Consider the following 72,089-nt stretch of genomic DNA (forward strand, 5'->3'; position numbering starts at 1 on the left):
CACGGCTCAAGAAATCCATTAGGTTGGAGGACAGGCTCATGAAGGTTATCGCCCGGGTTGAAGCGCTCAGTCAGACCTTAATTTAATGGCAGATCGCCCACCACATGACCACCATCCTCCTAGGAATCTCGTCGTCTGCATGCTTAATGCCAATAGTATCAAGAGGATGAAGACTGAACTGAACACCTTCATTCATGACTGCCATATTTTTACTGAAACACACCATAAGCCGACTGACGAGTTTCGCCCACACAACATGGTCTGCTATCAGACTGACTGGCTCAATCACTGAGGTGGAGGCACAGCCATGTACTTCTGCAGGGTGGTGGTCGAGAACCAAGAGGCTCTTCAGCCACTGGACTGCATAGAGGAAACAGCTGTCACTGTCTCCACCTGCCTTGGGGCCATCACATTTTCTGCAGCTTATTTGAGCCCTAACCAACCACTCCTTGAGGCCAACCTCCGCAAGCTGACGTCATTTGACAAACTTATCATTGGGGCTGATCTCAATGCCAAACATCCAGCGTGGCATTCTTGTGTAGCCAATCCTAAGGGTCTCCTCCTCCTTGAGCTGGCACTGTCCATCTATGGCTCTAACACTCCTACACTCATACCAGTCCACTCCAACTGTGAACCAGACCTTTTGGATGCAGCTATTTTTAAAAATGTTGCTGTACAGTTTTTCTTGGAAACAGTACTTGACCTAACTTCTGACCATGACCCAGTCCTTCTACACCTTACCGGTGTTGCATTGTCCTTTGACATCCATTCTACTGTCATGGTTACTGATTGGAACAAATTTGCAGGGGTCCTCAACAACAGCACCCGGCTGGACCTAGACCTGACAACTCCTCACCACGAAAATCCAGCAAGTGGTAAAACTCTCCACTTCCCACGTTCCCAGGGCTCTAACCCCACTGGATTATTTACCTCCACTCTTGTGTGAACTGAAAATCCAGAAGAACCGCTACTGCCGCTGGTGGAAACAATACCATGACCCTCAGGCCAAGCGTCGCCTGAAGCATTTCCAACAGGAGTTTGGTGCCGCTTAACTGATTGGATATTGGAACAGTGGGAGGATAGGATGCCCACCTTCCTCCTCCAGCATAAATCAGACTGGTCTGTCGTCCGAGCCCTGCATTGTACCACCTTGCAGACTCACCATCCTGTCCAGATGGATGCTGGTCTCACACAAGATACCCTCCGTTTGGTGGAAGCCATGGCTGGTGCATTTGAGGCCCAAACCCAACTGCTCGTCCTGGACCCCACACCAGATGAACTCCAGGATGACCAAGGTACAATGAGGGCTGTGGCCACCTTCTGAAACAGGCCACCGCTTATGGCCCCTCACCTTACGTCCACAGTGGAAGTTCTCCAAATCCTCTGGAGGAAATGAGGTAATTCGGCCCCCGGCCTGTATGCGATTGTCAATGAACATCTCTGTTGGCTATCGCATAGCCCCCTGGTCCTATTCACTAGGATATTGAACTATTTTCTTCAGGGTGGCTCGTTGGGTTCCCAAAGCCTTCCAAGGACCCTACAGTCCTTTCCAACAACAGGCCCATCAGGCTTTTGAACACCATGGCGAAGGTCCTGGAGTCTCTCATACTCTACTGCATTTCCCAGCCTCTGGCAGCAGCTAGGATGATCCATCCCGAACAGTTGGGGCTTACCTCCCACTGGTCTACTGAACTGCATGTTCTCCAGATCATGGAGCACATCAGCAAGAGTTTTAATTCCAGTATGTCGACGGCAGCGGTCTTCTTGAACGTGCAGAATGCTTATGATAAGATTTGGCTGGACAACCTGGTGTATAAGATTCTGAGGCAAACGCTCGTCCCTGACATCTACGTTAAGATTGTGGATGATTTCCTTCACCAGAGGACCTTCCTCGTTGCTCAGTGGGGAAAGCGCTCCAGTGTACGCCACATTGTGATGGGTACCCCTCAGTACTATGTGCTGTCCCCTGTTCTTTTTAATGTCTATGTCAATGACGTGCCCACCATCAGTCACTGCCGTTCGGCGCAATATGCCGATAACACGGCTCTTTATACGACCGGCCGCAATCCTGATCAACTCATTGCTCGCCTCCAAAGGCAAGTGGACGCAATAGTCACCTGGTGTCGCATTTCACAAAACGGCGCCCTATTCTCCGCCACAACGTCTCAATCGGGGGTGTCCGGGTCCCGTGGGCCAAAGCTTCCAAGTATCTCGGGGTCTGGTTGGACAATAAACTTTTCTTCCACCGCCACGCAGAATACGTCACCCATAAAGGGTTAAGGTTTACAAAGGCCTTGTACCCGCCCTTCTCCAGCAGAGAGCTGAATTTAGATACCAAGCTCCGGCTATATCACTCCGTTGTCCTGCCCTCATTAACATATGATTCCTCTGCGTGGGCCACGTTTAGTAAGTCCCGGATGCTGACGCTCCAGCGCCTACAGAATAAAGTTCTCAGATGGAGTCTTCACGCACCTCCGCTCACCAGGATTTTCGCTCTGCATGAGGAGACAATTACGGCCCTTCTCAAGACGACCATTCGCTGTAAGACTCGCCAATTGCACAGTAAAGTGGACGTCCTCCGTGGCACGGTCGCAGGACTACAAACCGTCGGCACCACAGTTCCACGGCACTGGCGCCGACACCCCGTTCCTCTCACCATCCTAGAGGACTCGGATTCGGGCTATGGCTGACGATACGCCCAATACGACCACGTTTTTCTGTCCGTTTTCGTACAGTCACTAGCAGTGGCCTGTTCTCGTCCAGCCACTTTTTTCTTTGACCATAGAGTTAGCGCATTACTGCACCCGTCCTCTGCACTTTCACCGTCGGAGAGTGGCACGGAACTTAAAGTTCCACCGACACACTTTCAACATGCTATGCTCGGCTGTTATTCATCCGTTTTTTTTGAGTCTCCTCTCACCTGTCCCCCGAGACAGTTGGACCCGATCTGAATCGGTAACGCTATGTATTAGTAAACTCACGACAGTTTCTCAGAAATAAAATTTTGAGTTGAGTTTATTGTAGTAATAGTATGTGAATGTATTCGCTTTTGTCTGTTACCTGAACTTAAAAATAAAGCATCAATTCTGTCAATTAATTTAACTACTTGCATAAGGGCGAGATGTCGACCAACGCATTATTGACTTGTACAAATGCAGGCAGCTCTTTCTCTCGAGTAAATTACCACACTTTTTTCTGAAATTGTAATAATTTGTTTTCGGTTAATTCCTTCGTAGTGCGTCTTTTGTTTCTTTCTGTATTGGAGTACATATATGAACGAAAACTGCACTTGACACATATTCATCCATATACAGCAGTAGTAATCTTGTGATAGTCATAGCATGTTTCAGTTTCTATCTGATGGTCACTTTTACGTTCAGATTGTTCAATAACTTAGTAAATTTATAACACCTTAAACATTCTTTACTTTATATAAAAAAATTCACTTACCTACAGTGATGCACAGCAATTCCGTCAAAACCGACCACCTGCGTACTGTACTGAAGTCACAAATTAAAATTATCGTAACTGTTTTAGACATTAATCCAGTGAAAAGCAAATATGTGGTGTTTAGCTATAACACAATGTCACACTTTTATAGTGAGAAACAGCACCGAAGCATAGACCAGGATGTTATATCCTGCCCCATCACGTATTTTTTGCACAGGTAAGGGGAAGTGCATAGGAGGATATTATATTAACAATAAAAATGCACCAAAATTAACTTGGATCGTTTCAACGCTCTTTTCTTCTGCGAAGTCTGATGTACATGGAGAGATTGTCAAAGTGTATCCACCGCAAATTTTTGTCTTCATTATGGGAACAGAGGGTAAATGCGATTCATTATTATATTGAATTCTAGAATTAGTGCCACATTATTTGAAAATTTTCAATTACATCGCGTAGTCACCTTTGAGTGTACTGCACTATTTTTTCACATCTGCAATCTCAGCCTTGGGATAATTCTCTGTTGGTAATGGTGCTTACCACCATAAACTAAAAATAAAACTCTATTAGGCGAACTTTTACATTTGACACCATTGGCAGAGTAAGCTTCTGACAACATCACTATTTGACATTTTGGATGTCCACATTCGAACCAGAACGAGAACTCTACAAATACGTCCAAAATTACTCAGTCCCATGAAAACCGTTCTTGGCAATGCGAATAAAATGCTTCCAATGGCTCTAAGCACTATGGGACTTAACATCTGAGGTCATCAGTCCCGTAGGCTTAGAACTACGTAAACGTAACTAACCTAAGGACATCACACACATCCATGCCCGAGGCAGGATTCGAACCTGCGACCGTAGCAGCAGCGCGGTTCCGGACGGAAGCACCTAGAACCGAATGACAATAAATATCGGAACATTTTTTTATCCCATGTAACACTGGAGTCAGTCTTCAACTACCATTAGCAGTGTCTTCCACGTGACAACCAGTGCTTTTCATAAAGTTATCTACAATGTTCCTTCGGCAACGTTATGTGTCAGAAACACGTGAAGCAGTATTTATGCATGTGCGGATAGTTAATTGAGTGATGAGCGACCCAGCAGATAACGGATGGAACCGTACTTGCTAGGTAGACTCTCTAGCCCGTGCGTCATCGCATTCCAGTAACAACAACAAGAGCGGCTTTTCCTTGTATCCGAGAAAATTTTAGAATATTTCGGAACAAAAGACATTATTGCTTCCATGGTTCGTAAATCTTTACCATTGGACACTCCTAAGGTTATGCCATTATCAGGAGACAGTTTCATTATTCTTGTTTTGTACATGAAGAAGTGCTATCAAGTATCCTTCTCAGTATCTGTTATCTGTTAACTTCAGGAGCTATTCCTCTTCCGCTGTGAGTTCGATGGCAGCAGTGTCGCCGTACATATTACCTGTAGACCAACCTGTTTGCCAGAGTGTCTCGGTAACGAACGGTTGCAAAAGGTCGCAATACCTTGTACAACACATTTAGTGCAAATATGTATCAGAAGGAGCATCGCAGCAAAGCAAAAATTACACACAAAGCATGTAAATCAATAACAGGTTAAAAAATTGCATTACTTCCGTCAATTAGTACACGCAGAGGATAACACTTCGCAATTCTTGACGAATGTGGATTCCGGAAGGTGGTCGATAGTGCTGAGCAAAAGCTTTCACAAAATGTTGGGATGACACCAAGACGGTTAACATTGTTGGAAAACCCTCTCTTTAACCCTTTTAATTTGTTAATACATAGTCCTAAACATCTTGGACATGTTAAAAGGTGTCAGGTCAGAAAAGAAACGGGTACGGAGAGGTTATGGTGGCCATAGCACTGTCTTCAGTGCACAACGTTCTGAAATTACTTTATCTTACATCGTCGACCACACTCTCTCAGTCATTCAACAAATATAATTTCAGAACGCATGAAAGAATTTTGAATAAAATTGAAATATTCAAAGACTTACCCATGAGCATCCTTATCTTTTCTGTTTAAAAACAATATCTATTAATCAAAAAAGTAGCCTTGGAATGCAATTATAGGTACCTTCCAGTACATAAATTAAAACCGCTAGTGTCAGTTCTGCGAGTGCAATTGAAGGGGCCAGTTGCCAGTCAACTTCCTTGGGTGTCCTTAGCCTTCTCAAGCGAGGCAGGTTGCACGTCGGCCACAGTGTTCCGGCCACTGGATCCTGTCACTCACAGATTTATTTTATTCGGGGTATATATACTGCTAGATGAGCAGTTGTTCATACAAAGTTCTGCCACCTACTCGTCTGGTGAATCCAAGAGCGTTAGGCAATCGCCTAAAGGTTGGTTAACGCTTCTAGGTCCTCATAAATCCAACTGACTCTACCGAAAGTATAAGCCTAGGATCGAGAGCTTCGCTGAACGTCCAGAGACTATTCATTACTGATGTAAATGGTAGAAAAAAACGTTTGCAACGTAACGGTATGACGGAAGGCCACACACAATTTCCAGTGCTGCTTGGACATACTGCAGTACAAACGTATTCCGGACATAATATGTTGGTATCATACGGTTATTTTAGCTTTGCATATCGCGCATGATACGCTGTTTAATTTTACAGACCAAGAACCAAATGAGATATGATTCGGGAAAGTATCACAGGCGGCCGAACTTCCCCAATTGGGGACTCCAGGCCATCAGTTCCATACGATCATTTTATTTTGTTTCCATAGAAGGAGGATGCTAATAATTAATACTAGATCAAACGAGGCTTTCCCTTTTAGGAATAGTACTGTGCGGCCAAGTTGGCAGACATCCGTACCGAAGCACTGTATGCAGCTGTGTGAAAGCATTCACAGACTAATGACAAGTTGCCAGCGGAAGTTCAGTAAGAGAAGAAGACACAGGACGTAAATTGGGTTCTTAGCAAGTTCTCTGGAGAACGTGTCTGACAGACTCAATTAAACTTTGAAAGGAAGCCTCGGAAATTCGTCTGCAACGCAGGGAGTGGTTGTGCAGCAGCCAAATTAACGAAGCAACACGGAGTCAGTTGATGAAAGTGAAGTAACTGGCAAAGGGTCTGCAGTCTGGTGGTAGGACATTCAGCCCTCGTTTCACAGCTAAGAACAGAAAAATATGGGGCTGCAGACAAAGTGGAAAAAGCGACGCCACTATCAGAAGATGCAGCATTTCACAAGTAGGGAACAACAAGAAAAAAGAACAGTATTGCGCAGTTGACAGGTTTTAGGATGAGCTACAATCCTTGCTGCTCTGTGGTTGTTAAACTTCTGCTATCAGGAAAAGTAATTCAGATCGTTCCATAGAATGTACTATTACCGTTTGGAAAGATTCTTCAGTAAAACGACGCTGTTATATAATAGTTAACTGTGTGTTATTTTTGTAATTGAATTCTTATGTTATCCTTCACAATGAGAAGAGCAGAAGGAGTACCACTAACGAATAGGACAGGTCATTTCTCTTTAACTGCACTATTTCTACGTACTTCAGCAGTGAAGAGAACATACAACCACGCGAAATTTCCATTTTTTTGCGATAAATAATGAAGCTACAAATCCAGAGGAAAAATACATTCATACGAAATAGGCATTGATCTTACGGTACATAACCAAGTAGAGGCCTGCTAGTATACCCTCGAAAACTTAAAAAAAAAAGATGCAAAACTAAGGAACAGCAACAGCAATGTGGCACTCCGTACGAACGTAACTCTATTACATGTATACGTAGAAAATTTTGGACTCCTTTGCGTAAAATATTTCGTAGCTTTTTCAGTACTTTTCAGTCTTTCAAATGTGAACACTTAGGTTAGCGTTAGAGTTACTTTGATACGGATTGAAACAGTAAGTTTACTGTTACCAGCCACAGCTGTTTCCCTTGGAGTCGTCTTCGTACTGAATGTCCATAAAACTTTTAGATGCTCTTTATTTATTCCAGTAAACGCAAATTTCCTTTCAGCTCTATTGATTATTTTATTTTCATATTTATCTCACGAACGTACAGTCTGTTTGAAGAGAATATTACCTTATCTCCAGCAATCTGTTAGACGTACTACATGTGTCGAGTGCCGTAAGTACCGTAACCGCTGTTCCATCAGGGGAGGCGCTTTTAGTGTATCTGCCAAACGGTTTGATAATTCGTGTAAGACTCGCTCTACTTTCAGCGTCGAAACGAACAAAAATTTAAGCCGTATTAATTCTATACTTTTCTGTAGTGGTTGTTAAGTGAGATGTTTGCAGGAGGAAGTAATACGTTGACTAACTCTTCTCCGTACTCGTAGTCCCAGAATTTCAACACAAAACATATATGTGACGCGCAATGCGTCCACAGCAGTTTGAAGAGCATTTCCGCAAGGCTCTTGAGCTTAGCAAACTAGCCCGTAACGAAATCTACCTTTCGTTTTTTGATCGTCCGTACAACCTCTGGTAACGTTTGCTCTTGCGTGAAATAGTTACATTTCTTGAGCCCCTTCCAGTGAATCTCAGGCTGGCTTCTATCTTTCCTAGTGTAGTGTTTGTTCTGTTTGGATCTCCTTTTCTCGTCATTATCGTGTATCCCATCTAAATGGGAAACTGTTTCCATTAATTGGCAAATTCGTTTTATTTTGTTTCTATGACTGGGTGCGATTCCTATCGCCACAATCTTCCGCTGAGCCAAGTCTGTATTTGTCCCATTCTTATTCATTACTCTGATTGGTCCAAGTTGGTAGTGACATAGACCACAAGATACATTCGTTTTACACATGTTTTCTTTCCTCCTTTCAGCGCTGGCTCCTGTGACCCAGAATGTGGATCCGCCACTCGCTATACCTGGAACGATGTTGGGATGCGGATCCACAATATGCCACGTCCAGGATAGGGTTTGAAGAGCAATCCATCACCCATAATGTTTGGAGCGATGTTAGAAAGCAGGTCCACAATGTACCGCATCCGGTATAGGGTTTTTAGGTGGATCTGCTGCGCTTTATATTCAGAGCAATGTTCAGAGGTGGATCCACAACACGTCACATCTGGGATAGAGCTCGAAGGTGGACAACCACTTGTTATGTACGCAGATGTGTTCTGTGTACGAAGTTGAATCCAGCAGCGTAAGGACTAGGTCAAGGGAGCCATCTTTGGCGCTTGCACAGACACACACATTCAGAAAAGAGACTAAACGCACCGCAACTGTAGAATACATCGTTGGAGGTGACTGGATGCGTTCGAGTACAGTGCTGTATTATACCGCCTGTTCAGAAACACAGTGGATTTGCATTAGGTGTTGGCAACTGTACTACATTTACAAGAAATTTTAGAATACAGAACGAGAATTGATGTCATGATCGTGTGGGCAAAAGTGACATAAAATTGATAAAATTACGAAAAATGAAGGAAAATACATATAAATTGAGGGAAAATACGCCAAAATGCGGGGAAATCGATGGAGCAGGACAATTCTTGTATTACATTAAACGAATTCGTAATTGCACAGGGGAAGTTGTATCCGACAGCAAGAGAAATACGAAAAAACGGGGCATCGAAGCACCTGGAATCAAGAAAACAGTCATTTTTTTAGTGGAGGCAACATTCTATTGTGTATATTGAGGTGATAGTGATAAAAGCGAGTTGACTGCTGTCTTTGACGCTTTCTTGTAAAAAAAAAAAAAAAAAAAAAAAAAAACCTTTTGCCTCTAAACTTACTTGTATCTGTGTCGAAGTTTTACAGATTGGATGGAGAGATCGGTTGTGAAGGAGTTGTAATGAGGCATGATTTGGTGGTAGACTGACGATGCATTTTAGAGAGAGAGGGAGATGGTGTTGTAGGTCGTTTGATAATTTTTCGCTTACTCTGTCGGGAAGCATCAGTTGTGTGACACAACCTGCTTTCAACTCGTGTACAACTGCGTTTTCTGTGTGTGGCTTAGAGCGCTGTCTACTTGCGTTCGTTAACAGCGAACCTCTCTGTCATCAGAGAACTTCAAAAAATGCTTCAAATGGCTCTGAGCACTATGGGACTTAACTGCTCAGGTCATCAGTCCCCTAGAACTTAGAACTACTTAAACTTAACTAACCCAAGGACATCACACACATCCATGCCCGAGGCAGGATTCGAACCTGCGACCGTAGCGGTCGCGCGGTTCCAGACTGTAGCGCCTAGAACCGCTTGTCCACACAGGCCGGCTCAGAGGACTTCCATCTCATGTGTGGCGAAACATGTCCATCCTGTTTCGACACATTCCCCTAGACGAACGAAGATTTATGCGACGTACTCCATTTCCCTGCCACGTCTTGAGCATAAAATCGACTCTCCAGTTTCATAACTACGGAGATACTAAGCTAGCGACTGGTGTTTGTGAGGTACTGCGATCCCCGTTTATACTTCTGCTCGACAGATGTCCTGTTTACGGAGTTAGTGTCGGTTTGACTGTAATTTTACATCTCAAGCACCGCTGCTATTCGTTTGTCTCTTCTTTGTGAGAGTTATTCGTCGTTACCAATGATAATTTTATATAGGACTGATTCGAGCATAGTATAATTTCTGAAGTGTGATCGGATGTGACCAGTGGGCGCTTATACGTCTACAAAGCTATATTGTGCGTGTTACACCAAGAATCGATGTTTTAAGGAAGTAGTTTTTCATTTTGCAATTTTTCACCATAGTTTATCGTAGAGAAACCAGCAAGGAGAATGTATGTCAAGCGCTGGAGTATATTTCTTACATTGGAATAGTAACAGCGAGGCATTACACAAAACTATAGGTCGGAAACTGCAGCCATCTAACATCACAGCGTGTTTTAAGTGCAGAACCGTGTAGTCTTAGGAGTGCATGTTTTTATGTTCTATCTTACTAATACCTTCTTGGTACCGTCCTCAGACACTAGAACAATACTTGGTAATTGGTAGTTCTGTTGATTTACATAAAATGGTTCAAACTCCGTCCGTCTGGAGCTCCATCACGCATAAGAACCACCTGATTCTTGTTCTAAACCGTCTATTATACTATCACAACACTTTCATCTCTGCTGTACACCGGTAAAGGGTGCTAATCTCCTCGACATTCGCGCATCTGGAGAAATCTTGTCCCCTTGGATGGGTACAGCACTGTAGTTATGGACTCGGCTCGCTCTGTTCCTTCACGAAACGTGGAATGTAGCTGTCCACTTCAGATCGTCCAGTTTAAATCGGCAACAGTGTTGCAGGGAGCGTTGGTCACAGATAGTGCGAGGAGATCTTCCAGTCTCTAACTTTATCCTAAGTAAGCGAGAATGATCAATGGTTCCCATCCGCATAGGGAAAGATTGGCAATCGTAATCGTAAATTATGTATTATGATCGAAGTTCTAGAAATGTGCAGATCGCTGTCTGATGTACTTTGATGTATATGTTCAAGAATTGACAATGAAGTAATGTACTGCACAGTCATCTATCTACATTCGCAATGGTACTCGCAAAGAAGAGGAGGATCAGTTTAGCAGTGATACAGAAACTGCGAAGCATGCTGCCTTGTCACTGGTCTGCGTTGTAAGAAACTGGCTAATTGCTGAAATTGAAAGCACTGTCAACTGTGATGCTTATTACTGGTACACTGTTAATTATCACATAAAGATTGACTGACATCGCTTGTTTGACATGGAGAATGAGTCTTGGTGGAGCGGCAACACCTTCCGGGGATGGTTAGCACCAAAACAGTGATAGCGTACATGACTGCAATATGAGGAATCAATCGAAATGGAACACTAAGCCAACAGCTAACACATCACTATAAAAGACGAGTTTAAATGTAGAGGTCGTGACTGACCTTTGGGCAGCAGTTTGGAAACGTTCAACAATGTCGCAAAACTCTTCCACTTTCCTTACGTTATGACTGTCTTTTATTTCTATCATCAAATGTGTGTTGTGGGAGCAGCAGGAACTTGAATTACAGTGTATAATGTCCCTTTTTCTGTCAGAGCCAATGGATCGAAACGTGTTAATATCAGTTCAGAGCCTGACACAGACCTCAAAGACGTGAAGGAAAAAACAGCAGAAGAAACAATGTATCAGGCAATAAAACAGGGACTTTTTCCTGCGACTGATAGTCTGTGCTATACGATTCTCCTCATACGGTACAGGCGATGTCACTTTACACTGGTCTTTGCAAGAGACTTCTATCACTGGCCGCCCCTGACTGTTCGATGCCGGCATACAGAAGGTATTTGTTTTCGTATATCGGAAGAGAGACATGCGGTAAAAATCTTGTCGATTTCTCTGTTGGATGAAGTTAGCGGAGCTTTTATACTTCATAGTGTTTTATTCTCTGTTGGATGGTACAAAATAACGATGATAGAATGGTTGGGTGACAGATATGAATGCACCCTAAGGGACGCAGATTTCCTTTGGACTGTCGTACCTGTATGTAGCTTGGAAATGCATCGCAATGCAGTAGCAAAATCAACGTCCTTCTTCCAGTTCCTGTATGATGTGGAGTCTTCCTAATTTTCACGATAAGAAACACCACTGCAACAGTTCGCACTGTCTTTAATACTACATCGTATACCATTGGCGGAGCTACAACAACATGTTTCCATTTCCATCGAGTCACCAAAACACGGTCCTGTAGCATTAACGCAGCTTACCCTGTTTCTTCACGGGCTGCAGAAGGTGGTAGATATAAGATTCTGCAGCTTCTATTCAGTTCCAGCTTAAATTGGTACGATCACATGTGCAAAGCTGTATAGGTGGCGGGGAGAGGCCGAGGTGCAGTTACAAGATGCATAGGGTCTATCTAAAACCACCTTGGAGATTTACTGGAGCAGATTGGTCTGATAAAGGTGACTCGTTTCGAGATATGAGAATGCCATTAATATGGTTCACTACTGGCTGTAATCATTAAAAGACATCTTCGTAGGATCCAACGCAGGTATGTGGTTGAATGGAAAGACTTGAATCCAAATCGCATACAGCACTTCTACCAGAAAACGTAACAATATCAAAGACCCTCGTGTGTAGCTGTAGAACCATGACCGTGTTTTTATGCAGGGTGTCAGTAACATAGTCATTGTGACTGTCTTAAATAGTGCGGTTGTAACCTTCCCGTACACATAAAAAAATATAAAATAATGAAATTTGGATAATTAAATTCTGACGTATGAAAACTGGTAAATCTTAACCCATGAAAAACTGACAAATTTTGACGTAAGCAGCGCCACGCCATGGATCTGTGAAAAAAATTCTTACCTCGTCATGGTGTCGCCGGTTAACGCTGTCTATATATCTGCTCGTAAATGCCACAGCTTAGAGAAATGTTGGCCTATCTGCTAATACTGGATAACATTTGTCTGAGATCTGAATTACGAGAAAAACTTACTTTACTTAGTGACACAGCTGCACAGCTGGTCGTCTGATTACTAAAGAGCACATGACTCTGATCTGACACAAATTCTGGAATATTTTAATTTAGATAAATGACTGGATTGTGACTGGCAATGACTTAAGGGAAAATTATACTTTTATAGTTGACTGGTAAAAACAAAAATATATTTTGGAAGTTTTTTACGTTATTGCTAAAGATCTACAGTCCATTACACGGGAAAATTGAATATATTACAAATCTGGGTCAACCGATGCTGACGAATCACAAAAGAAAAGATTGAAACAAATTCACATTAACATCTCTGACAAGTGACTTAACTACGTGTGCGCCAATAAAAAAAATAAAATTTACCTTACAATAGATGGTTGACTTAATTACACTGTTGATTTTTCATTATATTAACAATTTTTCATTTGTTCATCATCATCTCATTCCATGGTATGATCTAGCTCTGCGGCTGATCACAATTATTATTCAGTTTCATATAATAAAATTTTACAGTTTGTTCAGCACTGTGACTTTCACAACTACTAACTGTAAACTGTGCTGTACCAGCGACAGACTACAACAACACTGTAGCAGCGAGCGACTGCAACTGCGGCAGAGATTGCTCTGACCTGCGACTCTATTGCAGCTCTCTTTTAACAGGGGCAAAGATAATTTATGTTTCAGGCAGCGCCTGTGAATTGTCGTTCTAGCAAGTGAGCAATACATCGAGATTACATTTGCTCCTGCAGGATGGTGAACCTCTTACAAGGTCCTTACGTGTAATGTATATTGCCGGTGGTGAAATCCTTCCGTGGTGGAGCTATGACAACATGTTCCCATTTCCACTGATTGGTCAAAAGATGGTCCCGCTGCATTAACTCAGTTCAGCCTGTTTCTACACAGGTTGCAGAGGGTGGTAGTGACAACTGACTTGAGTTCCGAGTTAAATTGTGATGATCACATGGACAAGCTACAGGGAGACTGAGGAACAATTACAAGTTGCAGAGGAATTATCTAAAACAATGTTGGAGTTTAGCTGTAGCAGAAAGGTTCGAAAAAGGTGACTCGTTTCGATATATGAGAGTGGCACGAATATTATTCACCAGTGGCTGTAGTCAGTTAAGACGTCTCCACAGGATTCAATGCAAGTATGTGGCTGGATAGAGAGACTTCATTCTTAATCGCTGACAGCATTTCTACCAGAAAGCGTTACTCTATCAGTGACTTTTGTGTGTGCTAGTAGAACTGAGACCGCTTTCTATGAAGGGTGACGGTAACATAGTCATTGTGATAGTGTTTTAAATATCGCAGTCCTTACGCGTAATGTATGTTGCCGGCGGTAGAATTCTTCTGTGGTCAGCTTATGATGTTGGTTCTCAATAGTGTTCGTCCAAAAGAATATTGTCTTCCCTCCAGGGATTCCCATTTGAACTACTTGGTGAGTGTAACCCGACTACAGAAAAAAAAAACTTGCTATGCAAACTGACTGATTAGTTAGCCTATCTGTTTGATATCAGTCACATGCCGCCTGGCGGATATATTGGATAGCTAGGGTACCACGGATATGGTTCTTCACTTGTTCTCTTTTCGTTGCGGCGATATCTTTTAATGATATTCCAGTCCTCCACCTACACACAGAGAGACAACCATCGTAATAAAATCAGATGTGTTACCGAATTTATAAAGTGATATGTAGTCCAAAACTTACAAAATGGCTCTGAGCACTATGAGACTTAGCTTCTGAGGTCATCAGTCCCCTAGAACTTAGAACTACCTAAACCTAACTAACCTACGGACATGACAAACATCCATGCCTGAGGCAGGATTCGAACCTGTGACCGTAGCGGTCGCGCAGTTACAGACTGTTGCGCCTAGAACCGCTCGGCCACCAAGGCCGGCCCCAAAACTTACATTTGCAACTCGTCTGTGCTGTTACCTTACGAGACTTTGTACGTGGCGAGACATTTGGTTGCCTTAAGAGAGTTTTCGAAAGTGAGGAGGGATCCTGTGTCAGTGGTAGACCTTAGCACTCCGCCATGATGCAAAAATGAGTTAATATTCTAGTTCTGTGACGCAGGACGTGACAGATAAGGAAAGATTTTTTTTTTCCACTTGATGAAGGAATGGTTAGTGGGGATATATACTACGCCATAATCATGTACAGGGCAAGTAACGATACTTCAGTGCCGTGAAAACGCGCGTCTTGTTCGATTTCTTCTATCTTCGAAAATAACTCGTGTAAACGGGAGGAATTTACATTTTGCGTGGGAAATTCGATGTCCATGGTCAACAACATCGTGGCCTCGGATTGGGTAAAGTGGATTTTTTAAACTGGTGGGTGTATGTCGGGGTGGAATTGTTTAGAACTACTGTATACGTCTAGACTGCAGCTGCTTCTTTCGCAGTGCACCGCGGCTGCCTGCAAGGGCGATCACGAGGAGTCGGCAGCCACAAGTAACGGATTAGCTCTGCCTTTGACATGTACAAGGAATGTGTCTACCTGTCTGATCTTTCCCACGGCAGCGAATGCTGGCGAAGTGACCAGTGTGCTGTGTGAACGCGACAGAAGCGGATGTGTGTGTGTTGTGTTACGTTAGAGAATATTCAAAATGATGGACGTTTATACTGGACGTATTGATAAGATCCGAATTCCTATCACTGCAATCATCCCCGGATGCCCACCATGGTAGAGGGTGGTGCACTCTGGCATACAAGTGCGTCCCAGATTGCGGTTGCGGCCGCAGGGGTAATTTTCACCGATCTCTTTACACGGCGCTAGTGCTGCACATGGGGCAGGGCAAGCTGCGTGTCGATCTAAGAACAGGAGCACGCGAGGTGTACGAGTGTTTTCACCTATCTCCGATATCTAATCATTTTAACTACTCCTACGGACTGGATAGTGGTTTAAGTGTGTCGTGTTTAGCGCTTCTCAGAACTTAACAGTGGGCTCTGCCTCGCAATGGTATTTCCTGTTGTCTCTAACCTGTCACGTAGTAGGCTTTCTTCCTTCTGAATGTAGCGGAGAGAACCAGTTTAGGAATTCTATTGTGCTTGAAAAAACCAGTCACGACGTCAAATTTCCGACATTGTGATCTCCCTCATCTAGCCACAACAATTAATACTACTACAGATTGGATAATTGTTTAAGTGTGTCATGTTTAGTGCATCTCAATACATCACAGTGTGCTCTGTCTTGCAGTGCTACTTGCTATTGTCTCTATTGTGTCACGCAAGTTTCTCCCTCCTTCCGAATGTAGCAGGGAGAACTAGTATAGGAATTCTTCAGTACTTTTAAAAACCCAATCGCGACATCAAATTCCCGATTGATCAATTTATTGTCTCCGATAGTTGTATTGCGTGCTTGCTTGCGTTCAGGTGTGGGTTTCTCTCCCAGCTTGTGTGGACGGTGGTTACACTGTAGTCGGCTAACTGCGCGCGTCTCGTGATCGCTAGTCTGTGTGATCGGTAGGATTTTTTTTTTCATCATGTATGTTTGGTTGAACATTGTTGTTAAGGAGGGCGTATGTGCTCTCAAACGTTCGTGCCTACAAGACAATGGATATATTTAACAGTACGATCTATCTGCGGAGGAAATTTCACTACTTGATTTGCATAATGTTTGTGTGTGACATTCAAACGTTGAAAATATGTTCCATTAGGAAGAAGGATCATCGTAAGGTGGAGGTGAGTGTTCTTTGCGATCTATTTTACTCCTATAAATGGTTAAACAATTGATTTGAAAGGGTAGTGCAAATAGCTTATTTCACCCTATTTTTGATATCGAAATTGCATCAGGTCTCCCTTTGTCTCCAGCATCAGCCAATAGGAACACTATATTCTGAGAAGAGATGCAAACCTCCATCAGCGTGTTTTGGGACGTTGGTTCGCACAATCAGCAAGTGGCCTCTTGAGAAAGACAGAGACAGGAAGCGAGTCTCGAATTTCACAATCAACAGAATGCCGCCACTTGTGCTTTGTTTGGGAACCGTGAGATCAAAGAAGGCCGATATGTGGTCTGTGGTCGGTGGTATTTAGTAACGTGATCTGTAATTAGGACAATGGGCGGTTTTCGCCTTCGTTGCAGTGCCCTGACAATAGACACACGCACGGTAGACCCCAAACGGCGGCTTCTACGCCGCACTTCATTCCATTCATGATCTGTACACCACTTTTGAAGGGTTTAACAGTCAGTGCAATATGGCTGCTGTATGTTGCTTGATCTGTACGAGATAGTTTGCGGCTGAGATTCTAGTAATTGGTCCATCTGCACTAAGTGATACTGGGTTTCGAAATATGTCATGAACTTTTAGATGTGTAATTGTTCTGATTTTCCCATCTGTGCTTAGACACCAGTGTGCTTCGAAAAGCGAGGAAAGTAAATAATAAGAGCCTTAATATCCCTTACTCTAGCAGCAAATATAAACGAAGCCTACTCAGCGTTTCCAAGCTCGATCAGAATAAAAAAGCGCTGCAAATGTTTAAATATTCCATACTGCGACGCTATCCTGACAAATTCTGCAAATAAACTATATTCCATACAGCATCTTGCATCCTGTAAACTTTTTAAATAAACAGTATTCGATACACTGCAGTTTCCCAACAAATCTTTTAACTAAATAAATAGACTGTACTCCATACTCCACCTCGAATTCCATAAATTGTTAAAATAAGCTATATTCGTCACATTGTTTATATTGTTTAAACAATATACCACACACTATTCCTGTCAATGTGTGGGAGAGGGAGGAGAGGGGGAGGGCAGGGGGACTTTCGAGAGTGTGGATTTAATTAATCGATCGATTTAATTAATTATTAAGTCAAATTAATATCAAAATTCTACTTGTATTGGTGAGGGGAGTTCCCTGAGGCATGGGGGTAGATGAGGTGGTTGGTGAGGAGGAGGGTGAGGGGTGGGGGAGCAATACGCTAAAGACCTGTCAGTCAAAAGGAAAGATCATCCCCTGAGGTCATAACCTGCCAATCAAAAGGATGAATTATCCTCAGTGGTACTAATCCTCTTAGCAGAGTAATAGGTTAAGGACCTGTCAATCAAATGAGAACAACAGGTTTGCCTTTGAATGTATACTTGCCCCTGATGTAGGCAGCCCGCTCAACAATTCTGTGCTGATGACGCTGTTGCCCTATTACTTACTACTGGATGTACTAAACTGGCAAATGGGACTTTCAAATTTATTTCGAGTACAGATATTTTTAAAACTGTATCTGATACGTAGATAGCGCTTTCTTTTTGTGGACACTGTGGCACACTTCTATATGGGTACGTACTTTACCAACAAACATTTAGAACTTCTTCAGCGATGTAAGGTGAGAGGCTTCACTGATGCAGACCATCAATAATGATGGCACGTTGTTGAGATATAAGGTAGAAGTTTCTTATACATGCTGTCTGCGACCATAGAAGTAGAATTTTTAAATTCAAATGTCTCAGAATGATTAAATGCTGATTACATTAATATCACTTAGGAAGTGACAAGTAACAGAAAAGTAATAAAACACAATATCTGATTAATACTCTGACACTTAACCAAACCATGTACTACTACAGATTTGTCCAGTATTATTTTTACTCCTCTAATTGACTAACTATTTGAAGAAACTTTTCAAGACGACAAATGTTCGGCTATACAGACGATATAGAATTATAAAAGATTTGCATACAACTTTCACAAATACTAGAAAGTAAGTTGGTCCGAATGTCGACTGCAATCTTGGGCACTAGGCTCTTGAAGCCCAATGTATTCACTCTTGGTGAGCAGCCCTCCCGTCAACAGGACCACTACGAGAGATTGAACGTTGTTCAAACTGTACAACAAGGTAGACGCTAAATATGATGCGTATTGTATCAGTGACACCTCGTGTCGAAACCACAAAAACATACGAAATATCACCGTCACATTTTTAAGAATTAAGGGGCTCCGGAAAGGCTCAAAATCATGAAAAGTTCAATTTTTACTTTTTTGCGTTTTCTGAATCTGCAGACTATTACCTTTTAATAGATATATAATTTATTCAATTCCGAAGACTACAACTATTTTTAAATTTTTTTGGAAATGTGTTCTACATGGGCGTGACCCATTGTGGCGCTGTTAAACTGCTGTCAAATGGTGTTATTATTAACGTCCGTGTTCATCAGATACATTTTAGTGATGTGAGATAAAGTATGTGTTGTGGCTAATCTGTGATGGTTCAATATATATCGCTGGTGTGATTGTCGATTGTTTCATGTTTATTTACTCTGTCGTTATCTCGAAAATATTCGTTATTAATTCTGTTTCTTGAGTCTCTGTTTTGTTGAAGTATAATAATGAGTAAAAGTAAAGTTATTAGAAATCCTCTGAAGGCTTTTAAGAAAAGGAGAAATGTTGGAAAGCCCAAGGTATGTGTTCTTACTGTAAACAATAAAGGCGATAACCAAGTGAGTGAACCTAACCTCTCAAGTACACCTGCCCATAGCAGTCAAAGTGGGAAAGAAAATACTTCACAGAAGAAGCGTGGTTCAATGAGTGAAAACTATGAATGTTTTATGGGCGAATCGGATGTGAATGAAATATTTGATATGTCGGTTCTCAAAGGAATTTTTTCAAACTGTGTAAGATGTATTCATTGTAGTGAAGTTGGTCTGGAAATCTCCATAATAAAGCACGTAGGACTTGCTAGTGAAATACAACTGAAATGTGATAAGTGTTCATACATGAGCACCTTTTGGAACAGTGTTGCAGTAACTGCAACTGAAGAAAATGGTAGCAAAATCTACGAACACAACAACGAGCGATGCTTGCTTTAGACAAGGAATGCCTTCGGGCTGCAGACAGGGCTGTAAAGAGTCTAGAAATACAAGCAAGAGTAAACAGGAGGAGGAACAAGAGGAAGCTGGAGGAGGAGTTTGCAGAGGATGAAGATAATCCATCCTATGGACCTGGAATGCACTAAAAAGTTAATCCAATCTTTGTCGCTCGATTCCCAAAACTTTTATTTTCTCATACTAATTACATGTTTTCTAAGGATCTTCCAAACATATTTGTTTCAAACTTTCAGTAAATGTTACACAGTACCTTCTGCATAATTTAACACAGCCTTTTTCCAAAAAACTGTATATTTTTGAATATATAAATAAAAAATTGCAAAAAAAATGTTGTGAATTTTCATTACAATTGAAAAAAAAAATCATCTTTAATAACTGAACTAAAATTTTGTAAAATCTCTGTGTTAAGTTGTAGCCCATATTCCAATAAATAATCTGTAAAAAGTTCAACTTCCTACTTCAAATGCTTTGTGAGGAAAGATGTAATTTATAAGCGTTATTTTAACATTGCAAGTATAGGGCGTTCCGGAGCCCCTTAACGGGAAGGATTTTCGAGAAAGGAACTTATAACAGCGAAAATGGTACAGAAGACTGAAACGTGCTTTATGTCACCCAATACATGCTTGACATAACACAAACTGAACAATTTCAGGATTTTATTCCACTAAACATGAAATATAATACAATTATGCAGGTTTGTCGTTAGCTGCAAGCAGGCTATACCGAAGAGGATACCAGAAAACCTATGTTGAATAGTCAAAGCAATAACCAACATGTACAGTATTGAGAGAATACGAAACTGTACTAGTAAACCTTAAATAGGAGTCCGTTTTAACAGTCACACAGCAAAGATAAATAAGCACCTTCCAGTACCACAAGTCGAATTGGGCGGGCCAAAGCACAACTTACATGCAGCCCGCCAGCTGCTAAACATCAGCCCAGAGATGGGTTTGCTTCGATTTGTCACTTGAACGTGGCACTAGGTGTCAGCAACGCTGCAATGACTAATGCCAGCAAACGCCACCTCGAACTTTGTTGGCACTGCGCTGCTTGTTTCCGAGTTGCCTTCTAGAGGGATTCTCGAATCAATCTCAGAATTTTCCACAGGTCAAAATACTCAACACCGATGCAGATTACAGAGCCGTATGGGAACTCCGACTAATCCACCGGTCAGAATGTCGACTGCAGTCTTGGGCATAAGGAGATGCGCCAGTTCCACATCGAATCCGCCTCTCGGATTAACTACGGGGCTGGTACGCTAGCCGGCGTAGACGTGGTTTTTGGTCGTTTTCCACATTCTCCTACGTTAACACAGGGCTGCTTCCCACGTCTCCCCCTCATACACACGACGAAAACAAATCTCACATTTAACCATTTGTTTACAGTACACGCAGACAGATTTTAATAATAGGCTACATGCGGCTATGATTGGTTTTGCGCGAAGGTAAGAGATTTTCATTACCAGCATTGGTTGGATTAAGGGCAGCGGAAGGAAAAGATGTGAACTCCGACTGTGACAATACAGTATGTAGTGGAACACCCACATGCTGCAGTCAGAACTTCTAAATGTCTTGACATTGAATAAATGACAGCTAGGAGACTCTCGTGAGAAATCTGTCTTTAAGGGTGTCTTATATCATTCACAGAGTCATCTGGAGGTCAACATCTTTCAAGAGTCCAATGGAAAATATTCTAGTTATGTCCGATGGGTGATATGTCAGATGTTCTAGCTATGCTCGGCAGGGACGTAGTGATGACATTCTTGTGCTGCAAAAGTTTCCAGACTCATTCTACAGCTAACTTCCGAAAAACACAAGGCAGAATTTGTTTTTGCTTGTTCTTAACAATACTGAATATTTTTCGGGGTTCTTAGAACATTGATATAACACGTACCTGACGCTCGAGTTTGTCCCAGAGACGTTTGATTGAGAGCAGTTCGGAGCATTGAACAGGTCAGTGCAGTAAAATCACTTGCCTTTCTACCAATCACGACACCACAGTCTTCGTAGAGTGGTCAGGACTATTATGAATTTTTTACAGGAAAACTTGATTCCAAATTATAGTGTGCAAGGAGAAATTTGTTGCATCATCTCTCTGGGAACCTAATTTCGTTGGTAATATATTTATTATACTATCCAACTCGAGACGTTTATTTCTGCTAACTACATCCAGTAATGGTAAAACTTGCCCACGGGTGCAGCAATTCCGATAAATCATAAATAAAGAGATTGCTGCAGCTGAAGACATACGATAGAAGGATATTACAACTGTTTCGCTTTACAGAAGATATATTTATTCTGAACTACAAATAAACTGATTACTATTACCCTTTAAAATTTGTTTTGCAATAATTAACATCATTCCACTACACATGCAGAGTAAATAAAATACTGTAACATGGCTAATGTAATAATTACATCGAGGTCACATTACTTGGTGTCATACATTGCTTTGAGAAGAACACAACAATGGCAGACGGACCTTTATGAGAGTACAGCAAAGTGCGAGCTGAAAGGGTCTCATGACAACATCTTCGAGTAAAATATTCACAGCTCTCTTCCCACACCAGATCTGAGATTTTACGTAACAAGACAACCGAGAATGTTTATATAGTGTTGTAGAGTGTTCCATTGCGATACGGTCCTTCGATGGCACTCCGACGCCAGTTCACTTGCAATGGGCGTTACGTGGCATTTCTGTGAAGACAGTAGCTAATGTGGCTGTTGCATATGTTTAACAGCAATGATTTCGGTAGTCGCATGACACCCAAACGGTGGAGATTGTAACACAATGTAATTAATTCGTTATTTAATAATACGACAAATATTCTTTATCAAACAAATTAATGATTCTTTGTGTAGCAAATAATAAATTAATGGATGTACTAAAATTTTTAATAACAGTTTGTTGTGTTTACTGGGTAGTGGTATACAGTAATTAAGAGAGTATCCCTAAAGAAATGGCAACGAATTTTTTATGTGGAATGTTTTATAGCTTTTTAAATAAGACAAATGTTTAACATTCACATCTTTATTCCTGAAGTCTGAGTACTTATTTCTCAACATAGTCACTATGGCGACGAATACGTTTCTCCCAACGAGAAACCATTTTGTTGAGACCGTCACTGTATACCGTTTGACTTCGTTGACGGAGCCACAATCCCACCTCTGCTTGCACCACTTCATCACTATCAAAATGAAGTCGTCCAATGTATTCTTTAAGTTTTGGGAACCGATGAAAATCGGATGAGGCCAAGTCGAGACTATAAGGAGGATGATCGATGACAGTGAACCCAAGGCGTCGCATTGTTGCAGATGTTGCAGCCCTCGTGTGCGGTCTGGCGTGGTCATGCTGAAGGAGAGGGTGCTTCAAATTCGAAACTCTATTACAGATCACTGTTTCTCAAACAACGATATAGTTGCATTACACGACGCCATATCGGTGCTACAGATCACAGTCCTCTAATGGCAGAGAGCTGCTAATATGTAGAAATGAAAAAAGGATGTAGAGAATCAATAACATGCTTTATTTAAAAAGCTTTAAGTGTTTTCGCATAAAAAATTCGGAGTTACTACTTTCCAGCAGTCCCTTGTGTTAGGGGCACGAAATGAAAATGAGACAGATGGAAAAAAGTAAGTAAGGTCTATATTAAGTTTATTTCAAAAGTAATAGCCGTAGCCTTCAATACATTTATGCCACTATGAGAGAAAACGGTTAATGCCTTCGTGGCAAAATGTTTGCGGTTACCTAGGGAACTATGAGTGTACCAAGGACTGCACCTATTTATAAAGGAAAGCGACGGCCACGAACGCCTTTCTTCAGAATTCAAAATTTTGAAATCGCAAGTGAAGCCATAGGGACTGTATGGAGGATGTGTAAGGGTTTCCCAGCGAAAATTCAGCAGCCTAGTTGAAACGACGTTGGCAACATGTGGTCCATTACATTTGAAATAATAAATAGTTAATTTACTTTTCTCTATATGTCTCGCTTTCATTTGACTGTGCCTTATAGATAATTTATTCATTTAGTAAGGAACCTTTTCTCCGTGATGTTAATTTTAATGTAACTCGTTTTAGTTATTAATTTTCACCAAGGTGGCAATGGCTGTTCGATGAGGAGTTCAGTTGCAGTTCCCATCAATTCCACTTTACACTGGTGAACGATTCTATGCTCTCCTGTAGTCTCTATGGAAATCTGTCCGTAGAATTTCGGATAACATTCATTCAGCAACAATTTGTGTGTCTACGATGGTGTCGAGCGTTGCTTAAAACCTCTAATTTTAAACCACTGACACGTTACCAACAGGGCAATGAATGTCTGTGGATACTGGTGTCTGGTAAGCTAAATCAAACAAATCAAATAATGTGTGAGCTGTGGGTTTTTATCCACATGTTAAGGAGAACGACTGCTGTGTCGCTTTCAGGTACCCTGTAGTTGTTAGAAAGGAAAGTATGCCCTCCACTTGAATGATGACTCATTCATCGCTCGCAATGTGCCTATGTTGCTTTTATTACTTTGCACTCATGACGTATTCTCAAAGTCATACTATGTAAGTCATGTCACGACTTAGGTGTCGCTGTCATCCTGGGGCTGCCTCTTTCACCTCGCAAACCTTCATAGCAGTAATTCATCGATCGTTGGCTGGCGCAGAGCAATTTTTAAGCCTTGTTACTTATACGCAGATTTTATCTTTACAACTATTACATCACTTTGACAGCGTTTCCACTTTACAAAAACCGGTAAAAATTGTATCACACAAGAGCATGTAAGTTACTCAGGCATAGTTGCGGCAACTTACTATCGGAGCCTTATTGCTGCAAGACAGAAGTAATCATGGTTCCGCTCATTGTGCTAAATCAGTAAAGTTCACCAAAGATGAAATCAGAGAAAACCTCTTCCACAAATATATTGCTGAACGAAATAAAGTTGAAGATTTCCTAGAGCGCGATCAGTTTGGATTTAGGTGAGCTTACAGCATTAGTGACGCAATTCTGATTCTATGCTTGATGACAATGCTAAGAAAAAGTAAATATAATTTTATAGGACCTGGAAAACAGCTAGACAAGTGCTGAAAGATGCTGGAAACCCTCAGTAAAAAGGTGTACTCTGTTTTGAAATGCGGATATTTACGAGAAACCACAGGGAGTACTGCGAAAGATAGAGAATTGTTGGGTTAAAAAGCGCGTAAGTTAGCGACGTAGGCCTCTAGTATCCGGGTCAAAAGGCTTAATGGCATTGCGTTAGGCAGTTTAAATGAGATGTTTATGGCAATTTTGAGCTCGTTTAGGGCGATAGCACCGGGTGTAGGAATCTTGAAGGTTCTTGTGTGAATCGTAAAATTAAAATACCTCCAGTCAGAAAAATTCCTGCAGGTTCAGTTTCACAGATTGGAAATTACACTTTGCACAGCACGGAAATGAGTGATAGTAAGGAAAATATAAGGGAATTGGTCAATGCTGGAAATAGGTAGCTGGGAGGGACTGAATGGTTCATCAGGCGAACGCTTGATCGTTACTAGGTCTCTGCAAGCGTAAAAATCAACAACCCTTTGCATGCGGACCGCTTGCATCATACATATAAGGCCTGGGGAATTTGAGCAAGGGAGTCAGTCGGTAGTAAAGCTAACCCGAATCCACGTCGCTCGATTCTTTGATCCAGGAAATGTTACGAAGTTACGAACTTGACATGTTCTCGTCCCGGCAGCGACTCTCAAAAGTACTTCGAAAATTTTGCTTTGAGTTTTCTGCCGCGTTGCACCGAGTAAACAGAGTAAATTCTGTTGTGCGTAGTATGCTGCCGATCTTTAACTTTCACGAGTGAGCTGGACATTGACTTTGAACAGTTACATCGAATGCAAAAATTATATATTTTGGATGAGAAATGTTCAAGTATGACTCTGCGAACATTTTCGCGACCATTCCCTTCCGTGCTATAAAAACCGTGTAGCAGCGTAAACCTATTTCGAACATTTGAGGTTATTCGTTGATTCAGGCGAGAAAACATTTTATGACCTTTACTGTTTTTTTATTCTTCAGCTAACGTATTTTGATAGATTACGTGTTGGGTTATTCCGTGTAAGAACTGGTGCATTCTGTACAAGATCATGTGACCGACTTAATCATAAAGAGTGTTTGCTATCAAAGCCCCTCGGCGTTATCCGTATCTTGTTTAATCCTAGTGCAAGCGTCGATGTTCCGGCTAGACGTCGTGTCTTGTCATTTTCTCCTGTGATCTTGTTGAAAGCTGGGCAGCAGGGACTGTATGTTTATGGGGCAGTTGAAGATGAACTGAAAGCGAGAACGAACAAATTATATTTTCCCTAGCGATGATAAGAATGTTTCCGTTCGAAGGCCGTGCAGTTCAGAATAGATATGCTAATTAGGCAAAATAGCCATTAACACTGAGGCAATGATCCCACCGAGACACCGGCTTGAAGATATCGGTTTGGTAAAACGGTGTGTCCTGCTGCATGAGGAAGTCCCTAACTGCCTGTTGCACATCCTCGTGCACCGCTCAAGGCCAATTCTAAGGATCCCACGGCTTGATAATTGCATGCGAAGGGGACTTAAATCTGACGCCCGAGTGTCTTTCACTTGAGTTGGAGTAACTTCCACGTTGCCCGCTCGGATAGCCCGGCGATCTAACGCACGACTTTCCGGAGTTGCAAGGAGCGCCTGGTCTCCGGCATCCGGCACGAATCCGCCCGGCGGACTAATGTCGAGGTCCGGTGAGCCGGCCAGTCTGTGGATGGTTTTTAGGCGGTTTTCCATTTGCCTCGGCGAATGTGGGCTGGTTCCCCTTATTCCACATCAGCTACATTATGTTGGCGATTGCTGCGCAAACTTCTCCCCGTACGCGTACACCGCCATTACGGTACCAAGCAAACATAGGGATTACACTCGGCTGGTGTGAGACGTTCAAAGGGGTGGGAGGCGGGGGGGGGTGGCGGCACTGGGGGGCTGAACCGCACAATAACCCTGAAAGAGTGGTTCGGTGTGGGGTGGCGGAGGGGTGAAGTCGACTGCGGTAGTCATCGTGGGGTTGTGGACCACTGTAGCTGCTGCGGGGACGGCGCCTCTCCGTCGTTTCTAGGCCTCCGGGTAACATACACTACTGGCCATTAAAATTGCTACAGCAAGTAGATCACGTGCTGTAGACGCGAAATTTAACCGACAGGAAGAAGATGCTGTGATATGCAAATGATTAGCTTTTCAGAGCATCACACAAGGTTGGCGCCGGTGGCGACACCTACAACGTGCTGACACGAAAAAGTTTCCAACCGATTTCTCATACACAAACAGCAGTTGACCGGCGTTGCCTGGTGAAACGTTGTTGTGATGCGTCGTGTAAGGAGAAGAAATGCGTACCATCACGTTTCCGACGTTGATAAAGGTCGGATTGTAGCATATCGCGATTGTGCTTTATCGTATCACGACATTGGTGCTCGCGTTGGTCGAGATGCAGTGACTGTTAGCAGAATATAGAATCGGTGGGTTCAGGAGGTAATGCGGAACGCCCTGCTGGATCCCAACGGCCTCGTGTCGCTAACAGTCGACAGGCATCTTATCCGCATGGCTGTAACGGATCGTGCAGCCACGTCTCGATCCTTGAGTCAACAGATGGGGACGTTTGCAAGACAACAACCATCTGCACGAACAGTTCGACGACGTTTGCAGCAGCATGAACTATCAGCTCGGAGACCATGGCTGCGGTTACCCTTAACGCTGCGTCACAGACAGGAGCGCCTGCGATGGTGTACTCAACGACGAACCTGGGTGCACGAATGGCAAAACGTCATTTGTTCGGACGAATCCGGGTTTTGTTTACAGCATCATGATGGTCGCATCCGTGTTTGGCGACATCGTTGTGAACGCGCATTGGAAGCGTGTATTCGTCATCGCCATGCTGGCGTATCACCCGGCGTGATGGTATGGAGTGCCATTGGTTACACGTCTCGGTCACCTCTTGTTCGCATTGACGGCACTTTGAACAGTGGACGTTACATTTCAGATGTATACGACCCGTGGGTCTACACTTCATTCGATCCCTGCGAAACCCTACATTTCAGCAGGATAATGCACGACCGCATGTTGCAGGTCCTGTACGGGCCTTTCTGGATACTGAAAATGTTCGACTGCTGCCCTGGCCAGTACATTCTCCAGATCTCTCACCAATTGAAAACGTCTGGTCAATGGTGGCCGAGCAACTGGCTCGTCACAATACGCCAGTCACTAATCTTGATGAACTGTGGTATCGTGTTGAAGCTGCATGGGCAGCTGTACCTGTACACGCCATCCAAGCTCTGTTTGACTCAATGCCCAGGCTTATCAAGGCCGTTATTACGGCTAGAGGTGGTTTTCTGGGTACTGTTTTCTCAGGATCTATGCACCCAAATTGCGTGAAAATGTTATCACATGTCAGTTCTAGTATAATATATTTGTCCAATGAATACCCGTTTATCATCTGCTTTCTTCTTGGTGTAACAATTTTAATGGCCAGTAGTGTACAATACAATACAATACAATACAATACGACTTCCTCGCTAGGACATTGGCGACACGTGAACGTGTGTCATCATGAAGGGGCAGTTCTTGGTACACTATTCCTCTACGGTAATTTACGACAGGCATGAAGCCCCACATGCATTATTAACATTTCTATCGATGGCTACCGGTCTTTGTCATTTGACAGCCAAGAAAAGAATAACAGCACGTGGGTCCTGTTTGGACGGTTTCGGTAATAACGTCACCATTATTCACGTTTACTGTACGTTCTTCAGAAAGAGACGAATACAATACTATTTCCTCGCCTAAATACCAGTGCTTATATTCAGCAACGTAAATTTTTTCTCACCCCTTGTGTAACAATTGCACCCCAGCAAATCTTTTGAGCACAGATTACAGATTGGGTAAAAAAAAAAAAAAAGAGACAAAAGTATTAAGGATCATCAGAGAAGGGGAATAAATTTTTTCTTCAGAATTGGAAATCAGATAATACATGGAGGTAATCTGATTTCTTGGTAGCAAAATAACGAATGACACACGAGGCCAGGACATGTAAGAAACATGCTAGGGCACGAAAGAAGAGAATTTATCGTCAAAGGAATCGTTCTTGAACAAAAAGGCGTTAATTTGAAAAAAATTCAAATATATTACATGGTGAATACCATTCTGCGGAAGTGAATCAAGGACTGTAAGAAAACTTCAAACGAAGAAAATTGAAGCGTTTGAGATGTAGTGCTGCAAAGGATCCTGAAAATTAGATAGAGTGAGAAGAAATGAAGAGATTTCTCTGCAATACTGGCGGGGAAAGAAATATAGTGTGTCCCAGGAGGAATGGTCACGATTCAGAGATATTACAGGAACTATCATTAGAAGCAAAATGTATAATAAACGTCGGCTCTGAAATACATACGTTCAGACCTATGAACACTTATTCATCTGTGCAACAAATCTCTTCTGCTGCAAGTCCCTTGCTTTCCATATTTTCAGATGTGATAGTCTGGACCAGAACAAGAAAGAAAAAAATGACCGGTAAACATGGGCTCTAAGGTGCAAATCTTAAGAGCTATGAACACTTATTCCTCTTCGTTGCTGTGAAACAATACTCTTCCACTCAACAAGGGCTCGTTGCGTTTATGACATGCATCTTACAGCCAATGTTTACTAGACTATTTTGTCTTGGATGATCGTTCCTCTCATATACTTGAATACTGGCCGCTACTCACGGGTCACCCTGTATGCGAAAAATACTAACTGGAAGAGAAGACAACATTACAGGAAAAATGCTGAAACATCAGAAAAAAATGTTCATTGTATTTAGCACAGAGCCGTAGAGAGGAAAATCAGTAGGGGAAGTTGGAAATTAGAGTAAATAGAACAAGTACTTAAGGACTTCTGGTTTAGCTGCTACTCTGAGTTGAAGAGAGTACCTCCCAGACGGAGTTGTGGCGTGACAAAAGAACCAGTCAGAGGCCTGGGGACACAAAAGGAAAGTACTGAATATCACTGACTCCCACACCAATCGTTTGCTGTAGAGGTGTAAGTAGTTTCCTGATGAGGTAGAATCCACGCACTGTATTCCCTGTGCAAAGAGCCAGCAAGCAGACGCTAACCAGCAATCCATTAACGGCGTCACTAAAGCAGCGGCCGCCTCTCACGAAGAGCACAGTATTATTGCCCGGACTAACAGCTCGTCAGAACCGCACGTACGCGTAAAGTGCAGGCACACGCCCACGCCGACAGGTACCTCACATGACACCAGGGACGAGGACACTCCTTTGGCCTACCAGTAATGAGGCATTATGCTGCTAGATTCGTTTGCATAATGTCGCTAACCATTAGGTACAGAAAGTCATTTACATTTCACCGCTACCAGCCGCTATTACCTATTCATGCTATTCATACTGATTAATGAAGCTTCAAGTGACAGCGAATTTATCTATTCGATGCTTGAAAATCCATAATTCAATGTAGTACGTTCCGAAAGTCTGCTAAATGTCAACTATAGTTTATTGTACGAATAAAACTGTCGAGATAATGTCCTATTGAAGATTACGTCAAACATTTCTCCACTATTCTTTCCATATTAGTTGTATTTTGGGGTGGCGACGGACGGACGTGAGAGGCGGGAGTCGAGGAACTTTATGCTATCTATTTTGGTTGTGCTAACATTATGTACCCTCCAGAATGAGATTTTCACTCTGCAGCGGAGTGTGCACTGATATGAAACTTCCTGGCAGATTAAAACTGTGTGCCGAACCGAGACTCGAACTCGGGACCTTTGCCTTCCGCGGGCAAGTGCTCTACCAACTGAGCTTCCCAAGCACGACTCACGCCCCGTCCTCACAGCTTTACTTCTGCCAGAACCTCGTCTCCAACCTTCCAAACTTTACAGAAGCTCTCCTGCGAACCATGCAGAACTAGCACTCCTGAAAGAAAGGATATTGCGAAGACATGGCTTAGCCACAGCCTGGGGGATGGTTCCGGAATGAGATGTTCACTCTGCAGCTGACTGTGCTCTGATATGAAACTTCCTGGCAGATTACGTGGAAATACAAATTCAAATGTGCTTGTGGTGCGTTTTATTCACATACAATGTTGCGTGATGCGATCGTGTACAATGTAACTGATGTCAACTTTAGAGAACAAATTTTGAAATAGTCAGAGACATCATTCCATCACGTAGTGCAAATTCTAGATCAGTATGGATCTGGTGCCATGCTGGTCGATAAATTTGATCAGCCACCAATTTGTCGGGTTGAGTCGTCCCTTGCTTACGACCAGCCCAGTAGGCAGCAACAGTATGCATGCACCACGTCACGTGAACAGTTCTCTAACCAGGCGGCTACATCGGTAAACAGAATTAAGTTATGCCCTCGGTGCTATCCACTGCACAAACACCAAGACTGCCCGTCCAAACCAGTACAGTGTTACCCCTGAAAAAAAAAATTCACATGCAATCCATATACTTGCAACAGACCAAAAGTAAGAATTCGGCCCCCTCACAAAAATCTAGTCACAAGGCTCTTGTAATCAATGCAGTGGGATCAAAGCCTGCTGCAGGAATTAGTAAAACTAACAAGCCAACAGTTCCTTCACAGCTACAACACGCAGCAAACTTTTGTTCATTTACGTATTAGTGGAGAACGTGTGAAATTTCAGATGGACACTGGTGCCTCTATTACGTTGCTGAATCGTAACACATATGAACTGTTAGGCTCCCCACGCCTGTCTACAACTAGCACCTGACAGCTTATAATGGACAAGACATTCCCGTTCTTGAAAAATGTCCTTTGGCTGCCACGTATCGATCGCATACGTGAACTGTGACTTTCACTGTGATGCAAACACGCGATTGTGAGAACATATTTGGCGTTGATTCGTTTGATTTGTTAGGCTTTCAAATTCAGGACAATGTGTTGTCAGTGACTGCATTCAATGCCAAAGGCAGGGTAGCTAGCTTGCTGAAAGAATTCCTTTAACTCTATGTGAAGGTTTAGGCAAGGCTAACGATTTTGTTGCACATATTATTATGAAAGACAATGCTCAGCCGTAATCCTGCAGATCCAGAGCTGTTCCCATTGCATTACAGGACATAGTTGCCACGGAACTTCAAGAACTGCAAGACAGCTGAGCTATTGCGCCCATACAAGCTAGTCAGTGGGCAAATCCACTGGTTTTGCTCCCAAATATTCAGGTCGCTCTCGCCTGTGTATTGACTTTAAGTCTACCGTCAACCCGCAAATTGTGACTGACACTTACCCATTGCCACGCCCAGAGGATCTCATGGGCAGATTAAGCACTGGTCGCTACTTTTCCAAAACTGATTTGCGCGACTCATATATTCAAATACCACTAAATGAAGAATCTCAGAACCTGTGTACTGTGAACACTCATTTGGGCTTCTTTAAATATTTGCGTTTGCCTTTTGGCAGTGGTTCCACACGCGCCATTTTCCAACGGTATTTGTAACAGCTGACTGCTCAAGTACCAAACTGTTGAAACTATTTGGACGATGTTGTTGTAGCAGGTCGTACACCTGAAGAACACAATGAAAATTTGCGTGCTTTGTTGCGTGTGTTATCTGATGCAGGACAAATGTGTAGACTGTACAAGTGTGATTTTTTTTTCAACTGAGTTGCAGTATCTTGGTCATGTCACAAATAGTCAAGGCGTAAATCTTTTTCAGTCACATTTGTTGGCCGTAAGTGACCCGCCAGTTCCTCGCAATGACACAGAATTGCAGTCAATCTTAGGGAAAACGAACTACTACATTCGGTTCATACCGAGTTCTGCACAAATCGCAGCTCTATTGCATCACTTGCATTGCAAGAACGTACGCTTTGATTGGACAGATGAATAGCAAGAAGATTTCCCCTAATTAACGATGCATTACTCAGTGATCGATGCTTGGTAGACTTTGATCCTGACAAACCAGTTGTGTTGGAAGTTGACGCATCTTCTTACGGAATCCGTGCAGTGCTTTCGCATATATTTGGTGATAAAGACTGGGCTATTGTTTTCGCATCAAAGACTAAGTGTAATTATTCACCGGCCGCTGTGGCCGAGCGGTTCTATGCGCTTCAGTCCGGAACCGCGCTGCTGCTATGGTCGCCGGTTCAATTCTGCCTCGGGCATGGAGGTGTGTGATATCCTTAGGCTAGTTAGGTTTAAGTAGTTGTAAGTGTAGGGGACTGAGAACCTCAGATGTTAAGTCCCATAGTGCTTAGAGCCGTTTGAACCATTTGTAACTATTCACAAATAGAGAAAGAGGCATTAGCTACTGTACATTGTGTCATCGAATTCCACCTCTATGTGTATGTCAGAAAATTCTAGTTAGTAACGGATCAAAAGCCATTGCACTCCTTGTTTCATCAGATTGATGTGTACTCTTCTGGGCGTTTTCAAGGGGACATTTCCGCCAGAGGACAGGCCAGATGGGGGGTGGTGGTGGGGGTTGGGGGGTACAAAGGAAAGTCTGACGTTCCCCACAGCCACGGCTTCCGGTCCATCACTCTGTCCACCCTCCTGCCTCCTGCACTCCCCCTGTCACCCCCCCCCCCCCTCACCCTTATATGACGATGGTCTGTCGCTTTGGGTGGGGAAGGGGGAGGAATGTTACGGTGTAAAGTCAAGCGCCACACGGGAACAATAGAGAAGCGAAGGCTGTGGGAAGGGGTCACCCAATCCTACATTGACTGGCCCACTTCCAGCATGACAAAGTGACAGCAGCGGCCCCTAGGCGAAGAAGACATAAGCGCCATGCCCAATTGGTGGCGGCCCAGTTCGAGGAGCAGCTTTAGGATTAGGGACTTCGACAGCAGCGTCAAGGCTAGTCACTTGGGTTGTACTCTCTATGTAGCACAGACTTGGGATTGTCTATATTGAAGAAGATTGATTATTTCGTATGTCGCCCTTTGCTTGCGAAACGTCTATGCAATTGCCCAAGTTAAGTATTCTATCTTCTCTTATTTAATAAAACTCCTTAATATGACTTGTTTGATTGTTTGTCTAGCGAACCGTGTATGCAGGCTTTCTAGACACTACAAGGTTTATATAATCTAATCTGAACTCTTGCAGTGGTAAGCGTCGGTTTCATTAACTTTAATGTACAGTTTTCTAATGGAGCAAGTAGAAACTGAAAATCATCAAACTTTCTATTATACTAGGTTTAGAAATCGTTTGTAGGTAATTACGAAACACGTTTAAGGCGTTGCGTTTAAAATAACGTATTGTCAGAGTAACCTTTCCCATGTATCAGAATTGCTGTGTTACCCTTTCACCCTATACAAATAGAGATTCTTCTCCTAGAAATTATTTATTAAAATTTTTATTGATGTAAAGTTTCTGTGTACGAGTACTATTTGTATTTAGTGGTGCATGTAGAACATTGCTAGTTCGTGAATACACTTTAGTTTCTTTTTGGTTAACTTGGCAGAAATACAAGCTGTTTTTACCTCAGAAATTATTTATTTAACGCCTTTTTGGTTATATGGTTCTTCAGTTATGATGAAGAGCTGTACATAGTACTCATACCTCGCTCATATTAAGCTACATTTCTAATAATCTGCGTGCTTGTCATAAAATATAACTTGTGTATCAGAATCGATTATGTAATCAACAGCCAAAAATCGTGCCAAACTATAAGGTTTCTTGTGGTGAATAGTGCTATACTGGTGAAAATGCTTTTTCATCTCTGCTTAACACTTCATTTCCGACTACAGTGCACTGTTTTGAAGTTCGCCAATTTTCTCATCTAAAATATGTATCATACTAAAGTACATTAAGCTATTGTTGAAGTTTTTATGTGTCTCCGATTTTAACTTTTATCCACAACAACTCAACAACTCATAAACCATCAAAATTGCCTTGTCGCCGACTTTGAGAACTTCCCTGCTGATTCCTTAGAGACTTACGACTTGAATTTTTTTTTAATGAATGTGTAACCAGGCCAGTACTCAACTCCCACTCAGGGAGGGTGGGGTACCAAGGCCTTAATAGGCTTAATTAAGACCCAGCAGGTAAGTTTGCTGCTTCTATTTTACAAGTTATCGTACAGAGCTCCTGATCCAACACTGTTGATCGTTCTATTCTTCACTGTAACTCTGAGAATGGCCCCCACAAGGTACTATCAACCAGACCAGGTGAACTAGGGTTGTTTAAAGTGTTTTCACACGTCCCCCCTGCTTCTTTCTCAACTGAACTTGGACCAGATATGGAGGAGTTATGTCCTTTTATATAAATTTAAAATTCCGTGTTATCACTTTTTCTAATTTCCACAGTAGAAATTTCACTGTTTCTGAGGATGCTCTTGTTAAATTGAGAGAAACCGGTCAATAAAAATACAGATTACAACATGTGGCTGTCCTACGAACTTAATTACAACAGTCACTCTTACCCTTGCAAGCAATGGCTGTTCTCGCTAAGTTTGTGCCTAGCCAAGATGAGGCAGTTATACACAGCTACGTAAGGATGAAACAGAAACTAATGGCGCTCAACATTAAAATTAAAATCACGCGAAATTGCTTACAACTTGCCGTGATTATAAGATATGGAACAGTTCAAATACGGAATCCATCACTCCTCACACAATTCATCACATATAAAGCGGAGGTGAGTTAGATAAAAGCAGAAATCAAAGACGGATACAAACTTCAACAGGAACCTAATGTAGTTTCTTATGATTTACGTGTCATTTAGGATATTTGCTAACTCCAACACTATGCAGTACAGCAGTAAACCAACTGTTAAGTAGAGTTGAAAATGCTGTAGATTAACGGAGTTCTCTGTACAAAAATAAACATTGCAATCTATCACGATTCTTGAACGATGATAACATTTAAAGATTAAAAACAGTCTTGATAGCAACTTGTTATTTTTATTGGAGTGACCGGTTTCGATTCTATTTGAGAACCATCTTCAGACTCCAGAATGGTGGGTGGACTCCGTGGAGCAAGTTGCGCCGACCCTCGACGCTGGAATAACTGAGCAACTTGCTCCATGGAGTCCACGCACCGTTCTGGAGTCTGAAGATGGTTCTCAAATAGAATCGAAACCCGTCACTCCAATAAAAATAACAAGTTGCTATCAAGATTGTTTTCAATCTTTAAATTTTAACTTTAAAGATCGCTGATAATGTTTTCAAAAATTTTATGATGATAACATAATTACTGTGATACAGAAATTAAATTTTACGAAAAGCACGCAAATTTAACATGTACACAGCTTCAAAAGAATGAGGTAGTTCTATTAGACAAAGCTCTTCAACATAGCCTCATTTACCAAGGAAGACGTTAAACCAATAATTTATGAGGTAGAAATATCTTGTATTTCTGCCAAGTTAACCTAAAAAAAAGCAACTAAAGGAACTTTACGAAGGATCAGCGCTCTTTATGAAGCATTATATGCAAATACAACTAGTGTAAATCTAAGTTTTTAAGAAGGAAGTTCCTGGAGAAGCCAAATTTATGGTACGAAAGTGGACTTGGAGCATAACTTCATTAATTACATGTTCATACATTCTGTACGAGGTTATTCATGTGTGTCTATCACTGTAAAGTGGTGCAGTTTATTGGTAGACCATGACTGGAAACCTATGAGCAGTTAAAAACCGCCCTCCTCTTGGGTATTTGGCTAGTTTTCCAACAAAGTGGTGACAGAGTCCCTAAACGCCATGTGGCAAATGGTACCATTGTTTATGCCCGAGATTCAGTGTGATGGGCTGATCTTATTATCTATGCACATAAATGATCTGACGAATAGGGTGAGCAGAAATTTGCGGATGTTTGCTGATGAAGCTGTGGTGTACAGGAAAGCGTAGTCGTTACGTGACTGTATGGAGATACATGATGAGTTGGACAGAATTTTTAGTTGGTATTCCGAACGACAGATTGTTCTATATGTCGGAAAAAGTGAGTAACTAGAGCAGCAAAAACAAACCTGTACGTTCGAATACAGCAGTAACAGTGTGCTGCTTGATAGTCATTTCAGTTAAATATTTAGGCATAGCGTTACAAAGCGATATAAAATGGAACGAGCAAGTAAGACCGGCAGTGGGGATGGCGAGTAATCGACTTCAGTTTATTGGGAGAATTTGAGTAAAGTGTACCTCACTTATAAAGGAGACCCCATATACAACACTTGTGAGACTCGTTATTGAGTGCTGCTCGAGAGTTTTGGATCCCCACACCATCGGATTAATGCATGATATCGAAGCAATAATGAGGCTAGAAAAATGGTTCAAATGGCTCTGAGCACTATGGGACTTAACTTCTGAGGTCATCAGTCCCGTAGAACCTAGAACTACTTAAACCTAACTAACCTAAGGACATCACACACATCTATACCTGAGGCAGGATTCGAACCTGCGACCGTAGCGGTCGCGCGGCTCCAGTCTGAATGAGGCTAGATTTGTTACCAGTTGGTTTGATCGATGTCCAAGTATTTCCTAGTTTCTTCGTGAATTCAAATGGAAGCCAATGAATGTAAAATGATATTCTTTTCGAGAGGCGCTGTTGAGAAAATTAAGAGAATCAGCATTTGAAGCTGACTGCAGAGCAATTTACTGCAGCCCGTATATTTCACGTAAGGACCACGAAGATAAGTAGAAGAAATGGAGGCATACAGACAGTTTTTCCCTCGCTCTGTTTGTGAGTGAAACAGGAAAGAAAATTACTAATTGTGGTACTAGGTACCCTCCGCCAGGCTCTTCTCTGATGACTTGCCGAGCATGTATGTAGAAAATAGGAAATTTGTTCCTATGGTACCAAACTGCTGAGGTCATCGGCCCTAGGCTTACACACTGCTTAATCTAATTTAAACTATTTTACGCTAGGGTCAAAACACACCCACGCTCGAGGGACGACTCGAGCCTCCTACGGCGGCAGCCGCGCGGACCGTAGCAAGGCGCCCGAGACCATGCGGCTATTCCGCGCTGCTATGTGTGTAGATGAAGGTGTAGAATAACACCCGTATAGTTATTGTGTGTTAAGAGTTGGAATAACTGGTACTTTTAGTAGAAAGTCAGAAAAGGGAACGTAGAGGCTAGTTGTAAGAGGGGATGCCCACCAGTTGGTACCAGCGTGCGGCCCCGTCAGCTGCTGATGGCGGCTACAGCGGGTTCGGCAGCCCAAAGACCCGTGTCGCTTCTGGTGTCTCTGGCTGCCTACTGACTCCTCCTGGCTATGGCGGCAGTATCTGTTTCACCTCTCTGGCCTCTGTGAGAAATGATGTGATCTGTGACTTTACATATTGCTCGTTTCCATTAATGTTGAAATTCTTACAAAGAAGTATTTTTTCTTATTTACAAATATTAATATTTGTAGTCTTACCTATTTATAAAGCACACTGGGGTGACAAAAGTCATGAGATAGCGATATACACATATACACTATGTGATCAAAAATATCCGGACACCCCCAAAACATAGGTTTTTCATATTAGGTGCACTGTGCTACCACCTACTGCCAGGTACTCCATATCAGCGACCTCAGTAGTCATTAGACATCGTGAGAGAGCAGAATGGGGCCCTCCGAAGAACTCATGGATTTCGAACGTTGTCAGCTGATTGGGTGTGACTTGTGTGATGCGTCTGTGCGCGTGATTTCTATATTTCTAAACCTCCGTAGGTCCTGATGTGACAGTGTAGTGTAAACATGAAGGGATACGTACGACACAAAAGCGTACAGGCCGACCTCGTCTGTTGACTGACAGAGACCGCCGACAGTTGAAGAGGGTCGTAATGTGTAATAGGCAGAGATCTATCCACGCCATCACACAGGAATTCCAAACTGCATCAGGATCCACTGCAAGTACTATGAGATGTTAGGCGGGAGGTGAGAAGGTTTTCAAGATCAAGCGGCTGCTCATAAGCCACATATCACGATGGTTAACGACGCACTGCTTGGTGTAGGAAGAGTAAACATTGGGCGCTTGAAAAGTGTAAAAACGTTGTGTGGAGTGACGAATCACAGTACACAATGTGGCGATCCGATGGCAGGGTGTGGGTATGGCGAATGCCCGGTGAACGCGATCTGTCAGCGTGTGCAGTGAAAATAGTAAAATTCGGAGGTGGTGGTGTTATGGTGTGGTCGTGTTTTTCATGGAGGAGGTTTCACCCCTCGTTGTTTTGCGCGGCACTATCACAGCACTGGCCTACATTGATGTTTTAAGCACCTTAGTGCTTCCCACTGTTGAAGAGCAATTCTAGGATGGCGATTGCATTTTTCAACACGATCGAGCACCTGTTCATAATGCACAGCCTGTGGTGGAGTGGTTATACCACAATAACATTTCTATAAGGGACTGGCTTGCGCAGAGTCGTGACCTGAATACTACAGAACACCTTTGGGATGTTTTGGAACGCTGACTTCGTGTCAGGCCTCAGCGAACGATATCGACACCTCTCCTCTGTGCAGCACTCCGTGAAGAATGGGCTGCCAAGATTTCCGACGTGATTGTGGCCGCACTAAGGGAATCAACAGAGATTGAGTGCGGAATCGTAGTTGGAGCCAGACGCATGGGACATTCCATTTCGGAAATCGTTACAGAATTGAATCTGATATCCAATATGACAAGAGAGTGCCGAAAAAACCAAATTTTTACATCTACGTGATTACTCTGCTAATCACGATAAAGTGTCTGGAGGAGGATTCAATGAACCACCTTCAACCCGTCTCTCTATCGTTCTGCTCTAGAGTGGCTTGAGGCTAAAATGAGCACTTGAATATTTTGTGCGAGCCCTGAATTCTCTTATTTTATCGTGATGATCATTTCTCACTATGTAGGTGGGCGCTACCTGAATGTTTCCGCAATCGGAGGAGAAAACTGCCGATTGAAATTTCATGAGAAGATCCAGTCGCAACGAAAATCACCATTGTTCTAATGACTGCCACTCTAATTCACGTATCATGTCTATGGCACTATCTCTCCTATTTCGCTATAATACAAAACGAGCTGCCCTTCTTGAAACTTTTTCGATGTCATCCGTCAGTCCCACCTGATGCGGATCCCTCACGGTACAGTCATATTTCAGGACAAGGCGGGCAAGCGTGGTACAAGCAGTCTCCTTATTAGACCTGTGTTCTGTCAATGAATCGCAGACTTTGGTTTGCTCTACCCACATTATCTGTGTGATCGTTCCAGTTCAGGTTATATTTAATTGAAATATCTAATTATTTATTTGAATTTACAGCCTTGAGATTTGTATGACTTATCGCGTAATCGAAATTTAGTGGATTTCTTTTAGTACTCATGTGAATAACGTCATACTTTTCTTTATTTAGGGTCAACTGCCACTTTTTCATGCATTACCTCTCACTATGGACAACGCAGCATCCGAGTGCCGTCATTTAACAACCGAGAGCAGCGTCATTTGCATTGCTAACAGACAATCTTCACTGCAAGAAATAATTTCAGAAATTACTCAGAGACGCACGACGAACGTTTGCGTTAGGACGATGCTGCGAAATTCGTCGTTAATATCTGTGGCAGCAGACGACCGACACGGTTGCCTTTGATAGCAGTACGCCATCGCTTGCAGCGTCTGTTCTGGGCTTGTGGCCGTATCGATTGGACCCTAGAGGACTGAAAATCGCAGCCTGGTCAGATGAGACCCGATTTCAGTTGGAAAGAGATAGTGGTAGGGCTCGAATATGGCGCCGACCGCACGAAGCCAAGGACCCAACTTGTCAGCAACGCACTATCCAAGCTGGTGGTGGCTCCATAATGTTGTGTTTACATGAATTGGATTGAGTCCTCTTGTCCAACTGAACCTTACATCGACTAGAAATGATTGTATTAGGCTACCTGGAGACAATTTGCAGCCATTCATAGATTTCATGTTCATCTGAAAAACAGTTCGGAGAGTTCGAGCGAATGATTTGGCCACAAAAATAGCCCGTTCGTGCACAAAATCTTTCACCAGCAAAACTTTCGCAATTATGGACGGCTTTACAGGCAGCACGGCACTGTATTTCTGCACGGACTTCCAACGATTTGCTAAGTCCATGCCACATGGAGTTGCAAGGTCCGAGACGACATTAGGAGGTATTAGGTATTTAGGCCCCGGGTTCGATCCCCGCCACTGCCTAAATTTTGATAAATAATCAGCATTGGCGGCCGAAGACTTCCGGCATAATAAGTCAGCCTCATTCTGCCAACGGCCTTGTCAAAGAGGGCGGAGGAGCGGATAGAGGTTCAGGGCACTCTCTTGTCCTAGGGGTGGGAAATTGCCCCTAAAGGTGGAAGAATCAGCAATGATCAACGACATGAGGATGAGAAGGCAATGGAAACCACTGAATTAAAGACACGTAACGTGTATCCACAGGACATGTGGCCTATAATTGAAGAAGTGTCATGATGATCTCTCCATTGGCAAAAGATTCCGGAATAGTCCCCCATTCGGATCTCCGGGAGGGGACTGCCAAGGGGGAGGTTACCAAGAGAAAAAGATTGAATAATCAACGAAAGGATAACGTTCTACGAGTCGAGGCGTGGAATGTCAGAAGCTTGAACGTGGTAGGGAAACTAGAAAATCTGAAAAGGGAAATGCAAAGGCTCAAACTAGATATAGTAGGGGTCATTGAAGTGAAGTGGAAGGAAGACAAGGATTTCTGGTCAGATGAGTATCGGGTAATATCAACAGCAGCAGAAAATGGTATAACAGGTGTAGGATTCGTTATGAATAGGAAGGTAGGGCAGAGGGTGTGTTACTGTGAACAGTTCAATGACCGGGTTGTTTTAATCAGAATCGACAGCAGACCAACACCGACAACGACAGTTCAGGTATACATGCCGACGTCGCAAGCTGAAGATGAACAGATACAGAATGTGTATGAGGATATTGAAAGGGTAATGCAGTATGTAATGGGGGACGAAAATCTAATAGTCATGGGCGACTGGAATGCAGTTGTAGGGGAAGGAGTAGAAGAAAAGGTTACAGGAGAATACGGGCTTGGGACAAGGAATGAAAGAGGAGAAAGACTAATTGAGTTCTGTAACACGTTTCAGCTAGTAATAGCGAATACCCTGTTAAAGAATCACAAGAGGAGGAGGTATACTTGGAAAATGCCGGGAGTATACGGGAAGATTTCAATTAGATTACATCATGGTCAGACAGAGATTCCGAAATCAGATACTGGATTGTAAGGCGTACCCAGGAGCAGATATAGACTCAGATCACAATATAGTAGTGATGAAGAGTAGGCTGAAGTTGAAGACATTAGCGAGGAAGAAGCAATACGCAAAGAAGTGGGATACGGAAGTACTAAGGAATGACGAGATACGTTTGAAGTTCTCTAACGCTATAGATACAGCAATAAGGAATAGCGCAGTAGGCAGTACAGTTGAAGAGGAATGGACATCTCTAAAAAGGGCCATCACAGAAGTTGTGAAGGAAAACATAGGTACAAAGAAGGTAGCTGCGAAGAAACCATGGGTAACAGAAGAAATACTCCAGTTGATTGATGAAAGGAGGAAGTACAAACACGTTCCGGGAAAATCAGGAATACAGAAATACAAGTCGCTGAGGAATGAAATAAATAGGAAGTGCAGGGAAGCTAAGACGAAATGGCTGCAGGAAAAATGTGAAGACATCGAAAAAGATATGATTGTCGGAAGGACAGACTCAGCATACAGGAAAGTCAAAACAACCTTTGGTGACATTAAAAGCAACGGTGGTAACATTAAGAGTGCAACGGGAATTCCACTGTTAAATGCAGAGGAGAGGGCAGATAGGTGGAAAGAATACATTGAAAGCCTCTATGAGGGTGAAGATTTGCCTGATGTGATAGAAGAAGAAACAGGAGTCGATTTAGAAGAGATAGGGGATCCAGTATTAGAATCGGAATTTGAAAGAGCTTTGGAGGACTTACGGTCAAATAAGGCAGAAGGGATAGATAACATTCCATCAGAATTTCTAAAAGCATTGGGGGAAGTGGCAACAAAACGACTATTCACGTTGGTGTGTAGAATATATGAGTCTGGCGACATACCATCTGACTTTCGGAAAAGCATCATCCACACAATTCCAAAGACGGCAAAAGCTGATAAGTGCGAGAATTATCGCACAATCAGCTTAACAGCTCATGCATCGAAGCTGCTTACAAGAATAATATACAGAAGAATGGAAAAGAAAATTGAGAATGCGCTAGGTGACGAGCAGTTTGGCTTTAGGAAAAGTAAAGGACGAGAGAGGCAATTCTGACGTTACGGCTAATAATGGAAGCAAGGCTAAAGAAAAATCTAGACACTTTCATAGGATTTGTCGACCTGGAAAAAGCGTTCGACAATATAAAATGGTGCAAGCTGTTCGAGATTCTGAAAAAAGTAGGGGTAAGCTATAGGGAGAGACGGGTCATATACAATATGTACAACAACCAAGAGGGAATAATAAGAGTGGACGATCAAGAAAGAAGTGCTCGTATTAAGAAGGGTGTAAGACAAGGCTGTAACCTTTCGCCCCTACTTCAAACTGTACATCGAGGAAGCAATGATGGAAATAAAAGAAAGGTTCAGGAGTGGAATAAAAATACAAGGTGAAAGGATATCAATGATACGATTCGCTGATGACATTGCTATCCTGAGTGAAAGTGAAGATGAATTAAATGGTCTGCTGAACGGAATGAACAGTCTAATGAGTACACAGTATGGTTTGAGAGTAAATCGGAGAAAGACGAAGGTAATGAGAAGTAGTAGAAATGAGAACAGCGAGAAACTCGACATCAGGATTGATGGTCACGAAGTCAATGAAGTTAAGGAATTCTGCTACCTAGGCAGTAAAATAACCAATGACGGACGGAGCAAGGAGGACATCTAAAGCAGACTCGCTATGGCAAAAAAGGCATTTCTGGCCAAGAGAAGTCTACTAATATCAAATACCGGCCTTAATTTGAGGAAGAAATTTCTGAGGGTGTACGTCTGGAGTACAGCATTGTATGGTAGTGAAACATGGACTGTGGGAAAACCGGAACAGAAGAGAATCGAAGCATTTGAGATGTGGTGCTATAGACGAATGTTGAAAATTAGGTGGACTGATAAGGTAAGGAATGAGGAGGTTCTACGCAGAATCGGAGAGGAAAGGAATATGTGGAAAACACTGATAAGGAGAAGGGACAGGATGATAGGACATCTGCTAAGACATGAGGGAATGACTTCCATGGTACTAGAGGGAGCTGTAGAGGGCAAAAACTGTAGAGGAAGACAGAGATTGGAATACGTGAAGCAAATAATTGAGGACGTAGGTTGCAAGTGCCACTCTGTGATGAAGAGGTTAGCACAGGAAAGGAATTCGTGGCGGGCCGCATCAAACCAGTCAGTAGACTGATGACCAAAGAAAGAAAAAAGGTATTTCGTGACTTTCGTCACCTAAGTGTAGAATGTTATGACGTTGTTGGCTGAGGAATCCGGGGGGGGGGGGGGGGGTCAGCTGCCTAGTCAGAATGCGTTGTTTTACTCTGCACACAGTGTCACATTTTCGTGCGGAGATGTGACAGTTGTCTCAGGTGTAGTCGTTGAATGTAGCTTCAGTGTAATGGACGTGTGTATAGAGTGTTGTATGACACTGTTAAGAGAAGGGAGAGTTTCAAACCCGTTACCGGCACATTGTCTACTTGAAATAACAATGGAATCCAGACTATTAGCTGCTACAGTCGTCGATAAATTCTTCGAGAGCTGAAAGATCACCAATAGTATCTGTTCTTTCGGGCATGTCCGAAAGACCAGATACCATTTTCATCTTCAGTCTACTTGTCCCGAATCGCACCCCTTTCGTCGGACAGATCACTATCGGAAGTGCCACATGTCCTCACTTGGTGAGACGTTGCAGCGAGGTTTTGAATTTAATCGAGGACATTGACGCAAAGTCTGGAGTTCAGGAGCTTTACGCCACACCATTTGGACAAATACTGGCAGTGAAAACTTCACCCACCACCTGGTTTCGAACCTGCTTATCTCTGAACGAATGCCACTGCACAGGCGTGCGTTAGTGACCTCAGCTAAGGAGGATGGTATATGTATGTATAAATATCACTAATGTAAAGGTTAAATGCAATAATACTATGGTATCTATAGCATATAACACGAAGGCTGCAAGTTCGCTCCAAATATAGCGCTCTTGGAGACTTACGTTACCCTCTGGGAGGAATTTAGAAATGTTTTCACCGTGTGTTTACCTAACGGGGAGAGGGTATCGAACAGTAATTTCGTATTTACGGCAATTAGTAGAAAACTGAACAGGCTTTGTTCTAGGAGTAACGAAAGTCGAAGGGTTCATACAAGTGAAACTATAAACGGTCACCAGCCTAATTAGGCCGAATAATTTGAAACATTATGTTTTAAGAAAAATGAATATGAGTTACTAAATTGACGGTAGCAATAGTTGCTGTGTACACAAATCAGCAATCACACGAAATTTAAAAAATATTTCACTAGTAGTAATAATAGTTACCGCAGCAATCAATAGCTAACTCAGCACTAAGATGTTATTAAAGACCTCACGAGACTAAAATTGGGCATGACAAGAGTCACGGATTAACTAACATACAAACACCACAAATGATGTTAAATAAAATTACACAGACACTTTTTACACTCACATTCTTATTGAAATGCTTCAGATTTCTGTAGCAAAAGCAATATTAGGTTTATGTTTCTTATAACAGAAATGAATATAGTGGGGACCCACAAACTGAAACTGTCTTTGCAGGCCAATTCTGTGACTATTTGAGAAACAAATTGCAATTTGCCAATACTGATTTATAACCCCACTTGAAATAGTTTGAGTTCATACTTTAAAGAAAGTAACTCAAATATTAGGTTCATTCAGAAAATAGTTCATGGTAGTAATGAAAGCAAAATTTCTATTCATATAGGTTCATTTGTGTGCCATATCCATCACCTGTGAAGCAGGTATTTTTACGGTAACACTACACACTTTGTCACTGAACTTACACACAGTACTGAAGCAAACCATTAATTAATTAGAAACATAACACTCGGTTTCAGCACATTTAGGATGGGACCCTGCATTGGTTTCATGATCAGGACAATTTTAAGGTTCAAACTCATGTTTATATCACTGGAGTTATTATTGAAAAACACTCACACAAACATACTGGTTCATACTATGATACACATCTGAGGTCCTGAAGTGGGCGGAGCAGCGGCACAATAGTGGTGGCAAGCACGTGGCGGCTATCTGGTCTCACATTCTTGATATTGAATGCTCTTTATAAATTCTTCTTGGCGGCGTATTATCCTCATGTTAGAGTCATTCCATGTTCACAAAAGCACCATACGACAGACGAAACCACATCCGATGCAATTTCAATGTAAACTGGCTTCCAAATGACTCATTTGGCACCCTCGATGTTAACCTTACACTGACTGCGTAACGTGCTCCCTCAGTAGCCCCCCAGATCGACCGCCAAAACCACCTTTTAACGAGCGCCAAGCCACTTCCGTACACTTTACTACACAATACAAATTCCCTAAGCATGAACCAGCATTCAAAGTACAATTTCTCTTTTATGAGCAGACATATATTATTATAAAATTCCATTATTTTTAAATATCCTTTCGTTTTTTTACAATACTTATATTACAAACTTCAGTTTTCCCTCTGACAATTCAGTGACGTACATTAGTAAAGAACAACCACTTCATAGTTACATACACAGTATAAACTACTTACAATCGATACCGGCACTATAAGTCTTGTCTTTTTATAACCGTCATCGGTGTAAACACTTAGCCCAATAAACGCAGCTTTGCAGTCAGTGGCAAGTGTCTCCTTGATCTGAGTGAAGGTCATCCACTATTTCTGCGTCTGTAGCGCAAAAGGCTCGATCAGGTCCATCTTGGTATCCCTCATGGATGTTGCGCAATGTCATGAAAGGAATATTTTGAAAAATTTCCAGCCCCGCATCATAGTAGAACTGTTGCAAAACCTGGCTATGAGAAGACCTTAGCCAAGGCCAGAAGGCGGATGGTGCGGTGTGCTTAGTTCGTACGCCGTATATTGGGCGGTGGAGGCTCTAAAATGCCCGGCAGCCCGGCATCTCTTTGTAGGGCGCCCTGTGCAGCTTCGTAGCGAGGCAGCCAGCAGCCAGCACTGGTTGTGGACTCGTCGCCTGCGCTAATCCCATAAGCGGTCCTCAGGCTGCGCTGTTCCAGCTCCACCGCTGCATGTGGATATGTGTGTATGTGAGTGTGAGTGTGTGTGTGTGTGTGTGTGTGTGTGTGTGTGTGTGTATGTGGGATTGCTGACGCGTCACGGCTCCAGAGGCAAGTGCCCCGTCCAGCCGTCAGACAGCGCATGCATATTAATGCACTCTGCGCATGCCTCTCTGCACGCTTGCATATGGGCGGAATACCTTCTTTAGAAAGACAGATCGTGTAAAATATTACCTGGCCAGCACCCAGCTGCTCTAACACCTCACGATGCACGTCATGTCCGTGCGACATATTTTCCATTGGAGAATGAGGAAAACACAAATTTAGCTACAGGTCCTCAGCTGATTAACTGAAAGCTGATAATACTAAATAAGCATAAAATAATTTGCAAGCAATAATTGTACCCAAGCACGCTGACCCTCTTAAGTGTCTGACTGAACAACGTATTGCAGTACTTCTGTTACTACACATTCGTTCCTCCATATGTCGAGGGTATATCTGCATTTTTTGGATGCTTGACATGCGTCAAGAAATATAATAACGTGGAACTTCTTGGCAGATTAAAACTATGCACTAGGCCAAGGCTCACAGCCGGAATCTCTCCGTTGTGTCGGCATGTGCGCTACTCAAGCACAAGTGATGACGTATCCTCACAGTTCTCCTTAGCCAGTACCTCGTCTCTTACCTTCGACATTTCACGGAAGTTCTCCTTCTCGAAACATCCTCAGGATTCGACTAAGCCATATCCCTGCAATACCCTTTAATGAAAAATAATAATGTGATACTTCTTCGAAGATTAAAACTGTGTGTCGCACTGGGACTCCAGCCCAAGATCTTTGCCCTTCGCGCCAAGTGCCCTACCACTTGAGCCGCTCAAACATGAGTGACGACACCTCCCCACAGTTTTATTACCGCCAGTACCCCGTCTCCTACCTTCTGAACCTTGTAGAAGTTCACCTCCTGAAAACGTGCTCAGGCTGTGGCTAACCCATCTCTGATCATAGAATGAAGCCTTTCACGACCGGATGACATAGCTCCTGGTAAACGTTTCGGGATGTGAGTTCGTGGTCCAAGAAACTCTTTTGTTCCTGACGTTTCGTCCAGGACTGCGCTGGACATCCTCATAGGCACTCCTCCGCTAAATCTTGCCGACTGACTGGTCGGACGTCCGAGAGTGACATAAGTACTGTAGGAAAAGGGAAGTGCTCAAAGTAACACGTGATGAGCAGAGATAATCCTTGTCAGAGGTAAAAACTATCGATTGTCGTCTTGTCAAAGATAAAACTATCTAGCTATCCTGCAGAGCTACTGTCCATATGTCTCTAAGTTTCATTACCTCCTCTTTCCTATGAAAATTATCCTGATGCATAAATTTCAATGCCTTCTCTACATAGTCTTCATTTGACGTTTTAGATAAAATTTCTGGTTTTTAGAGAACTTCCCTTCGTGGTTTCCTGACTGAAGAGCATGGTCTGCTACAGCTGATTTCTCTCAGTCAGGAAACCACGAAGTGAAGTTTTCTGAAACAGAAATTTTATCTACAACGTCAAATGACGACTATGTAGGGAAGCCATTGAAATGTATAAGCATCAGCATAATTTTCATAGGAATGAGGAGGCAATGAAACTTAGCGACATGTGGAAGTAGTTTTGCAGAATCGCTAGTTTTATCTTTGACAAGACGACAATCGCTAGTTAAGTTTTTATCTCTGACAAGGATTATATCTGCTCATCACGTGTTACCTTGACGACTCCCCCTTTCCTACAGTATTTATGTCGCTCTCGGACGTCCGACCGGTCAGACGGCAAGACTCAGCAGAGGAGCGCCTCTGAGGACGTCCAGCGCAGTCCTGGACGAAACGTCAGGAACAGAAGAGTTTCTTGAACCATGACCTCACGTCCCAGAAATTTATCAGCAGCCACACATTTCTGCAATATCCCTCCTTCCACGAGTACTAGTCCCAGAACTTATGGAGGAGAACTGTGAAGTTTGGAAGGCAGAAGATGTATTGGGGGAAGTAAAGCTGTGAGGAGGGGTCGAGAGTCGTGCTTGCGTAGCCCTGTTGGTAAGCACTTGCTTTAAAAGAGCAAACGTTACCTGTTTGAGTCCCAGTCCGGCTCACAGGTTGCATCTGATAGCTAATTTCGTATCAGCACACAATCTGTTGCAGATGGAAAAAATATATCTGTAATAGAGTGTGTGTGTTATTTTGTATGATCATGAGCATGAAGGATAGGCCTGGCCTCTATTCTGAGGCTAAACATTCCGAGTAACATCAAGTTGTCTCCCTGAAATTAACTTCTTCATCAAATCGACATGTCGTTGTCTACATTGTTAGTTGTCCTGATTCTTTGGGGCAAGGCCCACGGTTAATATTGTCCTTCACTTCCTTTTATCTTCTGTGTACGGACTGTACAATCTACAGCGTTCTCACAGCAGAGGGGTAACAGTACCCCAACGTCAAAGGGGTGACACCAGCAGACGATAGAACTTCAGTCTTGCACGCTGCCTAAGCAGCAGGTGGCAGTGTGACGCCACCACAGGTTGCTAGCCATGATTGCCTCCATAGGTCATGTGTTCACAAATAGTTCCTTTGGTATTACGATACGATTTGGGTATTTAGGGGGGCACAAAGCCTCTTCCGTCGAGATCTGGGCCAGGTGGCGACTGACTCTGCAGTTCTTCAATCAGAGTCTCGATCGGAAGGTTCGCTACTTAAGACGCTGTTCCGCACCAGTCACCACCGACTGAGTGAGTCACTAGTGTCTGCCTTCACCAGGGCTATAGACAAATGGAAAAGAAGGCCCTGGCAATTGTGTTCACGCTGAAGAAATTCCACGAGTGTATGTACAGACGACGTTCGGGTTATTGTCGGACCATTAATACACACTCCTGGAAATTGAAATAAGAACACTGTGAATTCATTGTCCCAGGAAGGAGAAACTTTATTGACACATTCCGGGTGTCAGATACATCACATGATCACACTGACAGAACCACAGGCACATAGACACAGGCAAAAGAGCATGCACAATGTCGGCACTAGTACAGTGTATATCCACCTTTCGCAGCAATGCAGGCTGCTATTCTCCCATGGAGACGATCGTAGAGATGCTGGATGTAGTCCTGTGGAACGGCTTGCCAAGCCATTTCCACCTGGCGCCTCAGTTGGACCAGCGTTCGTGCTGGACGTGCAGACCGCGTGAGACGACGCTTCATCCAGTCCCAAACATGCTCAATGGGGGACAGATCCGGAGATCTTGCCAGGGTAGTTGGCTTACACCTTCTAGAGCACGTTGGGTGGCACGGGATACATGCGGACGTGCATTGTCCTGTTGGAACAGCAAGTTCCCTTGCCGGTCTAGGAATGGTAGAACGATGGGTTCGATGACGGTTTGGATGTACTGTGCACTATTCAGTGTCCCCTCGACGATCACCAGTGGTGTACGGCCAGTGTAGGAGATCGCTCCCCACACCATGATGCCGGGTGTTGGCCCTGTGTGCCTCGGTCGTATGCAGTCCTGATTGTGGCGCTCACCTGCACGGCGCCAAACACGCATACGACCATCATTGGCACCAAGGCAGAAGCGACTCTCATCGCTGAAGACGACACGTCTCCATTCGTCCCTCCATTCACGCCTGTCGCGACACCACTGGAGGCGGGCTGCACGATGTTGGGACGTGAGCGGAAGATGGCCTAACTGTGTGCGGGACCGTAGCCCAGCTTCATGGAGACGGTTGCGAACGGTCCTCGCCGATACCCCAGGAGCAACAGTGTCCCTAATTTGCTGGGAAGTGGCGGTGCGGTCCCCTATGGCACTGCGTAGGATCCTATGGTCTTGGTGTGCATCCGTGCGTCGCTGCGGTCCGGTCCCAGGTCGACGGGCACGTGCACCTTCCGCCGACCACTGGCGACAACATCGATGTACTGTGGAGACCTCACGCCCCACGTGTTGAGCAATTCGGCGGTACGTCCACCCGGCCTCCCGCATGCCCACTGTATGCCCTCGCTCAAAGTCCGTCAACTGCACATACGGTTCACGTCCACGCTGTCGCGGCATGCTACCAGTGTTAAAGACTGCGATGGAGCTCCGTATGCCACGGCAAACTGGCTGACACTGACGGCGGCGTTGCACAAATGCTGCGCAGCTAGCGCCATTCGACGGCCAACACCGCGGTTCCTGGTGTGTCCGCTGTGCCGTGCGTGTGATCATTGCTTGTACAGCCCTCTCGCAGTGTCCGGAGCAAGTATGGTGTGTCTGACACACCGGTGTCAATGTGTTCTTTTTTCCATTTCCAGGAGTGTATTTTGCCATTACACGAGGCAGACTCCAAGATTTCGACCAAAACGGTGTGTCGCCTCAAGAGACGGCTCATCACTGCTCGCAGTACCCTATTACCCGCGAGATACTTTGGTTATACAGAGGGCACAAGCACTGCGAGTTCTTCACCCTCGATTGAGTCCATTTTCTGCAAGGAAAAAATGGCTGCACCATCGTCGTTATCCAACCTGCCTTGCACCACTGCATCCTATTTCTCGTACATAATGGCCACCATGGAGTTGTGTTCACAAAGAGGCTAGCCCGTCAACATGGGTATTGTCAAGCAATCAATACTGATATTATCAACGTGGTCACAACATGTGGGACTTGCGAAAGCGTCCAGGCAGCAAATGAGTGTAGAATATGACTTTGTCAGATGCGACTCCATTTGAACTTCATAGGTCCATTCCTTGTGTATTCAAGATTTATCAGGGTTGAAGTGGGAACTGGATCTCCTATGCTTCTCGAAGGTATTCGACGTCCAGGGCACAGGCCATCGAAGGCTCTGACAAGAGTCTTCTCCACACAAGGACTTGCAGAAACCACAGTTAGCCAATAGGCCTCAGTTCACACATTGCAAACCACGTCTTTTTGTTCTTCCAACGGCATCGTCCTAGTACACTACAGCTTTTCATTCTGCAACCAATGGATAGGTTTGTTCACACGTTCTAGTCACAATTTGGAAAAGTCATCACTCTGTTTTCGACGACTCACTCAGGACAGCTCCATGGATGGCAGCACCGGTCCAGACTCTCCATTCTCCAACCTAAGAGAACCCTATTTTCCCTTTTGTAGTGTCAGAGCCTCCATTATTCAGTCAAAGAAGACACCCGGGGATTGATTTTCTCCAAAAATCGCCACCAGTGGGGCGTGGCAGTCGTCGCTCATAAATTGGGACACGCCATTATGGAAGTACAGCTACATTTTTTGCAACCATTTCAACCAGGTGCTTCCACATTAAACAGCGACACTTACTGGCAGTGGGTAGTGGGTAGTCACGACCTTTTGTTCCAGAATGGAACATCCCCATTCCCAGAATCCCAAACTTTTGGACACTGCAGCACAATTGCAGCACCCACAGGGTCAACATTCTTTGGTCTCTGGTGAGGACAGCCCTTTCCCAGTCTGGACGACAAATCCGATGATCATCAACCTCAGCCCATCAGTTCTGTGGGTCCCCAATAAGAAGGCGCCAAGTTCCTTGGAAACTGAAAAGTGGAACCTCTCTCTTGGTGGGGTGCTGGTTGGGGGGGGGGGGGGGGAGGGAGAGATGCTGTTTAAGGGATGTGTGCGCTGCAGACTGTCAACCCTTCTCACACCAATGGTGTAACAGTGACCTAACCTCAAAGGGGTTACATCAACACACGACAGCGGACAGCGCTTCAATCACGCACGCTGCCAAGGCCAGCAGGTGGCAGGGCAAGCGCCACCAGAAATCGCTGGCCTTGCGGACCTGTTAGCCTCCTCAGGCGCTCATCAAAAATAATTCCTCTAGTACTGCTGTGGAGCCTGACTATATAGGGCGGCGGAAAGCACTCCGAGGCATCTTCCGTCGAACTCTGGCCAGGCGTCAACTGCATCCATCGTTCTTCAATGTGAGTCTCGATCAGAACCTTCACCTATACGACCAGCTACCACCGGCATAGGACCGAGCGAGGTGGCGCAGTGGTTAGACACTGGACTCGCATTCGGGAGGACGACGGTTCAATCCCGCGTCCGGCCATCCTGATTTAGGTTTTCCGTGATTTCCCTAAATCGCTCCAGGCAAATGCCGAGATGGTTCCTTTCAAAGGGCACGGCCGACATCCTTCCCTGTCCTTCCCTAATCCGATGAGACCGATGACCTCGCTGTCTGGTCTCCTTCCCTGAAACAACCAACCAACCACCGGCATAGGGAGCCGCCAGTGTCTGCCTGAACCTGGATTTGGTCACTGCATCGAAGCCGGCCAGGAACTTGGCATCATCCACTGTCGTTCACTGTGTCCTTTAGTTCCACTTCCGAGTAAATATTAAGTTTGACTGTTCTATTACAGCCTTCAGGCTGTATTCGGACTTACGTGGAACCATAAACTTTCACCAATGTTGTGATTCAGTTTTCCCCAAAGGAGGAGAGTTTTAGTTTACGTACTTTCCATTGAAGCTATTTTACATCATTTATCTTGTGACCCTCTGCTTATATCGACAGTCTTAAATTATTAAACTGAGAGCTTAAACGGGGTAAGTCTGTCAGAATTGGAAATTACGTAGACAGATGAGAGGTGCGGTCACTATGCAGACAGTAAATAAACAACAAGTAATTGTCAGGAAAAGGCGGATTTTCATGTGATTTATATGGGATGAAAACTATTACAGAAAGCGTAGAGTAAGCAATGAGGCGCTAATGCTCGTGAAGGATCGGTAAACCGAGTAGCTGGTCAATAGCAACGATCAGTCAACAGCCGTGCGAGAATAAGCCGCTGCCAACGAATCAGCCGACGTATAAAAAAGATTACAAAAATTTTTTAAAAGTTCTGGTCTGTTCCTACCCGTATGTAACTGGTAATGATTTGTGCCACGCCACTATTAAATATAGTGATTGATTGTAAAGGCTGAGTTTTAGTGCTACGTTACTCTATGTATTTCGGAAAAATACAGTGGCGTCCAATTTAATTTATGCTGGAAGTGATTTTTGTAGCTTTGCTCTGGGAGATTTACTCTGCTGAACGATAGTGTTACTATATGACTGATTTGGACGGCAGGATTGAATAGAGCTGGTTTTGAATAGAGGATTGACGCTACATTTCCGCAAGTGACATTTTACGTACTACTTGCAAGTGAGTTTCCCACAGGAAACTGTGGTTTTGCTCAACATCAGCAGTATTCGAGTCCGCCCTCGGCAAATTCTGAGGAATCTGACACATTGTTAATTTAGGGCTCGAATATCATGTGATACTAAAATGTGTGGTGATAATTTTACAGGCTCCCATACTTTCCCTAGGCCGACAACTTGCACGCGGTGCGCCTACGTTCCTATTGGCCAACTGATTGACAAACCAGTTCAACCCCAGAACAGTAAGCGCCTGAGGAATACAAGAGGAACGGCACACGGAGTATCCATTTCGCCAGAGACAACAGGTGGACTGATTGTCGAGAAGAAGCCAGGTGGTGAGCCACGCTAGTAGTCCGGAACCGCCGACGGAGAATATCGACGGCGGGTGCAGCCTGACCATTCTTGAATCCGACGGTAGCCGGTGCGGAAGGCGTAAACTCTGCCGCTGTCAGGGAGGGCGAGCGGCAGTGCTTAGGGTACAGCAGCAGCAGCGGCGAACAGAAGTGCTGCAGCGTCGTCGTCGTCCCGAACGACAATCACTCGCTCGGCCAGGGCGGCCATTTCTACCCTGTACAGTCCGGTACTGAGACAAGGGCACCCGAGACTGTTTCGAATCCTCACAAGTCTAGGCGCACGGCATTCCTGGAGCCAGCAGCGGCTGGCTAGTACGGCGTGACCGAAATGTGCCGGAGGCGGAGCCAGCAACCAGAGGCGTGGGTCGTTGCTGTCCAGGGAGCGAGACATCCATTAGAGCGGCAGCGGCGCCGGTTGCGACACGACACTCCGAGGTCCTGCAGCCCGTCCACCACTTCGCAGCGGCAGCCTCATCATCACGGGACACAGATTGGAGTACGATTTGTTAAAACAGGTAACGTAAGACAGTGGCTAGTACACATTGTGCTATGAAAGGAACAGAGGAGGAACAGGGAAAGTAGAGACAATAGGTGTTAAGTCAGGCACTGAAAGGGCTGACGAGGTGACGATAGGAGACAGATCGACATGGAATTGTGTGAAATTAGGTCAGTGGACTCCTTGGGAGATGCATGAAGAGAAAATAGTAGAGAATATGAGACGGAGGAGCCGTTTATTACGTTACAAGAAATGAACAGAGCGCTGTAGGCATTCAAGAAAGAGACTGCATCTGACTTAGATACTCATTATGTTAAGCTAGAATATAAATTATAAACTAAGCTAGAGGCTAAAGTTGAGGTACTTACTGATCAACAGGAATCCAGTTCGTTAGTTTCAATGTCGTAATCTAGCGTTAAATATCTAAAGTTATAAGATAAATAATATGAAACTAATTTAGAATCAAATATGTCCATGTTACAGAAACTAGAGTCTGATGAAATAACGTTAAAATCTATACGACAGACGTAGGTTCAAGAGGCTGTACAAGAAGTAAAGGAGAGTAGTGTTACGTATACAGGGAAGGTACTTGAAGATCAATCAATAATGTCTAAGAATATAGATTATTTAAGCAAAAACAGCAGAACTTCTGTTCCTGTAAATAGCAGAGCTAGGGTTGACGGCACTTCATCATTAATACAGGCAACAGAACTGAGAAATATAGTTGTTAGGTGTGAGAAGTGGATGTTTGAATGAATTCACCACTCTGTACCGTGTGCATAAGGAAAATATTTCATTTGTGCTCAGTTCATTTATGAAAGTTTAAGCTTTGAACACACTCAGTATCAGGGGCGATGGAATATCACTGGAGATACCATCGAATATTATCGTTTCAAATTTTATGGTGACTTTCACTGAAACTCCGAAATGGATATGGCTGAAACTTTATTTTATGAATGCGTTTCATGAAATGTAGTATGTAATCCATTGACCGTAAAAGAAAAAGCATTAGCATGGTGTGCTACGTCCTGTCAAATATGTAACCGTGTGGATGTTTTGTGTCAAATACTAGTAAATTCGTCGATTAGTAAAAAGGTAAGAAACATAGCCTTGAGCCAAGTACATTCTCCCGATTCAAATGGTAGTTTGCATATATTTTGGGGATCATCATTGACCCTGTAGATGTGTTCTTGCTCCCAGTTATGAAAATGGAGTAAGAACTTTTATTTATCTTATGATTTTACATAAGATTTTTTGTTTGTTACGATTTCATTTACTTAGCTGATGTGGCTTTCTACAGGATGTTCCCAAAGTAACTTTACTCACTTTGTCGCGTTATGTATGCATAAAATTAAGACTAAAATGTTAAATAAAGTTTTGTCTGAAATTGATTTATTTCAGAGCTCTGCTGTAGAGCAGGGATCACATTTGCAACACAAACAACACGAAATTAACTCTTCCCAGGAAGCAACGACACGAAGGGATTCGAAATTCAACTCAACTACATACTGTACGTTTACTCCAGAACATGTTCGAAATGATGTCATTTTAGATGAAGGTAGTGAGATGCTCGTCTTCTAACTGCTATCGGAATTTTTCAGGCTCCTTTTATCTCAATCTGCACAGAAGCACAGCTGTTCTTAATTCGCTGCTGTAATTGTGCGACATTCCCAATTGCTGTATCATACACGACCTTCTTCAGACGGCCCCAAAGGTGGAAGTCCAGGGGGTTAAGCAACTGGCCCTTCGTGACCCGTTAAATTACCGGTATAAGCGGCTTTGAGATACTTCCAGAAGGAAATGTGCATCGTTACCGTCGACAAAGAAACATCAGCCGATAAGCAGGTTAACACGACACGCCAAAAGCCTGTACAGGTCCATGAAATAATGCCTACCACAAATGACATTAGATGCATGGCAACTTGGAAATAAAGCGATTTGAGACAATACTTTATTTAATATTTTACCTTATTTTTATGCATCATTACACCCACGGAGTGTGTACAGTTACTTCTCACTCGCCTTGTGTATCTAAAATTATTTTTTATTTTCGGACTAGGAAATTGGTGTTAAGATAAATGTCTCTCATTGGATAGCGCTAGCAACGTTGTTAAGCATTCGGTCGTTTTGTATGCAGCGGGAGATAATTTGATTTTTAATTAAGATCGCTAGTTCAGCGACGAAACGGGATGTTGGTATTGAATTGCTTCATTCATAGACGTGAAAGCGTTAGAGGGTTCATAAAAGGAAGCTTGTACTGAAAGAAGTATTTGTTATTGAGCTGGGACTTTCTGATAATGAGTTGTACACTACTCGGCACCGGTACTATTTTACTAGCTGTAAATGGTAGATGTTAAGCTAAATAATTTTATCGAAGGGAAATTGATTTATTTAGTTCATTGTAGACAAAATGACCTTAATTACTTATTTACTTCTTTATTATTAAAAGAAAGAACAGCAGTAACAAAAAGTTTAAATAATTTTCAGTTGGTTCAACAACTGTGAAAAATACTGGAAAAATATCTTGTACGAGTACGACAGTATAATCATTGCTCCGGCCAGAACGCGTCATAACGCTTGCATAAAATATACTTTCGTAGGAAATTTGTGCAAACTACTTAATGTAACTGGCAATAGCTTTTGTGGGTGGTTTATCAATCATCGTTTAAGTTTTTGGTAATGTTAGTTTTGATGAATAACTTATGTAAATGTGAAAGGAAGTACCTCATGTAGTTTCAAAAATGGCTCTGAGCACTATGGGACTTAACTTCTGAGGTCATCAGTCCCCTAGAACCTAGAACTACTTAAACCTAACTAACCTAAGGACATCATACACATCCATGCCCGAGGCAGGAGTCGAACCTGCGACCGTAGTGGTCACGCGGTTCCAGACTGTTGCGCCTAGAACCGCTCGGCCACACCGGCCGGCCATGTAGTTTCCAGCAAAAAGTTTTACAGTTATACATATCCGTTGTAGCCAGAATAGAGCGAGTGTTACACAAAGTACACGTGATTTAACTGACATTATAACTGGCAAATACGTGGAGAGAAATTTTGGAGCCCCTCTCGGTGTTCAAAGTTAGAAGAAGATCGAATGGAATTAAATGTAAATATGGAACCCCAAGCAGCGGATCTATATGATCAGAGCGAAAGATATATTCCCGGTATCGGCGTATAAGGCAAGAGAAGAAAATGTATGTATACTGGTTATTTACTGAGTAGTGAACTTACGTGTTCGAAGAGGAAGATTTGTTCCCCTTACCGGCGTATAATGTCAGGAACAAAATGCTTATATACAGAGCATAACAGTAACATCGACACTCTGTAATGAGGATAAATGAATGAAGGAACATTTTTACGTAAAAAATTATATTTATCTATTTGGAGTTAGCTTTGATGTGTAAGACACGTCACGTTACGTGAATTTATGGTGATTGACTACCTCAAATCAAATGCACTTTTATTTACATTAATAATTGTTATTCATGAATGGTTTTGAGGTGGAAATACGAATATGAATCTCGTATTGATAATGAAACTCAAACTATATTATTAATAGCATTGTTGACGAAATATGAAAATGAATATGAATCTGGTGTCGTTGCTTAAATGTGAGTAATATTATAAATGGTTTTAAATGGTATTGCTGTTGAAATATTAATATATCAATAGTAATTTAGTAATGATGATGCAAAAGTCAGTACTGTTGACCCCTATGTATGGTGGTAGAATCGACTCAGCTGACACCGAGGTGACATTTCGTTTAAGCGGCGAGGTATGTATCGGTTCTCTTAAACAGGCCATCTTAAAAAATTCAGACTCAGAAATTTAACGGGGTAAGAATGTCAGAATGGGAAATTACATAGACAGCTGAGGGAATCAATTTCTTTCCTAACAAGAGGCAATTTTTATGTTGTTAAGATGAACTGAAAATCGTTTCAGGACGCCTATAGTAAGTTAGAGGCGCCGCTGCTGGTGAAAGGTCGGTGAACCACGTAGCTGGTCAGCAGCAGCGGTAAGCCGACAGCCGTGCGAGAATAATGCCGCCGCCATTGAATCCGCCGAAGCACGAAACAAACGTAAAAAATGTTAAAAATTATGTTCTGTTCATATCTGAATGTTCATGGGTAATGGTTTGTAATGCGACAAGCACGATACTTCGTGATTTTGTAAGTGCAGTGATTGATCCTAAAGGATAGTTAAAGGTTTTGAGTGACACCTAACTGTACGTATTGTTGCTCTTAAGAATTGTAATAGTTTCAAGGCCGCCATTGACAGATTCTACACAGCCTGACAAATTATTAGTTAAGGTCTGGATTAATATCATGAGACAACGGATGAATTCTTCAGTAGAAGAAACTTTTTCTTACCTATACCAGAATACTTGTGATATATGCCTTAATTTTACCATACTACAACAGAATTCCTGTAGCTCTTCTGCTGCGACTTTGTCAGTTGTGCTGTTTAGCAAGATGCTATACAGGCTTCTGTTATTGTGTTTCAAAATTGTGCGAGGTACATGGTGCGATGGCAGCACCGTTTTATCGTTTTAAACAACCTTCTTCAAGTTTCGGATAACAAGGGCCCACGGTTGGTTTGTAGCACTGGAGGGAAACGCATCAGTCCTACCTAATAATGGCTTGCTTCTTCCAGAGCCCACAGTACAGTCTCCACATGTCTCCAATGAAGTATCGTGTCAAATGCTTTCCGGATATCTAGAAATATGGAAAGTTTTGAAGAGCAACACGGTGGGTTTCCCGTACACCGCTTGTCAGCAAACTCCTCGTACTTCAACTCATTCGAGAGTCTGTGGGACCGCCTCTGTCGGACTGCTCGTGCCACAAATCCTAAACCGAGAAACCTATCGCAGTCGCCCGAGGCGCTGGTGTCGGCATGGCTCCACACTTTGTCGATATCTTCGAGACCCTCACAAACACTCTTCCTGCACATCTCGCAGTGGTTCGCGATGCAAAAGATGATTATACAAGCTTTTGACGGATGCTTGCATTAATGTGACTGGACAGTGTACCTCTGATACAAGTCACTGTTACCCATGCAGTATGCAAACGTTTTTTTATATGATGATGTAGTGTATATTATGATTGTTTTACTTCTATCAATGATATATGATCTTCTATTTTTATATTTTATCGATACAAACACGAGTGTTTCTTCGCGATGTAACCGGTTTCGTCAAGCCAGTGGTCATCTTGAGACTAAAGAATCATTCTGAATGCTGCAAGTGGTTCCTGTTTCGTTGTCAATAAGCTGAAGGCAACAAGCAATATACAAGTAAAATAACTTAAGTCAGTCACTTTATCTTAAGGAGACTATGAAACGTGTTCTGAAATTAATAGAAATTTATTGTTTCTGTTTTGTTTCGTGTAAGTTGCTTTGAAATTGTATCTTAACTATGTAGTTAATGTAATTCTGTACAAGCTGATCTGTTCCGGGAGGAAAAATGCCATTTCATTTTGAGCTTGGTTTTCTATCACTAGTGAAACGTCCCCTTAGAAAAATTATACATGACTGTGTTTAGACTGACACACAATATTTTTAGCGCAATGCAATCTGACCTTCAAAAATTCCTACAAAAGAATGGCCCTGACTAACATTAACCTATACCTTTCACAAATCACTTACAAAAATCATCGTTACTCGAACTACTGCAATACAGCGAGCGCCACTACACTAGATAAGAGAGGTAAAAATGCTTTTATCACTTCGAATATAGGCGCGCCGAGGAGAGCACAATCAGTCTCACTGACGCAACCGTCGTAGGCAGACTACGTTGAGCCGTCGTCGACGACGGTCAGTTTCCGAAAGCTACAGCGGCATGAAACCGTGGAAACCCAATTAAGAACTTTAAATTGGCTTGTATCAATTAATAAGGTGCCAAGCAAGAAATAATGAACCTCGCTCCACGATCCAGTAAATATTATGGTGCGAACTGCAGGAGATGATAGGCACCAAATAATCGTGCTGCTCTGTGAAATGGCTGAGACCTGGTAGTCAGGGAGAGGCAGGATAAGGTAACGATTGTGGATGGGTCCGTAATGAGCTACCACTGGCTACAGTAAACACATACACTTTATTTGAGGAAATAATTTTCAACAATCATTTTAAAGAAATTTACTACACTGATGGCTGAAGGCCTTACTAAGAAAGAATTCAGAATTATTTGTCAGCTGAAGGCCACAAGCAATGTTACAAACAATTAACAGCTGAAGGCCTGAATTACAAGTGAGGAAGGCAATTACACATTAAAACATTAAGGTAAATTTTAATCAAAAAAATGGTTCAAATGGCTCTGAGCACTATGGGACTTAACAGCTGTGGTCATCAGTCCCCTAGAACTTAGAACTACTTAAACCTAACTAACCTAAGGACATCACACACATCCATGCCCGAGGCAGGATTCGAACCTGCGACCGTAGCAGTCGCGCGGTGCCGGACTGCGCGCCTAGAACCGCGAGACCACCGCGGCCGGCTTTTAATCAACTATGACAACTTCACCAAGTAAGACAGAGTGATCCACAGACAGTGCTACATCGATCGACCTCAGGAAGGTCACTACAGCTGCGCAAGTGGTGACACTCTCAGCCAAGAGTAATGCTCATCTAAGGAGAGCAAAAACTAGAGACGGTTTAAACGCCGATCAACCCTCTTACCAAATCCACCTAACGCCAGATAACCAGTACAACGATGCAATAATTCAGGTGACGGTGAAGTAACAGACAGCACTGCATCTCGAGAATCCAGTGTTTAAAACGCCAGAAGGAACCACTATATTCAAGGTAGACAAGGAAAACCATTATCCATACCCCAATCAAGGACGCTGTCAAATTTCACATCGGCAAGATGAGGAAAAGTACACTGCCGCCAATTACGCTGCTGGTTGCACTTCATCAATAACAACACCAAATTCAAACAAGTATCAAGCAGTAGAAGGCGGCTAATAGCTTCCACCAACCTGACAGACTCCACTTGTTGTGGTTAGTATCACCAACTCCTGGAGCTGCAACTGAGAGATTTAAAATAGTGGAGCTTTCGCTACTGGGTAAAGTTCACTTCAGTTCAAACATCCTGGGTTTGGTCGTCGGCTACAGCCCCTCACTCCGACAGTACATGCACGCCGCCGGTGGTTCCGGCCTGACGTCGCATTGCGGACCTCCTCGCTGCTCTGTCTGGAGCCGAACTGTGTGACACACACGACGACCTGGAAATACAAGTGGTCGCACCAAAGATAGTACTGGCTATCGATAAACCGCTGCTGCTGCCACTCACGCACAAACAGTGCTAGTAACCTCAGTGACGCCATTAACACAAGAAGGAAACGAGACGCCACTACCGCTATAAAAAGACGCCAAGCTATGAACGGCAAGAACGCGAGCCGCACAAGGATCAGTGGCTTTCCTTGGAACTCTGGTTGCTGAAATCCGCTGGCTGCAACCGGCATATTATTATTTGAACTGTAATAATATATGATGTTTTATCGTTCATTTGAGTTTCGGAAAGTGAGATCAGGTTTCTTTCTTATTGCTTCTCGTGCTTGTTACAAACTTATATAGGCAATCATTTAAAAATGTTTTGTCCATATAATCGTTTTCTTTTTTAATGTAAAATGTTACCGATACTTCTCTCCAAAAACTCCATTCGTGGTCTGTAACTACAATATCCTCAATATGTTCCCGCCAGTGTAACGCTTCAAGTTCCGGAGCTTCGGTGTGACGACTAAAGTGAAAGTTAGTTTTGATAATACAGCTGTGGTCAGGATTAAAGTAGAGCCACAGACTGTAGTACTAATCTCATGAATGCATTAGTAAAACGTATGTTCCTCTCCGTTTCTCCTTTGTAAGCGACTGGCGTAAAGTTGATGAACAGATTATGTTATTCCAGCAGTACATAAAAGCTTTAGTAGTATTTCTCTTATGCAGAAATGATGTGTACTAGTATAAGAATCAGAAGCTATGTTTTGACTACCCATCTTTTCCTTTATTATAGCTAAAGATTTGCACATCGCAAAATACCGATGACCAACTGGTTAATGATTAAAATAAATAACTGTCCTTAGTAAAACAGCCGACCGATTTCAAATACATTGGCGGATAAAGCAATTGTAGCACCAACAAAGAGTTGTGGGACGCAAACGAAAGTTAGTAGACGTGTTTCTATGTCTTGAAGATGATGTATTTTCAAACTTCGTGCCAGTCGCATAAGAATGGCGCTAGTTGCACCACTATGAGAATGCAAATCAGGTTTACTTTAAATACATGCTCTATCGGTTGTGAGCATTATTTACCTTTGAGTCTGGACGTGGTGAGTTGATGTTAGTCAAGAATGCCTTAAAGGCGACAATTACGCTATTATCACCATCTTACTGGGTTTGAACGAGGTCATGTAATTGGGTGTCTCTTCTGAGAAACTGCAGAAAGCATTGGCAGGAATTTTGCCACTGTCCACCATTTCGGGCAGAGGTGGTCACGAGAATGCACGGTCCCACGAGGAACAGACTCCCGACGGCCCAATGATACTACCGAGAGGGCGACCATCGTGTTCGGTGTATGGCTCTGGCGCACCGAACTGCATCTGTAGGAGCAATATGAACAGCCGTTGGCACCAAAACCACCGCCATTTAGGACTTCAGTGTTGTCAAGCGAGAGCTCACTGGAGGGCAGGATGAAAGTCTACAGGGTTTTCTGATGAAAGTCGTTTGAGCTTCAGTGCCAGTGATGGCAGTGTGATGGTTAGAAGGACGCCAGCTACAGGCCTGCAACCACTTAGTCTGCGTGCTAGATACACTGGACCTACACCTGGAGTTATGGTCTGGAGTGCTATGTCGTACGACAGCATGACAACTCCCGTGTTTATCCCACGCACCCTGACTGCAGTTTTGTAGGTGAATCTGGTAATTCGCCCTCTTCTGCTGCCATTCATGAACAGCATTACAGGGTTGTCATAACCCAACATGCGCTACGGAGTGTCGACTTGTTGCCTTGGCCTGCTCGATCACCAGATCTCTCTCCAATCTAGCACATATGGGACATCAATGGACAACAACTGCAGCGTCATCCACGAACAGCATTAAGCGTCGCAGTAATGGCCGACCTAGTGCAACAGGCACGGAATCCCATCCCGTAAACTGACATCCGGCGCCTGTACAACACAATGCATACACGTTCGCATGCTTGCATTCAACATTTTGGCGGTTACACCAGTAACTAATGTACTCGCATTTCACATTTGCAATGACTTATCTCGTGCTTACATTAATCTGCAATGTTAATGACTTGAAACGGCGGAGTGTACCTGTTTGTGATTCAGTTTTAGGTACTGGCACTGCAGTTCTTAGAAGATGGTACTGAATGAAGCGTTGTACAAGTAAGCACTGAAAATACCAGTGCGACGACTACTTCAGAAGCAGAAATATATTTATATTTTAGGTTCTTCGGAATTATGATAGCCTATATGACAAATTTAATTTTTTTAGACCCTAGCGTGTTAATTTAAAACTTGCTACTTTAAGAGTGTCTGCCTCTGTTGCTGAGTAGTTGCTCTGCATCGCGCGTTGGGTGAGCAGATCGTGTTATGCTTCCGCCTCTAACATAACGCTGCGAGTGCTTGCTGCGTTTTCCTTTAGTGCTCTGCGTGTCTCTGTGCACATCACATCGTCGATCGTCTAACAACGTTAGTTGTTTGTGTGTCTTTCCTGATGAAGTCTTAGCCCACACCATGATGTATACCATGCTTCCCAATAACATGCCACGTTAAGGTACTGGAAGTTTCAGTTTCGACGAATGTACGGACTTGACAGAAAATCCTCGGAAGTTCTGGTCTTACGTTAAATCGGTAAGTGGCTCGAAACAGCATATCCAGACACTCCGGGATGATGATGGCATTGAAACAGAGGATGACACGCGTAAAGCTGAAATACTAAACACCGTTTTCCAAAGCTGTTTCACAGAGGAAGATCGCACTGCAGTTCCTTCTCTAAATCCTCGCACAAACGAAAAAATGGCTGGCATTGAAATAAGTGTCCAAGAAATAGAAAAGCCACTGGAATCACTCAACAGAGGAAAGTCCACTGGACCTGACGGGATACCAATTCGATTCTACACAGAGTACGCGAAAGAACTTGCCCCCCTTCTAACAGCCGTGTACCGCAAGTCTCTAGATGATTGCAAAAGAGCACAGGTAGTCCCAGTCTTCAAGAAGGGTCGTCGAGCAGATGCGCAAAACTATAGACCTATATCTCTGACGTCGATCTGTTGTAGAATTTTAGAACATGTTTTTTGCTCGAGTATCATGTCGTTTCTGGAAACCCAGAATCTGCTATGTAGGAATCAACATGGATTCCGGAAACAGCTATCGTGTGAGACCCAATTCGCTTTATTTGTTCATGAGACCCAGAAAATATTAGATACAGGCTCCCAGGTAGATGCTATTTTTCTTGACTTCCGGAAGGCGTTCGATAAAGTTCCGCACTGTCGCCTGATAAACAAAGTAAGAGCCTACGGAATATCAGACCAGCTGTGTGGCTGGATTGAAGAGTTTTTAGCAAACAGAACACAGCATGTTGTTATCAATGGAGAGACGTCTACAGACGTTAAAGTAACCTCTGGCGTGCCACAGGGGAGTGTTATGGGACCATTGCTTTTCACAATATATATATAAATGACCTAGTAGATAGTTTCTGGAAACCCAGAATCAGCTATGTAGGAATCAACATGGATTCCGGAAACAGCTATCGTGTCAGACCCAACTCCCTTTATTTGTTCATGAGACCCATAAAATGTTAGATACAGGCTCCCAGGTAGATGCTATTTTTCTTGACTTCCGGAAGGCGTTCGATACAGTTCCGCACTGTCGCCTGATAAACAAAGTAAGAGCCTACGGAATATCAGACCAGCTGTGTGGCTGGATTGAAGAGTTTTTAGCAAACAGAACACAGCATGTTGTTATCAAAGGAGAGACGTCTACAGACGTTAAAGTAACCTCTGGCGTGCCACAGGGGAGTGTTATGGGACCATTGCTTTTCACAATATATATATAAATGACCTAGTAGATAGTGTCGGAAGTTCCATGCGGCTTTTCGCGGATGATGCTGTAGTATACAGAGAAGTTGCAGCATTAGATAATTGTAGCGAAATGCAGGAAGATCTGCAGCGGATAGGCACTTGGTGCAGGGAGTGGCAACTGACCCCTAACATAGACAAATGTAATGTATTGCGAATACATAGAAAGAAGGATCCTTTATTGTATGATTATATGATAGCGGAACGAACACTGGTAGCAGTTACTTCTGTAAAATATCTGGGAGTATGTGCGCGGAACGATTTGAAGTGGAATGATCATATAAAATTAATTGTTGGTAAGGCGGTTACCAGGTTGTGATTCATTGGGAGAGTCCTTAGAAAATGTAGTCCATCAACAAAGGAGGTGGCTTACAAAACACTCGTTCGATCTATACTTGAATATTGCTCATCAGTGTGGGATCCGTACTAGATCGGGTTGACGGAGGAGATACAGAAGATCGAAAGAAGAGCGGTGCGTTTCGTCACAGGGTTATTTGGTAACCGTGATAGCGTTACGGAGATGTTTAGCAAACTCAAGTGGCAGACTCTGCAAGAGAGGCGCTCTGCATCGCGGTGTAGCTTACTCGGCAGGTTTCGAGAGGGTGCGTTTCTGGATGAGGTATCGAATATATTGCTTCCCCCTACTTATACCTCCCGAGGAGATCACGAATGTAAAATTAGAGAGATTCGAGCGCTTACGGAGGCTTTCAGACAGTCGTTCTTCCCGCGAACCATACGCGACTGGAACAGAAAAGGGAGGTAATGACAGTGGCACGTAAAGTGCCCTCCGCCACACACCGTTGGGTCTTGCGGAGTATAAATGTAGATGTAGATGTAGCACGTGGGTCCCTGGAGATTCGAGAGTGGCCTGCTGACAGATTCGGGTCACTACAGAACAGGTTCATACGGTTTTCTTTGATTCGGATTCCTCCATATTTTTTGTCAAATTTCTGAGTCCACTTAAGCAAACAGGTAAATTTCGCACCATCGTTCCCAGATTGCTTTCACCCATAGTGACTGAACTATTACTACGGTTCTTCTAGCTAACGCAGAAGTCAGATTTACCTAAGTCAGGATATTTAATCTTCCACGTAAATTTGACGTGACAACTTCCTTAAGGAAGTATTGGCCCCATACGGGAAAATGTAGACTGTACTACGAGAACGCTGATTCCCCGCAATTGCAGAGGTGTAGCACCATTCGTTCGGTGTAAATGTGTGTAAAACGGACTATACTCTCTCACACGTGTGCGGATACCGTATTCGTACTACTTATACAGGACAAGTAGGAACCTGCTTTCTCTGTAGCGGAAGTGGCCACCTCAGATCAAAGTGTCCACGTCGAGTGGTTGTCTTAAAATCAACTTGTGAACAACGACGTTGATTGACATCCGCAGACCTTGTTCCACACAACAGACGGAAGCCATGCCTCCCCAAGTTACTGAGGAGGAACGGAAACTGCTGACTCACAACTTTCGAAGTTTTCCATAGTTCCATTCGCGTCATGACATTACAATTGAAAACGCCAAGCCACTGGCACTTAGAATTCAACACAAGCGTTGACGGACTCAGTATGGTGACGAATTGTCCCCCACCCCTTCCCCACACCCCTGGAATGATTCAGTCGGAGGACGCTTCTCCCCATACCGACTATCGGTCTTCTGACAGACCTGGAAATACTGTACAGAATCAGACAGATTCTGGCATTCTCCACCGTGATTCATCTGGAATCGAGAACGTTCCTTCAGGAAGGACTGAGGATAGGGATGTAGTTGTGTCCCATATAGTCTCGACTGACTCGTCTACCATTCCAAGTTCTGTAATGGATCGAAGGATGACCTATGCCATATCACATCTATAATCTAGATTTAAATTAAGTTTCATAAAAGAGAAAACTATCAAAAATGGTCTACAGTGACCCTCAATTATCTTTAATTACTTATTTAACATGTCGTAAATTACAGTGGCTGATGTGGCTTCTCAAGAATTATATAACAGAAAAATCATCACATTTCATATTTTAACTTCAAGTAGCAAATGTGAATAGCACGAAGTTTTATTGACGATCGACACTAGTGTTACGTAAAAAGGGGATGTAACAGATGAGACTTCTGCAGTTCTGAGTGAAGCCTTATGCGCTCTTATGCGGCATTGCATTCGTTCATTACCTTGTCGGTGGTTAGGCAGCGTCAGGGGCGGCAGGCGGCGCAGCTCCACACACCTCACCGTCTCGGTAGCAACTGTTTACCGAAGTTGGTTTAAGAAAAAGGTATCTGGCTGTGTTTTCAACTGACCAATCAGCGTGTCAATGTTAACCTTAAGCTCCGCCTACAAAAATTATGTCTATCCAATGAGGAACGTTATACTTTTCGTGGTGGGCCACTGTTTTTAATGTTTGCTATGTAACAGAGACGCGTATAGTCTCACGCTACAATTTGCAGCTGGCGTGGCCCTTTTAGTGTTATCGTAAGATCTATACTGTTTTTATGGAGTACTCTATCTTTTAACATGGGCTTGGGGATGTACCTTCCGGCGGTTGGCGAGCGATGTGGGTGTCCCTTATCGTAGGGCCTTCTAGCCTACACGGCTCTGCTCTCGGCTTCTGTTCTCGTTTCTCCCTTGGGACTGCGTCTGTTTCATGGTGGGAAGGTATGACATGCATCTAGGCATTTTTGTGGTATTCCATTTGCCCACTCGTTGATCGTATTACTTTAGTTAATTTAACGTCAGGATTTATTCAGAGCTATGTGACATATTGCCGGATTTGCTATCATGTCAGGGTTTTCATGGAAGGTGTTGGATTTACCTGACACCTTACATATCACCACCCTCCGAACTTAATTTTTGCACTGAAGTTAGGCTATGATTGAATCATTGTCTAAGTCAGTCAAAAATTATTCCTTTATCTAAATTTTGTTGCCTACTGTTCAGCCACGTTATTCTAGTTCTACGCTAGTTTGTTTTACTAATTTATATTTTTATATTCCTCCACATTATTCTCAAAAATATGTTTATATTGACAAGAGAAAAATATTTTTATGCTATTATTATTATTGATTTTTAATTACTTTCTTTATTTATTTAAGTGTGAAGTTTGTGTGGTGTCACCGCCAGACACCACACTTGCTAGGTGGTAGCTTTAAATCGGCCGCGGTCCATTAGTACATGTCGGACCCGCGTGTCGCCACTGTTAGTGATCGCAGACCGAGCGCCACCACACGGCAGGTCTCGAGAGACGGACTAGCACTCGCCCCAGTTGTACGGACGACGTAGCTAGCGATGCACACTGACGAAGCCTCGCTCATTTGCAGAGCAGATAGTTAGAATAGCCTTCAGCTAAGTCAATGGCTACGACTTAGCAAGGCGCCATTAGTAGTTTATTGCCTGCATCTACAGAGTCTCACTTGTATCGTCAATAGCGATGTACAACAAGGACGGATTAAAGTTAAGTATTCCAGCAGCTACGTACTTTTCTTTATAGCATTCATTACGTATCCTGTTTCAGACCTCACGCCATCCTTCGTGTGTTTATAGCGTGCATTGCGGTCCCCTCAAATCACACTGTGTCGGCACTTCTGTCGACACATCAGTTTGTGTTTGAAGAAGTTTGTTACCGAAAGTGAGGAGTCCTTCACATCGATTTTCTTAGAAATGTTCTTTTTATAAATGTTGTAATTAAGTAAAACCTATTCCTAACACATTTTCTAAATATCATTTACAAGTAAATACTGTGAATACTGTTGGTCATTATTCAAAAAATGTTTACACTAACAAGTAAAACTTATTTCCAAGAATTGCCTTGACAAAGAAATATGGGTACTTGAAAACGGCGCAAAAAGACATGATGTGCATGATACACCAGTTTTCTTCTGATGTTTATGCACCTGCTTCTTATACTGCGCCGGCCTCAGTGGCCGAGCGGTTCTAGGCGCTACAGTCTGGAACCGCGCGACCGCTACGGTCGCAGGTTCGAATCCTGCCTCGGGCATGGATGTGTGTGATGTCCTTAGGCTAGTTAGGTTTAAGTAGTTCTAAGTTCTAGGGGATTGATGACCTCAGAAGTTAAGTCCCATAGTGCTCAGAGCCATTTGAACCATTTTTTCTTATACTGTGTTACTGTTGTTTGTACCTCTCCTCTGGACTGTGTAGCCACTCACTCACTAAATGGTGAATTTTTAGGTGACTATCATAGAGATGAAATATATGGTTTTGTTTTATATTGCTGCGCAGTGTAGCCACAGGGTCCGAGGCGCCTTGCACGGTTCAGGCAGCAGCCATCGTCGGAGGTTCAAGTCCTCTCTCGGGCATGTGTGTGTGTGTGTGTGTGTGTGTGTGTGTGTGTGTGTGTGTGTGTGTGTGTGTGTGTGTGTGCGTATTGTCCGTAGCGAAAGGTAGTTTAAGGTAGATTAAGTAGTGTGTAAGGCTAGGGACCGATGACCTCAGCACTTCGGTATCAATGTAACGTATCACAAATTTCCAAATTTGTTCATTCATCCTCGGTCACCGGTATTAGATGATGTCCACAAAGAAATGTATGAGCATTTTTGGCCACTTGAAGATGACACAATGATGTCGCTGGTAATGGTGAATTGAAGGGCGGGGGATCTGTTCCCGCCCTTTTCAAGGTTGCCAATATCGTGTTAATCTGGAAAACATCGGGACGTTCAGACATTGACAAATCCTTCCGATAACGCTCCTTGATTTAGATTACTAAATTGCTGTGAGGGCAATATTGTTTTCGGTTTTAATCTCGATGGAGGCAGATAGACTATCAGTAAAGCAATTTTAAGAAATTCTCGCGCCCCAAATGCGTTTTATTGCTACCTTTGTTCTGTACTGGCGCCCTGTGGATGTCGATATGAAACTCTTGTAGTATTTCATACCTGTTACTGCCTACATTTTCCGCTTCAGTCAATACTTGAATTGACATAAGTGTGACACTGAATGATTTTTAGCTGAATTTCGTTATGAATCTTCACGCATTGCTAAATTTCTACACTTTCATGGTAGGTCAGCAACGGTAATCCAGTATGACTGTTCTGAACCTTGACACAGACCGTTTCGCGGCCGAATGAGCATAATATTTTGCTAATTCGTAACGATCTGGGGTACTTTGTGAAGTGTTGGCAGAAGAGCCAACACCGTGTTGCTAGAGGAGGCCGAAATGCACGCTTTTAAGCTCACGCAGATTGGCGTGAGGTCTGGAACAAGGTAAAGTAATTATCCTATAAAGAAAAGAACGTAGTTGTTGGAATACTTAATTTTAATCCACAATTGGAGAACATCTCTCTTGATGATACATTAACAGAATCTCAATATCAAATGCTATGGCGCCTTGCTAGGTCGTAGCAAATGACGTAGCTGGAGGCTATGCTAACTATCGTCTCGGCAAATGAGAGCGTATTTGTCAGGGTTGCGTCGCTAGCAAAGTCGGCTGTACAACTGGGGCGAGTGCTAGTAAGTCTCTCTAGACCTGCCGTGTGGTGGCGCTCGGTCTGCAATCACTGACAGTGGCGACATGCGGGTCCGACGTATACTAATGGACCGCGGCCGATTTAAAAGCTACCACCTAGCAAGTGTGGTGTCTGGCGGTGACACCACACTTTGACTTACTAAAACAGTTATGATATCTCGATAAGCAGAAATTAATTTTTATTAGTACAGTTCATACTAATTAGCGTTTCTTCTTTCATTTATATCTTATATTTACGTGTTGCGTTTAACACACTAATCAGTATTAATATAGTCTTGCACATGTTTGAAAACAGTCTGACAAAGTTCGGATAGTTTTTCAATTTCACGCCTGTGCGTAGTATGTTGGCAGCACTTCGTCACCTTGCCTGTTATGCTGTGTAGCAGACTGTAAAGCTGTCCGGATAAGCATAACGAAAAGGCGAGGGGGTCCACTCGTTTTGTCCACGACTGTGCATTATGTCTTTGAGAAAATTCACAAGTTGCAAAGTTTTCGGAAATCCACATTACTGTGATAGTGTCTCCTTGAAATAAACTCCACTTGAATAGACATTACAGGACTTGGAAACGATAAAAATGCGATTACGTAATTTTAACACCAGAATACACAACACAACGCCGGAAAGTGCAAAACATCGCTTTAAGGTAACTGAGTTGCTTGGTTTCGTATAAATAGTCTACTATTTGCAAATATAATCGTACTAAAACCGAAAGATGTTACAAATAATGCTTAGAAAAGAGTGGAATGCTTTTGTGCATTAAAATTCCTGCAAAACTGACAAGACTTTCG

Source organism: Schistocerca serialis, chromosome 4, assembly GCF_023864345.2.
Source record: "Schistocerca serialis cubense isolate TAMUIC-IGC-003099 chromosome 4, iqSchSeri2.2, whole genome shotgun sequence".
Lineage (NCBI taxonomy): Eukaryota > Metazoa > Arthropoda > Insecta > Orthoptera > Acrididae > Schistocerca > Schistocerca serialis.